Source organism: Triticum dicoccoides, chromosome 7B, assembly GCF_002162155.2.
Source record: "Triticum dicoccoides isolate Atlit2015 ecotype Zavitan chromosome 7B, WEW_v2.0, whole genome shotgun sequence".
Taxonomy (NCBI): domain Eukaryota; kingdom Viridiplantae; phylum Streptophyta; class Magnoliopsida; order Poales; family Poaceae; genus Triticum; species Triticum dicoccoides.
In genome coordinates, this window is record NC_041393.1 from 735903464 (window position 1) to 735975303 (window position 71840).

General features: G+C 45.2%; 3 protein-coding genes and 1 pseudogene across 8 annotated transcripts in view; 3 read left to right on the forward strand and 1 right to left on the reverse strand.

Moving 5' to 3' along the window:
- Positions 1-2266, forward strand: part of LOC119338365 (mediator of RNA polymerase II transcription subunit 15a-like) — an 11400-nt gene extending 9134 nt beyond the window's left edge. Inside the window, exons 6-10 of the mRNA XM_037610677.1 lie at positions 1-338; positions 904-1245; positions 1432-1617; positions 1697-1785; positions 1863-2266. The exon at positions 1-338 is cut by the window's left edge and continues 1105 nt beyond it. Coding sequence (XP_037466574.1) covers positions 1-338; positions 904-1245; positions 1432-1617; positions 1697-1785; positions 1863-2061 — 1154 coding nt within the window. The 3' untranslated portion in view covers positions 2062-2266. The remainder of the gene's footprint in view (positions 339-903; positions 1246-1431; positions 1618-1696; positions 1786-1862) is intronic.
- Positions 2267-29506: 27240 nt separating this feature from the next.
- Positions 29507-57128, forward strand: LOC119336611. 6 transcript variants are annotated; one of them, XM_037608663.1, is made up of 18 exons: positions 29507-29588; positions 30533-30653; positions 30765-30914; positions 31319-31580; positions 31714-31933; positions 32024-32150; positions 34385-34597; positions 34695-35120; positions 38119-38142; positions 38237-38295; positions 38398-38455; positions 38857-38893; positions 38984-39315; positions 39434-39565; positions 39668-39810; positions 56398-56457; positions 56602-56712; positions 56805-57128. In XM_037608663.1, exons 3-17 carry the CDS (start codon positions 30774-30776, stop codon positions 56699-56701), a joined length of 2334 nt encoding a protein of 777 aa, XP_037464560.1. In that variant the 5' UTR covers positions 29507-29588; positions 30533-30653; positions 30765-30773; the 3' UTR covers positions 56702-56712; positions 56805-57128. The 6 variants fall into 6 exon arrangements, with proteins under 6 accessions (XP_037464560.1, XP_037464561.1, XP_037464557.1 ...); XM_037608664.1 differs by having other exon boundaries at positions 38122-38142; XM_037608660.1 differs by having other exon boundaries at positions 34695-35103; positions 38122-38142; positions 38211-38295.
- On the reverse strand, positions 43507-44330 carry LOC119336614. The gene is made up of 2 exons (XM_037608666.1): positions 44016-44330; positions 43507-43935 (listed from the first exon to the last, which is right to left on the reverse strand). Exons 1-2 carry the CDS (start codon positions 44241-44243, stop codon positions 43720-43722), a joined length of 444 nt encoding a protein of 147 aa, XP_037464563.1. The 5' UTR covers positions 44244-44330; the 3' UTR covers positions 43507-43719.
- A 10065-nt stretch (positions 57129-67193) lies between the features above and the next one.
- Positions 67194-71840, forward strand: part of LOC119336613 — a 14914-nt pseudogene continuing 10267 nt past the window's right edge.

Sequence of the window (71840 nt, forward strand, 5' to 3'; positions counted from 1 at the left end):
TGTTGCCATCTCAAGTCAAGACTGGGACACCATTGAATTCAGCTAACTCACCATATGTTCCATCGCCATCCCCATCTGTCGCCCCCTCTCCTATACCAGTGGATTCAGACAAACAACACTCCAATATATCATCACTTACTAATACTGGGCAGACTGGACATCAGCAAACCTCCCTAGCGCCCCAGACACAATCGATTGCTGTGAATACACCAGGGATATCAGCATCACCCTTACTAGCAGAATTTACAAGTGGGGATGGAAGTCAGGCTAACATGCCAACTCAAGTTCCAACCAAATCAAATGCAGCAGAAAGGCCTATGGACCGCTTACTTAAAGCAGTAAGTGTCTTGCCATTTTATGTTTACTGTCTGTAATTTTTTGTTCTTAATCAGTGTTGTTCTGAATGTATTGTAGAACTTGACTATTTTCAAATTTAGCCAGACTGTTCTGAAGCATACTGGCATAAAAAAATGATGGCCAAGAATGGGAATTTGATTATAGTAGTTAGATATATCATGCTCTTTTCTGGTCCACTTCAATTAATTAGTTCACATGATAAGAATGGTGCATAATCATTTTCGTCCTTACCATCTGAAGATTCTAAAGCATGTGTAACACGAAAAATACACTTCACTTTGGTCAATTAGTATTTCAGATGATAGCAATGCTGCCTATGCATGTCCATTCTTGCTATCCTAATATTTGAAAGCACGTGTAACAAAGAATTCAACTTGTTTCATTACTAGAGAATCCAGATTTGTTGTCTGGCAGTCTGTCCTGCTGTTGTGGTAGTATATAAGAAGCCATTTACATGATTCAGTTTAATGCTGTAAATTAGTTCATACATGGTCTTCTAGTTATTATTTGTTGCCTATTTCATGTTCAATGTCATGTCACGTGCAGTTGCGAACAACACAGCGCGAGTCTCTTAATGCTGCAGTTAGCGACATTCGATCTGTTGTCAGCATGATGGACAGGATTGCTGGGTCAGCACCCGGTAATGGCTCGAGAACTGCTGTTGGTGAAGATTTAGTTGCTATGACAAAGTGCCGGCTACAAGCCAGGAATTTCATAACAAATGATGGAAGTGGTGCATCGAAGAAAATGAAGCGTGATATAAGTGCCATGCCTCTCAACGTGTCATCAGCTGGAAGTGTCGACGATAGCTTCAAGCAAACATTTGGTGTAGATACCCCTGATCTACAGTCAACCGCAACCTCACGTGCCAAGCGGCGAAAAACTGAGGTATGTCAAGATTATCTGTTGAGAAATGAAGAGAAGATTTTTCTAACCAGTAGTTATACTTAAAGTAATGGCTATTTATTTATTTACCCTTTCCATAGAAGGGAATGTAGTAGTTCCTTTGACTCAGCTGTTGTTAATTGTTGGCTACCTTGCATTTATCCTGGCATTTGATTCATCTTTGTGCAGGTAAATCATGCTCTCTTGGAGGAGATCGAAGAGATAAACCAAGGGCTCATAGACACGGAGCTCCGTGTATGCGAGGACGATGATGAGTCACTCGCTGCCACATCTGAAGGGACAGTCATCAAATGCACATATACTGCTGTGGCAGTTAGTCCGAGCTTGAAGTCCATGTTGGCGTCTGCACAGACGGTAAGTTTTCAGAAGAACGCGTGCACACTCGATGTTGTGGACATCTGCTCATTTCTTCTTGTTGGAATAAATATTGCAGAGTCCGATTATGCCGTTGAGGTTGCTTGTTCCTGCTGGCTACCCTAAATGCTCCCCGGTGCTCCTCGACAAGTTTCTGGACGAACAAAGGTCCGTAGCCACTCTGCTCATTCATTAGTTACCAAAGTTTGTTTAGGTGAAATTGAACTAACTATGTTGTGCATCAGAAACTCGGACGACCTGTCTAGCAAGGCGAAGTCAAAGTTTGGCGTATTGCTGCGGGGCCTAGACGAGCCCATGTCGCTGCGAGAAATCGCAAGGACGTGGGACGCTTGCGCGCGCGGAGCCATTGCGGAGTATGCTCAGAAGAGTGGTGGAGGAAGCTTCAGTTCGAGTTATGGTCGCTGGGAGACCTGTGTAGTGTAGGTGATTGGTCCGTCTCTTATGGTTTGTCCTTGAGTTATGTAAATTATATATGTCCCGGCTGGAGACATGAACATGCGCAGGCGGCAACTTTCACCAAAATAAATAAATGATGACCTGATCAAAATAAATAAACGTTGTATGAACGAAACTTTGGTTAGATGTTCTTATAGACTGATGCTTATGGAAGATTCACATTGTTGGAATTCAAAGAATGTTACAAATGTAGTGACAAACAAAACTATATTTATCAAGTGGACATGCACAACCCAATTTTTTTAAAAAATTATCCTTGTTAACTGAAGTATATTTAAGGTAGAAATGTCTTTTTTCCTCTAAGAAAGAATAAAATGGCTCAGCTCTTTTTTTTAGAAGACACTGCCTTTTGCTACGTATGTGACGTAGTGGCAGCTCAGGTTGCAACTGCTCTCTCTGTCTCATAGTGTCTCATAGTGTAAGATGTTTGTTGACACTACTGTTTTACTTTACATTATGGGACGGAGAGAGTAGCTATAGCACACCAATGTGTGATACAGTGACCCACAAATGTTGGAGTTCCGAGTGTCTAGCTCTTTGCCGAGTTTTTCTTTTGGTTGGGCACTCGTCAAAAGGACCTCCTAAATTGAGCGCGGAAAAAACACTCAGCAAACTAGGATACCCAGCAGAGTACAGGCCAAAAAAACATCCACTGTACTGATGTCTATGCTTTTGCCGGTATACAACACTACACAAACTGTATTTCATTTTTATTTTTTTATTCCCCTTGCTTTCTTTCCTTCTCTTTTGTTGTCTTTCCTTTCCTTTTTTTTTTAATTTCCACTCTGCCGCCCTTTTTTTCCATCCCTCTCTCCTGACATGTCTGTTGATCTTTATGTTCATGGTTTTACTCCTTAATGTCTCATAAGATTTTGGTAAGTGCTGCCAAGATGAAGATGTGTGATAGCATTAGGGGGGTTTCAACAGTTCCTTTCAACAAATTAATCAAGAGAGCCACTAAATCGAGCTGGGTAAGATTTTTACCTACATTTTGGTACCCTGAAAGGAACCCGGGGTAAGTACGAGTAGAACTTCTGATGTTGTGTGACAGGTAAAAGTTGGTGTTTGAACTCAAAAAAAGGAGGCGCGCCTTAATACGTTACTCCCTCCGTCCGGAATTACTTGTCAAAGAAATCGGTAAAAATGAATGTACCTAAAACTAACATATGTCTAGATACATCCATTTCTCCGACAAGTATTTCCGGACGGAGGGAGTATATATGTACGCTTCTTAATACCAGTTGACCTCAAACCTCAACAGCGTGTTTGGCTACAATAGGAAAAAGGAATTGGGAGTTTCGTACTCCTCAAATTTTCACTCCCTACCACTAATTTCCACCAATCAAACATGCCGAGGAGAAACACAAATAAAGGAGGACCACACCCCAGAGTGATTATGCCTTGTACAACGCAAGGTGCTTAGCAAAATAAACTATTTTTTCTTAAACAATGATGATTATTTTTATGGAATGAATACTTAGTTAAACGCCTGCCCTCTATAAATAAACATTGATGCTTAAAAAAACCCAGCTCATTTTTCTAAGCACATCGCTAAGCTCCTTGCATTGTAAGGCCCAGGGTGCTAAACGAAGCCACTAGCGCGAAGCGGCAACGGCACAGGATGCATGTGCTAAGCAACCTAAAAAAAAACACACACACACACAGCAAAAACCTAGCTAGAGTTAAGATTGGCATGGGATTTCCCCTAAAAAAAGATTGGCATGGGATTTTTCCCACCAAAAAATAAAATAAAATGGAATGAGATTAGGGCTTACATCAGTAGAAAGCTAGAAACCTACTCCCTCCATTCCACAATACATACCTTCCGTTTGTCAAAATATAAATGTATCTAGACATGTTTTACACTAGTGCAGAACCGGGCTATAGCCCCGTTTCGTAAGGGCCTTTAGGGCATCTCCAGCCGTTGGCCCCCCCAGGACGCATACAAATCGCCCCCTGGGGGCGAGCCGGCGATACACTCGGCGCTGGGGGCGGTTTTGCGCCCAGTCGTCGCCCCCAGCTCGCCCCCAGGCGCCGAAATTGGCCCACTTTGCAGCCCAATTTCGGCGAATAAACGACCCATATGGGCGAGAATAGGCCCATATTCGGCGTGGTTTCGCCGTGTCTCGGCGTTCAATTATCAACACAATTATTCCTTATCACATATTTCATCACAGAAAAATTAAATACTTCAACAAAATACTACAACAACAAATAGTTCAATACAAATTATATAGTTCAACAAATAAAAACTCGTATTTCATCACGCGGCGTCCCCCTTGAGCCTCCATAGGTGCTCAATCAGATCTTTCTGCAGTTGATGATGCACCTGTGGGTCTCGGATCTCCTGACGCATACTGAGATAGGCAGTCCAAGTTGCCGGTAGCTGGTGATCAACTTCGGCTAGAGGACCCTGCCTGTAGTATGGTTCAGTGTCAAACACTGGGTCTTCTTGCTCGCTCTCGATGATCATGTTGTGCAAGATGACACAACAAGTCATGATCTCCCACATTTGATCTTTTGACCAGGTCTGAGCGGGGTACCGAACAACAGCGAATCGAGATTGGAGCACACCAAATGCCCGCTCGACATCCTTCCTGCAAGCCTCCTGAACCTTCGCAAACCAGGCGTTCTTGCCTCCTGCCACAGGGTTTGAGATCGTCTTCACAAATGTCGACCATCTCGGATAGATGCCGTCAACTAGATAGTACCCCTTGTTGTATTGGTGCCCATTGATCTCGAAGTTCACCGGAGGAGAATGGCCCTCAACGAGCTTGGCAAAAACAGGAGAGCACTGCAGCACGTTGATGTCATTATGAGTTCCTGACATACCAAAGAAGGAGTGCCAAATCCAGAGGTCATGTGTGGCTACCGCCTCAAGCACCACACTGCAACCGCTTTTGGCGCCTTTGTACATCCCCTGCCAACCAAATGGGCAGTTCTTCCATTTCCAATGCATGCAGTCGATGCTTCCAAGCATCCCAGGAAATCCTCTTGCTGCATTATGGGCTAGGATCTGAGCAGTGTCTTCCGCATTGGGTGTTCTCAAGTATTGTGGCCCAAACACTGCCACCACTGCCCGACAGAACTTGTAGAAACACTCTATGCTGGTGGACTCGGCCATGCGCCCATAGTCGTCGAGTGAATCACTGGGAGCTCCATATGCAAGCATCCTCATCGCTGTCGTGCACTTCTGCATGGAGGTGAATCCAAGAGCGCCAGTGCAATCCATCTTGCACTTAAAGTAGTTGTCGAACTCCCGGATGGAATTCACAATCCTGAGGAAGAGCTTTCGGCTCATCCGATAACGGCGCCGAAATGTTCTCTCGCCATGAAGTGGAGCATCGTCGAAGTAGTCGGAGTAGAGCATGTAGTAGCCTTGCAGACGATGCCGGTTCTTTGCTTTCACCCGCCACGGCGCCGAGCCACCTCGACGCGGCTTTTCATTGCTCGCCAGCAGCTGGGCGAGGGCGGCGAGCACCATCAGATGCTCTTCTTCCTGGACGTTGGCCGCGGCTTCCTCCTCCAGCAGCGCGGCGAGCTCTTCCTCCTCATCCGAGTCCATCGCCGAGACAGTCAAAACGCTGAACACCTTGCGCTCGGTGGGCGTGTACCCGCCGTTAAACCGCGCCTCCGCGGCCGAAAACGGCGGCCGGAAACGCCCAGCTGCTGCGGGAGGGGCTGCCGCGGCGAAGCGCTGCTATTTTCCGGCGGGGAATGGCTATCTAGCGGAGTAGGCCGGCGGCCGTCGCTGGGATATAGCTAGTGGTGGCCGAGGGCGCGGGGGGTGCAAGGCGAGTCGGGGGAAGAAAACCTTGACTTTTCCCCTGTCGGTGTGGGCCAGGCGTGCTTTTTCCTAGCGCCGGAGCCCCCAACGGCTCCCCAGCGCGCCGGGTTCGGCCTGTGACCGCCGGGCGGAAAAAAGGTCCGAACCGGCGATTTTCGGCGTCCTAGGGGCGCGACTGGGCCGTTTTTTCGGCGCCGGCGCCGAAAAAGTGGCCTGAGGGGGCCTGTTGGGGGCGCGGCTGGAGATGCCCTTAGTGCCGGTTCTATAACCGGCACTAAAGGGTGGGGACTAAAGGTGTCCCCCCCCTTTAGTACCGGTTTGGCTCGAATCACAGCTAAAGGGCTACCACGTGGCACGAGCCAGGGCCGGGTGTGGGGAGAGCTTTAGTATCGGTTGTTGTTACCAACCGGTACTAAAAAGTTTGGGGGGTTTTGGTTTTATTATTTATTTTTCTTTTAATTTTGTGTTTTCCATTTAATTATTTTTCGTTTGCTGGTATTTTACGATACTACATATTGTGGACAGTATGCATATATATAACTAGAATTTCTCGTAGAACCATATAAATTGTGAATAGTGTTCTGTCAAACGCGCGTACCCATAGCTATCTATCAGTTTTGGTCCTTTCGGACATCATCACGCGAATGTTCTCGAAAACGCAATATGCACACTGATCTCTCCCCTGCGCCTGCTTCAGGGCCTTTACGAGAATAGAATTTAATCAGATAATAATTAATCAAGCATGAAAATTAATAGTATTGAAACTAGAATTAAAGAGATGCACTATTGTAGAACCGGGCTATAGCCCCGGTTCGTAAGGGGCTTTAGTGCCGGTTCTATAGCCCGGAATTAAAGAGATGCATGGTAGCTAGCTAGTACTACTTAATTAATTATACCTTGGGTCAAAACCAATACATCTTTTCTTTCCATTCGCCTGGAACCTCTTTCGAATTCCTGAACTTTGCCCAAGCCCTGCCCGCCGGCAAAGAAAATGAATAAACGAGTTATTAAATAGTTGATATCAGGAAATGACGAACTAAAGAGGCCGACATATAGTTAATAATGATTGAAATTACCTGTCGACTATCCCCTTCATGGTTGAGTAGGTGTGTTTTTCTTTAAGTAGTGAGTCCAGTACTTCAACTGTTCCTTCGTCAACTTTAATGATTAACAAGTTCCAATGGTAACTGCATGCACACAACTTTGCATGTATTAATTAAGCGGACATGTGCATAACACTCATCAACTACCCTAAACCCCTATACACTTAATTATTAACATCTAGGTAGCTAGTAAGTAAAAAAAGAATTTGTAGTACAAGACAGTGTGACTCACGTGTAGTTGTAAGGAAGTAATATATGTTCATTGGTATTGATGCGCTTCAAGAACTCTAGCATGTTTTTCTCTACTTCTTTTTGATACCATTCATATGTCCATGTTTCTTCATTAATAGCTTTTTTCATTTCATACATCTTCATCCTACATAATACCACAGAAAAGAATATAGTGAGGATAATTATAGGTAATGATCGATCAATGAGCACTACAGCTAGCTTGAGACTTGAATTACAGAAAGAAATCACTTACAGACAATACAAACTGACGATGGATTTGTCGAGTGCGTCTTGATGGAATAACTGAAATAGTTCAGAATACTCAATGGACATAGCTAGCTTATGGAAGTAATACTCTTCCTTGACTTTCACCATGAGGCCCTCTCGATTGTTAATCTTGGTAATTTTCATGTACCAATCATGCAATTGATACATTCTCGTTGGGAGGTTCTTGACCTCCTTAGGCCTTACCAAAGGTTGGTTGCGGGCATATTTCCATTTTATCTCCTCCTCTTCAAGCTTAGGCATGGGCTCAATCTCGAGGAGTTGTCCAATAGTGATACCGAGCATTTCAGTGTTCCGTCTATGCTCGTCGGTTATTACCAGCTGACGGACGCCGGTACTCTCATGTGTTGGTACAACAAGCGGGGGGATCGATTGCGCCGCCTGTTCTCCTAGTTGGGGAACGGTTTTCCCGCATTTTTGGCCAGCTGCTTGGCTCGAGCTCGAGCTTGACCCCTTTTGTCATGCTCGATGTGCCTTCCTGATTTGGCGCTCATAGTCTGAGTCAACATGCTTGGGAGCTGGTGGTCGCGCCATACGAATAAAGTGGTCAATCTTCTCCTCGGGCACTTTCTCCCTTGGCGGCGGTGCCGGTTTTGGTGCGAAATGGGCCTCCACTTGGGCCTGCACTTTGGCTTCGTTTTGCTCCTTGGTCATGTCGTAAGGCCTCTGCGGAAGAGGCGCGAGGCTTTTTGGACCATATTGAAATCGCTTGCCTCCGCATGTACCTCCTGTACTACCTCGACTTGTAGCACTACGCACCATAGCTGCGGCGGCTCTCTTCCGCGATTGCTGAGGCAGCGGAGATGGCTGACGCGGTGTCGAACTTGGAGGAGTGGCACGCGTTGGTGGACTTGGAGGAGGAGGAGTGACCTCACACGTTGGCTGAGTTGAAGCGGGAGGAGTGGCCTCAAGCGTTGGCTAAGTTGAAGTAGGAGGAGTAGCCTCACGCGTTGGCTGAGTTGAAGCAGGAGGAGTGGCCTCATGCGTTGGCTGAGTTTAAGCAGGAGGAGTGGCCTCACGCGTTGGCGGAGCGTGAGTCATCTGCTCCTCGTCACCTCCTGGAATTTCAAGCTCTAGCTGACGCGGTGTCGGTGGCCTTTGAAAGATGATGCAATCCTTTCTCCATAGGATGATACGATGTATGGCCTCTCTCGGTGTGTAATCCTCGTCACCTCCAGGAATGTCAAGCTGTAGCCCCGAATAATGGTCCACCACCTCATCAACCACGACACGAGCATAGCCGGTTGGAATCGTTCTGCAATGGTAGGTTGCTCCGGGGGGATTTGTATAAGCAACGGCGTCCACCGCCTTCATGGATATGTTCTTTATTTTGAAGTGTAGCTCACAGCTAGTGTTCTCCATGATGTCATCCACAAGGTATCTATCCAGTAGTGCGTCGCCCGGGGCGGAACCCATGCTACTTCTCGGCATGGATGGTACGGTTCTATCTAATGCTAGATCATTCGCTAGCTGCGGCCACTGCTGAGACCCCCTTTCCTGGCTAAGCAAGTCGATCTGCTCCTGCTGCCTCTGCAATTTGAGTGCCAAGTCCGCGTGCGCTGATTCTAGGCCTTGAAGCCGTTCTGCTTCCTACTTCCTCTGCTCGTCCTCCAGCTTCTTCTTCTCCTCCTCCATCTTCCTTCTCGCACGGCTTCTGTAGTCGGCGTTCCACTCACAAAAGCCCTCATACCACGGAACAACGCCCTTGCCTCGTGTTCTTCCCGGGTGTTCAGGACTTCCCAGGGCGCGCGTAAGCTCGTCGTTCTCTCTGTTGGGCATGAACGCCCCCTTTCAAGCTTCTTCTATTGCTTCAACTAACTTTTCATCGGCTCCTTTAAGACATGCCTTCTTCGAAACCAAGCCTGTCTTCGGGTCCAACGCCCCCCATGCGCATAGAACCAACTTCTGCACCTGGGGGGCCAGCTCAATGTAACTGGAGTGACCTGTGCAGCCAGCATCTCTTGTTTAGACTTATCCCACTTAGGCCTTGCCACCGCGTAGCCACCTGGCCCCAGCCTATGGAATTGCTCCTTTTTTGCGGCATTAGCCTTGTTTTTTCTGGACCGTTCCTTATATAATTCCGATTCCTTGAATTTCACGAAATCGTCCCAGTGTTCTCTTTGGTTCTCTAGTGTTCCCTTGAATTCTGGAGTCTTCTTTCCTGCTTTAACGTAGTCCTTCCATACAGTTTTCTTGTGGTTGTTGAATGCAATTGCCATCTTCCTAAGAGCAGCGTCCTTGACTTTCTCCACATCTGCAGGTGTGAAATGATCTGGTAGGGTGAAATGTTCCATGAGATCTTCCCAAAACACTTTTTTTGCTCTGTCACCGACAAAAGTAAGATCTGGACGGGGCTTTGATGGCTTTTTCCATTCTTGAAGGGAGATCGGGAGTTTGTCCTTCACAAGAACTCTGCACTGATGAACGAACTTGTTCGCAATGTTCTTAGGCGCTATTGGTTCGCCATTAGTTTTGATGGCATCGATGTTGTACTTTACACCCTGCTTCAACTTTTTTCCCCTTGCCTCGCACTCTGCCTGTAGAAGATTTGCTCGATCCAGAGGGCTGAAAAGAAGAAAGATCGATTTGTTAATATATCTTCAAATCATTTAAAACATGTGATGATCACCAGATGCCTGCTTATATAAATATACCTCGCCGGTCTCTGTTTTATCAAGATCAACATTTTCGTCGCCATCATAATCATTAATTTCTTCGCCAACATAATCCATGACTTCATCAATTCGGTTGTCGCAATCGAATATCATATCATCACCCTCCCCGGTATTGTTCAGATATTGGGAGCCGTCATCTTCTTCATTTCGATTATCTGGCGCGCGAGGGGAGCGTATGATCTCGAACAAGGCCTCTTCTCCCTCTCTGCCGGTATTGTCCGCCATAGCTTTTATTTAACAAATCCAGAAGAAATATAAAACAATTTAGTATTCAAATTACAATATGCATGCATGCAATCAATAAGAGGAAATCCTGAATCAAAGTACATAATATGCATCGTCTCGAATAATATATAATCTCGAATACATCATCTCGAATATTATATATCGAATACATCACTAGCTAGCTAGCTAATAAAGATCGAATACCACAGAATAATCTAGGCCACTCGCGATTCCTGAGGCGTGGGCGGTGGACACCCAAAGAGAAGGAACCATCACATGATCATAGCTCCGGTCATCTCCCCAAAGACCCTGCCAGGTATTGGAGAACCTGACGTCCATAGCAGCCATGTAGCGACAGACGTGCTTGTCCTCCTCCCTGACACAACAACGCACCACCTCCGGCGGGGCCGGCTCCTTCCTCACCGAAAGTGGCCCACGGGAACGCCACCAAAAGAGCTCAGGGTCGACGACGGGACCCGGGTTCCTCACCAAGCGGCGAGCCCCTGAAGGTAGCACCTCCCAGTGCCAGCCCGGCGGAGCCCAGTCCCGGACATGGGTCCTCTGAAGCAGGACGTCGTCGCGAACGGTTCAATGACGAGGATGTGGGCCGGGCATCATCGAGAACAAATACTATACGATGCAAAAGTAACATTTTTTAAATGATTGGATTGTGATTTCTTATATGCAAATTCTAAATTTGTATACCTAAAATTATAAGAAACTAAAAACTAACATTTCTATAACAATCTGAAATTAATCTAATTCATCTAGCTAAAACTAACATTTCTAAAATTTCTGACATTTCTATAACATTTCTATAACATTTCTAACATTTCTATATACTATTTTACATTAATCAAATCTAATTAATTAATTCATCTAAAACTTTGTATGAAAAACAGAAAAACAGGAAAACAGAAAAAACTAAAAACAGAAAAAATGTGTGAGTGTGTGTGTGTGCGCGCGCGGCCGGCGGAGGCGCTGGCGCGGTGGATTGGAGGGAGGAGAGGCCGGGGGAGGGGCTCACAGCGCGCGTGGGCGAGGTCGAGGCGACGACGACGGCGAGGTCCAGGCGACGGCAACGGCGAGGCGATGTCGATCCAAGGCGACGGCGACGGCGAGGCGAGGGGCCGGACGGCCATGGCGCGGGACGGGGCGACGGAGACGGCGACGGCGCGGGACGAGGGCGGCGGTGACGGGGCAGAGGAGAAGAAGCAGAGGGAGAACTGACAAATTTTTTTGAAGTGTTTTCTTATATAGAACCTACCTTTAGTACCGGTTGGAGCCACTAACCGGTACTAAAGGTCTGTTTTGGCCAGACGAAGAGGTGGGAAGCGCACCCCCTTTAGTAACAGGTGGTGGCTACAACCGGTACTAAAGGTACCCCCTGTAGTACCGGTTGTAGCCACCACCCGGTACTAAAGGGGGTGCGCTGGCTCCAGGTGGTGCGCAAGTTTAGTCCCACCTCGCTACTCGAGGAGCACCGAGGCCAGTTTATAAGCGTCGAGACAAGTTTTGGAAAATATAAAAAATACTGGCGAAAGAATCAAGACCAGGGGGCCCACACCCTGTCCACGAGGGTGGGGGCGCGCCCACCCCTCCTGGGCGTGACCCCTGTCTCGTGGGTCCCTTGACGCTCCACCGACCTCAACTCCAACTCCATATATTCCATTTCACGGAGAAAAAAATCAGAGAGAAAGTTTCATCGCGTTTTACGATACGGAGCCGCCGCCAATCCCTAATCTCTCTCGGGAGGGTTGATCTGGAGTCCGTTCGGGGCTCCGGAGAGGGGGATTCGTCGCTGTCGTCATCATCAACCATCCTCCATCACCAATTTCATGATGCTCACCGCCATGCGTGAGTAATTCCATCGTAGGCTTGCTGGACGGTGATGGGTTGGATGAGATTTACCATGTAATCAAGTTAGGGTTTGATCCCTAGTATCCACTATGTTCTAAGATTGATGTTGCTATGACTTTGCTATGCTTAATGCTTGTCACTAGGGCCCGAGTGCCATGATTTCAGATCTGAACCCATTATGTTTTCATGAATATATGTGTGTTCTTGATCCTATCTTGCAAGTCTATAGTCACCTATTATGTGTTATGATCCGACAACCCCGAAGTGACAATAATCGGGATACTACTCGGTGATGACCGTAGTTTGAGGAGTTCATGTATTCACTATTTGCTAATGCTTTGTTCCGGTTCTCTATTAAAAGGAGGCCTTAATATCCCTTAGTTTCCGCTAGGACCCCGCTGCCACGGGAGGGTAGGACAAAAGATGTCATGCAAGTTGTTTGCCATAAGCACGTATGACTATATACGGAATACATGCCTACATTACATTGATGAATTGGAGCTAGTTCTATGTCACCCTATGTTATAGCTATTACATGAGGAATCGCATCCGACAAAATTATCCATCACTGATCCAATGCCTACGAGCTTTTCACATATTGTGTTTCGCTTATTTATCATTACCGTTGCTACTGTTACCATTTCTATCACACTACTTTGCTACTAAATACTTTGCTGCAGATACTAAGTTATCCAGGTGTGGTTGAATTGACAACTCAACTGCTAATACTTAAGAATATTCTTTGGCTCCCCTTGTGTCGAATCAATAAATTTGGGTTGAATATTTTACCCTCGAAAGCTGTTGCGATCCCCTACACTTGTGGGTTATCAAGACTAATTTCTGGCGCCGTTGCCGAGGAGCATAGCTCTATTCTTTGAGTCACTTGGGATTTATATCTGTTAATCACTATGAGGAACTTGAAAGACGAAAGAACCAAGATTTTGCCCTCAACTACGAGGGGAGGTAAGGAACTGCCATCTAGCTCTGCACTAGATTCTCCTTCTGTTATTAGTAAGCTTGCGACACCTAAACCTGCTACTGTTATGAATTGTGATATGTTGCATGTTATTGATGATACCACTTGTGCTATGCATGATACTTATGATGAAACTACTTCTGTGCGTGATACTACTTTGCCATTAGGTGAATTTCTTGATGAACAACTTGCTAGGGCTAGAGAGAATGAAATTATTGAAGATGCTATTATTGATGATAGTGATGATGAAAGTTCTCCCCCTGATTATGAATTACCTGTTGTTCCTGAGGGTTATGTTATGGAAGAGGAAGCTGCTAGAGCTATCTTTGCTTGCAAAGGTAGATGCGATCTTAAGAAGTTATTAGCTAAATGGAACCAGCAATCTCTTAATGCTAGAATGAAACCTGACCCTGCTTTTGCTACTTCAACTATCTTTGTTACTGATAAGGATTATGAATTCTCTGTTGATCCTGAAATTATTACTTTGGTTGAATCTGATCCTTTTTATGGCCTTGAATCTGAAACTGTTGTGGCACATCTTACCAAGTTGAATGATATAGCCACCCTGTTTACTAATGATGAGAAGTCTCGCTATTATTATATCCTTAAGATATTTCCGTTATCACTAAAGGGTGATGCTAAAACTTGGTTTAATTCTCTTGATCCTGGTTGTGTGCGTAGTCCCCAGGATATGATTTATTACTTCTCTGCTAAATATTTCCCTGCTCATAAGAAACAAGCTGCCTTGCGGGAAATATATAATTTTGTGCAAATCAAAGAAGAGAGTCTCCCACAAGCTTGGGGGAGGCTTCTCCGATTACTTAATGCTTTGCCTGATCATCCGCTTAAGAAAAATGAAATACTTGATATCTTTTATAATGGACTAACCGATGCTTCCAAGGACTACTTGGATAGTTGTGCTGGTTGTGTTTTTAGGGAAAGAACAGTCGACGAAGCTGAAATACTATTGAATAATATGTTGACTAATGAAAATAATTGGACTCTCACCGAGCCCATTCTTGAAGTAATTCCTGAACCAATTGAGCCAACTCTTGAGCCTATTCCTAAACCCACTCCGAAGAAGAGAGGTGTTTTATTTCTCAGTCCTGAAGATATGCAAGAGGCAAAGAAATCAATGAAAGAAAAAGGTATTAAAGCTGAAGATGTTAAGAATTTACCACCTATTGAAGAAATACATGGTCTTAATATACCGCCTGTTGAAGAACCACATTGTCTTGATAACCCGACACAGGTAGTAAAGGTAAATTCTCTCTATAGATATGATAAAGTTGAAATCCCCTCTACTAAATTTCGTAGCCCATGCTTAGATGAATTTCATGACTTTATGGCTAGACAAGAAAGTTTTAATGCTTATGTTGGTAGAGAATTAAAGAATAATGCTTTCGAGATAGGACGCTTGGGTGATTATATGGCTAGAGTTAAAGGTGAACTTAAACTCATTAGCAAATATGCTTTTATGGTTGCTACTCAAGCTGGGCAAGTACTTAAGGCTCAAAATGATTTGCTTGATGAATTAAATAATAAAAATGACTTTGATGTTAGAGTGACAACTAGAACTGGTAGAATGACTCAGGAACCTTTGTATCCTGAAGGCCACCCTAAGAGAATCGAGCAAGATTCTCACACAAATAACTTAGAGGCACCGAGTTCTTCTAAGAAGAAGAAAAAAAATGATAGGACTTTGCATGCTTCTAGTGAACCTGTTGTAGACACACCTGAGAATCCCAATGATATTTCTATTTCTGATGCTGAAACACAATCAGGTGATGAACATGAACCTAGTGATAATGTTAAAGATAATGTTCATGTTGATGCTCAACCTAGCAATAACAATGATGTAGAGATTGAACCTGCTGTTGATCTTGATAACCCACAATCAAAGAATCAACGTTATGATAAGAGAGATTTTGTTGCTAGGAAGCACGGTAGAGAAAGAGAACCATGGGTTCAGAAACCCATGCCCTTTCCTCCTAAACCATCCAAGACAAAGGATGATGAGGATTTTGAGTGCTTTGCTAAAATGATTAGACATATCTTCTTACATATGCGCTTAACTGATATGCTTAAAGTAAATCCTTATCCTAAGAATATGAAGGATATCATTACAAATAAAAGAAAGATACCGGAAGCTGAAATTTCCACCATGCTTGCTAATTATACTTCTAAGGGAGGAATACCAAAGAAACTTGGAGATCCAGGGGTACCAACTATACCATGCTCCATTAAAAGAAATTATGTTAAAACTGCTTTATGTGATCTTGGAGCCGGTGTTAGTGTTATGCCTCTCTCTTTATATCATAGACTTGAATTGAATAAGTTGACACCTACTGAAATATCTTTGCAAATGGCTGATAAATCAACTGCTATACCTGTCGGCATTTGTGAGGATGTGCCTGTTGTGGTTGCAAATGTCACTATCTTAACGAACTTTGTTATTCTTGATATTCCCGAGGACGATAGTATGTCGATTATCCTTGGTAGACCCTTTTTGAATACTGCAGGGGCTGTTATTGATTGCAACAAAGGCAATGTCACTTTTTATGTTAATGGTAATGAGCATACGGTACACTTTCCGAGGAAACAACCTCAAGTACATAGCATCAATTCTATTGGAAAAATTCCAACTACCATTATTGGATGTTTTGAATTTCCTCTTCCTACTGTCAAGAAAAAGTATGATATTCTTATTGTTGGGGACGTTCATATCCTCGTTGAGGTAACCTAGTGTTATTCAAAAAAATTCCGGTTCCGTGTTATTTGAAATGAGTTTGTTAACAAGACTTGATCAACCTTGTTAGTGGATTCATTTTGATGATCATGAGATGGATGAAACTAGAAGGTACAACCTTCTGTACCCTCTTTTTACTTTCTGTTATTTAGATTAAATAAAACAAAAATAGTATTATCCGTCTGTTTTCTGATTTATCCATGCAATAAAAAATATCCAGAAAATAAAAGTGCTCCAAATGCCCTGCAAATTTAGTATGATTTTTATGGAATATTTGAGGATTTTAGGCACTAAAAACACTGCAGGAGGGGCAAGCACCTGGCCACGAGGGTGGAGGGCGCGCCCACACCCCCTGGGCGCGCCCCCCTATCTCGTGGGCCCATGGTGGCCCCCTCCACTTATGCCAGCACCCCCACACTCCATATTCTTCCCAGAAAAATCCCCATCGAGCTCAAGCATGAGTTCTAGCTCATTTTGCTGCGATTTTCGATCTCTTTGCTCAAAGCTCCATTCACAAAACTGCTTTGGGAGATTGTTGCTTGGTATGTGACTCCTTCATTGGTCCAATTAGTTTTTGTTCTAGTGCTTTATTCGTTGCAAATTTTTGCTGCATAGGTGACCATGTTCTTGAGCTTGCATGTTAAATTTATAAGGTCCCAAGTAATTCTAATGCATGATATAGGCTCTAGGCACTTGTAGGAGTAGTTGCTACCAATCTTGTTTGGTTTTATTCCCTTTTATTTTGAAGTTATTAAAATTTTAGAAAAAAATTTAGAAAAAGAATTATGTCTAGGAGAATGTACCAAGGTGGTTCCTCAGTAAAGAAAGGGCCCAGGATTGCTATGCATGAGAAAGACGATGAACTACCGAGGGACGCAGAAGTACGAGCTTGTGAGTGGCCATCCGACGATTTTATGGTCGAAGCAGGCTTTAAGGAGGAATTTGACGTGTATGTGCGTAATGCCGATCTGGAGGACTTCTTACAAGATAAGTGTCCTCAGTACTATCAATTGACTGATTCATTTGTGCGAAGGTTTATATATAAATGTACACGTAATTCTCCGAGTGTCCTATTTGATATCTATGATACATCTTATACCATGGACTTAGAGGATTTTACAACTGCTTGCAAACTTCCACAGTGGGGTAATATTAATGATCCCCACAAATCTGAATTTAGAGATTTTCTTGCTAGTATTACTGTGGAAGAATCTAGGGACATAGCACAAACTACCATAGGGAGCATTCATTTTCCTGCTATACATTATTTTGCTCTCTTCATTGGTAGATGCATTAATGGTAAAGATGAAGCATGTCATATGTGTGTCCATGATCTCCGTGTCCTCAAGAGTGCCGTGTTAAGTTATAAAGATTATAACTTGCGGGCAATAGTTGCACGTAGGTTGCATAATAATGGTAGGGCTAGAGATTTATTTGGAGGAATTTATGCGACCGGTGTGGCTAATTATCTTGGTATAGCCCCACGAGAGGGTGATATGATGTTGCCTCCTGCTTATTTAGATTATGACGCTATGGTCAAACATCATTTTCTTAGGAGGAATGAAAAAAATCCTTCAGTATCGACTAATCTTTGACAGACATTGCTCTGTCCATGTTACTCTTCCTGCTCCTCTCCTTTTTTATTACCAAGCAAAAGGAAGATATGTTGTTACCAGGGAGGAAGCAGCTAAACACGAGGGGAGAGCGGAGGCGTCTCGCCAACATGCCGCAGCTCAGGAGGCATTTGCTGCTGCATCTCTGTACGACCCCAGTTACAACTACGGATATCAGCCAGGCTACCCTTGGCATTAGACCAACTTAGGCCAAAAGCCTAAGCTTGGGGGGCACGTATTTCTCACCGACTTTACATTCATGTTCACACACTATTCTAGTCGTCGGAGCTCATACTCATTCATTGTATTATCCATGTTAGTTTAATTTCTTTTTCTCACTTTCTTCTTGTGTGTTTGATAAACCTCAAGAAAAACCAAAAAATTAGTTTGTTTAATTTCCATGCTTGTAGTAGAAATTAAAATGAAAACCCAAAAAGATTTATCGTTCTTCTTCTTACTTGTTGGGAGCTTTCTCATGTAAATAGTTCTATTTTCTTTTCTTTCCTTTGGGGGTCAAGAATAGAAGACCATATTGAAAATGTTTAGTGGCTCTCATATGCATGATTGATTATTTAACTTAGAGCCCATATTACTTTGTCTTCTCTCTTGAGTTGAATGCTTGCAGATTCCAACTTAGTCCAATGCACGTGCACTATTATTATTATACACATCGTTCGGTCGTGCAAGTGAAAGGCAATAATGACGATATATGATGGACTGATTGAGATGAGAAAAGCTGGTATGAACTCGACCTCTCTTGTTTTTTTAAATATGATGAGTTCATCGTTCCTGATTTAGCTTATTATGAAGTAAACATATTTGCAATGACATTTAAAGATTATAGTATGATGAGATGGTATGATGAGATGGTATCCTCCTTTGAATTAATTGAGTGAATCGACTTGGCACATGTCCACGCTTGTAGTTGAAACAAATCAACATAGCCTTCATGATATCTATGTTCATGGTAGATTATATCCTACTCATGCTTGTACTCAGTGTGAATTAATTCTAATGCATGTTTATGACTGTTGTCGCTCTCTCAGTTGGTCGCCTCCCAGTCTTCTGCTAGCCTTCACCTGTACTAAGCGGGAATACTGCTTGTGCATCCGAACTCCTTAAACCCCAAAATTATTCCATATGAGTCCACCATACCTACCTATATGCGGTATTTACCTGCCGTTCCAAGTAAATTTATATGTGCCAAACTCCAAACCTTCAAATGATATTCTGTTTTTTTTGCTCGAGCAGCTCATGTTTCAACTAGGGCTGCCTATATCTTTCATGCTAGGTGGGTTATTCTCAAGAGGAGTGGACTCCACTCCTCATTCACAAGAAAGGGCCGGTAACCGGGATGCCCAGTCCTATGATCCAAAAGATTCAAAGCAAATCAATATAATTAAACAAAACTCCCCTAGGGCTGTTGTTAGTTGGAGGCACTCGTCGTTTCGAGCAAGCCATGGATTGATGCTTGTTGGTGGTGGGGGAGTATAAACTTTTACCATTCTGTTTGGGAACTGCCTATAATGCATGTAGTATGGAAGATACAACCATCTCATAGTTGTTGCGTTGACAGTGAAAGTATGCCGCTCAAAATATTATTCAATCTCTATTTTAAAATCGAGCTCTGGCACCTCTACAAATCCCTGCTTCCCTCTGCGAAGGGCCTATCTATATACTTTTATGTTGAGTCATCACCTTCTTATTAAAAAGCACCCGCTGGAGAGCACACTGTCATTTGCATTCATTACTATTGGTTTATATTGGGTATGACTTGACTGGATCTCTTTTACCATGAATTACAATGTCTAGTCAGTCCTTGATCTTTAAAGGTGCTCTGCATTTATGTTTTGCGGTCTAAGAAAAGGCTAGCGAGATACCATTTTGCTATATCATGTTATGATTGTTTTGAAAAAGTGTTGTCATCCGAGTTTTATTATTATGGCTCGCTAGGTGATTATGCCATTGATATGAGTAATTGTGAGACCTAGGTGTTATTATGAGTATGGTTAGTTCATAATGTTTGCTGAAACCTGAATGCTGGCTTTGCATGTTTACAACAAGAAGAGGAAACAGAGTTTGTAAAAGTTTTTCTTTATCACTTTCAGTTTATCAACTGAATTGCCTGAGGACAAGAAAAGGTTTAAGCTTGGGGGAGTTGATACGTCTCCAACGTATCTACTTTTCCAAACACTTTTGTCCTTGTTTTGGACTCTAACTTGCATGATTTGAATGAAACTAACCCGGACTGACGTTGTTTTCAGCAGAACTGCCATGATGTTGTTTTATGTGTAGAAAACAAAAGCTCTCGGAATGACCTAAAAATCCACGGAGACAAGTTTTGGAAAATATAAAAAATACTGGCGAAAGAATCAAGACCAGGGGACCCACACCCTTTAGTACCGGGTGGTGGCTACAACCGGTACAAAAGGCCACCCCTATAGTACCGGTTGTAGCCACCACCCGGTACTAAAGGGGGTGCGCTGGCTCCAGGCGGTGCGCAAGTTTAGTCCCACCTCGCTAGTCGAGGAGCGCCGAGGCCAGTTTATAAGCGCCGAGACAAGTTTTGGAAAATATAAAAAATACTGGTGAAAGAATCAAGACTAGGGGGGCCACACCCTGTCCACGAGGGTGGGGGCGCGCCCACCCCTCCTGGGCGCGACCCCTATCTCGTGGGCCCCCTGACGCTCCACCGACCTCAACTCCAACTCCATATATTCCGTTTCACGGAGAAAAAAATCAGAGAGAAAGTTTCATCGCGTTTTACGATACGGAGCCGCCGCCAATCCCTAATCTCTCTCGGGAGGGCTGATCTGGAGTCCGTTCGGGGCTCCGAAGAGGGGGATTCGTCGCCGTCGTCATCATCAACCATCCTCCATCACCAATTTCATGATGCTCACCGCCGTGCGTGAGTAATTCCATCGTAGGCTTGCTGGACGGTGATGGGTTGGATGAGATTTACCATGTAATCAAGTTAGGGTTTGATCCCTAGTATCCACTATGTTCTGAGATTGATGTTGCTATGACTTTTCTATGCTTAATGCTTGTCACTAGGGCCCGAGTGACATGATTTCAGATCTGAACCCATTATGTTTTCATGAATATATGTGTGTTCTTGATCCTATCTTGCAAGTCTATAGTCACCTATTATGTGTTATGATCCGACAACCCCGAAGTGACAATAATCGGGATACTTCTCGGTGATGACCGTAGTTTGAGGAGTTCATGTATTCACTATTTGCTAATGCTTTGTTCCGGTTCTCTATTAAAAGGAGGCCTTAATATCCCTTAGTTTCCGCTAGGACCCCGCTGCCACGGGAGGGTAGGACAAAAGATGTCATGCAAGTTGTTTGACATAAGCACGTATGACTATATACGGAATACATGCCTACATTACATTGATGAATTGGAGCTAGTTCTGTGTCACCCTATGTTATAGCTATTACATGAGGAATCGCATCCGATATAATTATCCATCACTGATCCAATGCCTACGAGCTTTTCACATATTGTGTTTCGCTTATTTATCATTACCGTTGCTACTGTTACCATTTCTATCACACTACGTTGCTACTAAATACTTTGCTGCAGATACTAAGTTATCCAGGTGTGGTTGAATTGACAACTCAACTGCTAATACTTAAGAATATTCTTTGGCTCCCCTTATGTTGAATCAATAAATTTGGGTTGAATATTTTATCCTCGAAATCTGTTGCGATCCCCTACACTTGTGGGTTATCAGGCCGCTTTGGCCCAGTAGGTGGGCTTTTTTTATTTAGATTTTGTCTCAACAAAAAATTAGTTTTTTTCTTTTCTACTTTATTTATTTTCGTTTATTTATTTCTGAATATTTTTTCTTTAGGTACAAAAAATTACAAACTTTCGGTTAGTGCGAGTAGTTTTCAAATTTGAATAGTTTAATTTTTCTAAAAAAAAATTGTCTCACAAAAATTTAGTATTTTTTTTCTACTTTATTTATTTTCATTTATTTATTTCTGAATATTTTTTCTATAGTTACAAAAAATTACAAACTTTCTGTTAGTGCCAGTAGTTTTAAAATTTGAATAGTTTAAATTTGAATTATTTGACGAACTAATTTGTAGACGAAGTGCATCCAGTTTTTGCACATAAAATTTATTCGCGTTTCAAATGCCAAAACACATAAGTACCCTAACTATTATAAAGATTCCCTCCGGTTTGTTCGAAGCGGCACTTTCCAGATATATAAGTCTGAAAAGTCACTACAGAAGAAAGTGATGACGGTGAAGCCTATCACATGCCAGTGTGGGATTTTTGTGTGTGAAACTTTTTCTTCGCGTGTGTCCCCTTGCGCCGTAACCATGGACAATCTTCATCATTTAACTGGATGCTCAGATCAATATTCTCTTTGAATGGAGCAGTTTCATCAAACTTTTCATAATCTTCTGACATGTCTGTCTTGTCATCCACTCCCATGATGTTTCTTTTCCCTGAAAGAACTATGTGGCGCTTTGGCTCATCGTATGATCCATTCACTTCCTTATCTTTTCTTTTTCTCGGCCTAGTAGACATGTCTTTGACATAGAAAACCTGCGCCACATCATTGGCTAGAACGAATGGTTCGTCTGCGTACGCAAGATTGTTGAGATCCACTGTTGTCATTCCATACTGCGGGTCTTCTGTTACCCCGCCTCATGTCATATTGACCCATTTGCACCGAAACAAAGGGACCTTCAAACCACCTCCATAGTTAAGTTTCCATATGTCCTCTATGTAACCATAATACATTTCCTTTCTTGTGTTGGTTGTTGCATCAAAGCGGACACCACTGTTTTGGTTGGTGCTCTTCTTATCTTGGGCGATCATGTAAAATGTATTCCCATTTATCTCATACCCTTTGAAAGTCATTATATTCGAAGATGGTAACCGGGACAACAAGTACAGGTCATCTTCAATATCGCCATCATGCATGGCACATGTCTGCAACCAATCGGCGAAAGTCCTCGTTTGTTCACGTGTAATCCAGTCGTCAGACTACTCCGGGTGTTTGGAGTGTAGAAAATTCTTGTGTTCCTCCATATACGGAGCCACCAAGGTGGAATTCTGTAGAACTCTGTAGTGTGCTTCAGTGAGAGAATTCCCGTCCATACATATTATTTGATCCCCTCCTAGCGTGCCTTTTTCAACCAGTCTGCCCTTATGCCGCGATTCAGGAACACCAATCGGCTTAAGGTCAGGAATAGAGTCAATACAAAACTCAATGACCTCCTCATTTTCATGGCCCTTCGAGATGCTTCCTTCTGGCCTAGCACGGATATGAACATATTTCTTCAAGACTGCCATGAACCTCTCAAAGGGGAACATATTGTGTAAAAATACATGACCCAAAATGTTAATCTCTTCGCAAAGGTGAACTAGGACGTGCGTCATGATGTTGAAGAAGGATGGTGGGAACACCAACTCGAAACTGACAAGACATTGAACGAAATCATTCTGTAACCTTGTTATGATTTCTGGATCGATTACCTTCTGAGAGATTGCATTGAGGAATGCACATAGCTTCACAATGACTAATCGAACGTTTTCCGGTAGAAGCCCCCCCAATGCAACAGGAAGCAGTTGCGTCATAATCACGTGGCAGTCATGAGACATTAGGTTCTGGAACTTTTTCTCTGCCATATTTAGTATTCCCTTTATATTTGACGAGAAGCCAGACAGTACCTTCATACTGAGCAGGCATTTAAAGAAGATTTTCTTCTCTTCTTTGGTAAGAGCGTAGCTGGCCTGACCCTGATGTATACCGTCTTTTCCGTGCATACATTGCTGGTCCTCCCGTGCCTCCGGTGTATCTTTTGTCTTCCCATACACGCCCAAGAAGCCAAGAAGGGTCACGCAAATATTCTTTGTCACGTGCATCATGTCGATTGCGGAGCGGACCTCTAGGTCTTTCCAATAGGGCAGGTCCCAAAATATAGATTTCTTCTTCCACATGGGTGCGCGTCCGTAAGCGTCCTTCGGAACAGGTTGTCCGCCAGGACCCTTTCCAAAGATTACCTTCAAATCCTTGACCATATCATGTACATCAACACCAGTACGGTGGCGAGGCTTCGTCCGGTGATCCGCCTCACCTTTGAAATGCTTGCCTTTCTTTCTTACGGGATGCCTGCTCGGAAGAAATCGACGATGTCCTAGGTATACATTCTTCCTACAACTATCCAAATATATACTGTCGGTATCATCCAAACAGTGCGTGCATCCGCGGTATCCCTTGTTTGTATGTCCTGAAAGGTTACTGAGAGCAGGCCAATCATTGATGGTCACGAACAGGAATGCCTTTAGGTCAAATTCTTCTTGTTTGTGCTTATCCCACGCACGTACACCTTTTCCATTCCACAACTGTAATAGTTCTTCAACTAATGGCCTTAGGTACACATCAATGTCGTTGCCGGGTTGCTTAGGGCCTTGGATGAGCACTGTCATCATAATGAACTTTCGCTTCATGCACAACCAAGGAGGAAGGTTATACAAACATAGATTCACAGGTCACGTGCTATGGTTGCTGCTCTGCTCCCCAAAAGGATTAATGCCATCTGCGCTTAGATCAAACCATACGTTCCTTGGGTCACCTGCAAACTCCTCCCTATACTTTCTCTCAATTTTTCTCCACTGCGACCCATCAGCGGGTACTCTCAACTTTCCGTCTTTCTTACGGTTTCTCCGTGCCATCGCATCGCCTTGGCATGCTCTTTGTTTTGAAACAAACATTTCAACCGTGGTATTATAGGAGCACACCACATCACCTTCGCAGGAATCTTCTTCCTGGGGCGCTCGCCCTCGACATCACCAGGGTCATCGCGGCTGATCTTATAGCGCAATGCACCGTATACCGGGCACGCGTTCAAATCCTCGTACTCACCACAGTAGAGGATGCAGTCATTAGGGCATGCATGTATCTTCTGCACCTCTAAACCTAGAGGGCAGACAGCCTTCTTCGCTTCGTACGTACTCTCGGGGAATTCGTTGTCCTTTGGAAGCATATTCTTTATCATTACCAGCAACTTTCCAAATCCCTTGTCAGATAGACCATTCTCTGCCTTCCATTGCAGCAATTCCAGTGTGGTGCCCAGCTTTTTCTTGTCTCCTTCGCAATTCGGGTACAACAATTTCTTGTGATCCTCTAACATGCGCTGCAACTTCTTCTTCTCCTTTTCACTTGCGCAGTTTCTCTTTGCATCGGCAATGGCCCGACCTAGATCATCAACGGGCTCATCTGATGTCTCTTCTTCAGCTTCTTCCCGCATGGCCGGCTCAGCTTCTTCCCCCATTGTTGTATCATCGTATTCAGGGAACCCATGGCCAGGATAGCTATCGTCGTCCTCTTCTTCTTTATTGTCTTCCACGATAACCCCTCTTTCTCCGTGCTTGGTCCAAACATTATAGTGGGGCATGAAACCGGACTCAAATAGGTGGACGTGAATGGTTCTTGAGTTAGAGTAATTGTGACCATTCTTACAGCCAGCACATGGACAAGGCATAAAACCATCCGCCCGCTTGTTTGCCTGAGCCGCAATCAGAAAAGTACGCACACCATCAATGAATTGGGGAGAGCATCGGTCATCGTACATCCATTGCTGGCGCATCTTCATTACACACCACCGAATAGACCAAATTAATACAAGTTCATACATAAAGTTCATATACAACATTTAAATGCAACATACAAATAACTCTCTAGCTAAAGAATTTAAATGCAACAACAAATGCGATCAAGATCGCAACTAAGGTAACAATTGATCCAACAGCATAATGATACCAAGCCACACTACATTTTCTAATCTTTCTAATCTTCAACCGCATTTTCTCCATCTTGATCTTGTGATCATCGACGACATCGGCAACATGCAACTCCAATTCCATCTTCTCCCCCTCAATTCTTTTCAATTTTTCTTTCAAATACTCATTTTCTCTTTCAACTAAATTTAACCTCTCTACAATAGGGTCGGTTGGAATTTCTGGTTCACATACCTCCTAGATAAAAATATCTATGTCAACTTGATGGCCACAATTTGTCATAAACATGAAATACAACAAATAGTTTTAAAAGAGAATATACCACATCTGAATCGTAACACGGACGAGGGCCGACAGGGACGGATATCAAAACCATGTCACTATGTATAACAAACAATGTACGGTAAGATAATTATACAAGTAACTATATATCTAAATCACACAAACATGATTTCTTTTATATAAAAAAGATAAGAACAAGAGGCTCACCACAAGGTGGTGCCGGCGACGGGTCGGTGCGGACGATCGACGGTGGTTACGACGGAGACGGGAAGACACTAAGTAAACCACTCCTACATATGCAAACTAAGAGTTATTTTAAGCTCAAATTGCATATAAATCAAATATACTACCACATATAATTCCTCCCAAATTACTAAAACCCACAAATTAATCATTATATAAAGCATTGCAAGAGCTAATCTAGCAATGAGAGATGAAAAGACAAAGTTGCTAACCTTTGTGATCACTTGAGTGGATGGGGGCCTTCAAATCTTGACAAAATTTGGGCAAAATGTGTGATGAGCTCGAGGGGAGAAGAGGAAGAACAAAGAGGAGGAGAGGGGAAAGGGGGAAAAACAGAGCGAGCTGGACGAAGGGTTTATATGCAGGATGACCTATAGTACCGGATCGTGGCAAGAACCGGTACTAAAGGTGCTGGACGGGCCCCAGTCTAACAACATTCTGCCACCACACCTTTTAGTACCGGTTCGTGGCACGAACCGGTGCTAAAGGTTCCGCACGAACCGGTACTAAAGAGAGCGGCCCGCCTAGCCGTTGGAACCGGCACTAATGGTCACATTAGTGCCAATTTAATTTTAAGTCGAGACTAATGAGCTGCACATTAGACCCTTCTTTTACTAGTGTTAGTATATAGGTACATCTATTTTTAAATAAATGGAAGTCAAGTACGTATTTTGGAACGGAGGGAGTACCTAGAAAGGCCGGATTGGGCGGGTAAGTGTTGCCATCTCGTTATCCGTTTTAGCTGGGTTGATTTCGCCCATCAAGCCCATGTCGTTATCTCAGCCAGCCCATTCTCACTGCTAGTGTATTCCTCGCCCCTGCACTCTCGCCTGTTCGTTTCACTTCCACCCGAGGCGACGACGTAGAAGACGCCGGCGACGACGTAGCTGGCCACCGGCGGGAGCAATGCGTCGGGCGCCCAGTGCGCCGGGGCTGGGCTCAGGGGCCCCACCGCACTGCCTGGCGGGCGCGTGGTCGCGGCCGCGGCGGCCCCGCGGCACCGAGTTCTGGTAGCGCTCCTGCTCATCGCCTTGCCCCGGTCGCCTCTACGTTTTCTATGCTTTATTGCTCTGCTGTGGACTAGATCAACGTCTCTGTTGCGCCCATTACACGGTTTTACACCGATCGATTAGCAGGGAATATCGAGGGGTATGTTAATGATGATATAATCGGATTCAACCCAGACTGATTTTACTGCTCACGTACATAGCCTAGCTAGCTGACCCTGTCATGCAAGCCATCAGACGCATGCAACACGAACTATAGTACTCCCTCGGTAAACTGATATAAAATCTTTTAGATTGCTACTTTAATGATCTAAAAGATGTTATATTAGTTTACAAAGGATTTTTTATTGTGGGTAGTTTACAAAGGAATTAATTAACAGGGGTACTAAGTCCAGTACTAGTCTTCCAAACAGCCCCTGAAACGCCTTCATACATCCGCATTTCATCTCCCTATAGTAAACTGGCATTAGCGGTGCCACTTTACCAAATGCTCTGTTAACGGCCAAATGGAACCGTGAATTTCTTGTAATCTTGTTCATCCATCACGGGTGGTTGATGGAGCATGTGTGGCTGCCTCAGCAGATCCATCAACTGCCAATATAAAAAACAGGAGGATGAAAGTTGTGTTAGGCTTCATAGATTCACATATATTTGACCTCAAAGAACAGAGGAAGGATGTTTCAGGAGTAACTTATTTGGTGTGCATGAATGCACCAACAAATGATCGTTCAGACATACTGCTTTCCAAGGATGAATAGGTGCTGTAGGAATCCAAGTAAGCAGAAGTTTTACTAGGAGGGTACCTGCATCGTTGGGTTGCCATCCCCACCCAGTCCTCCTTCCCTGCCTCCTCCGCCGCCCTCGAGGCCCGTGGGATCAAAACATGGAAGCTCGCGGGAATGGGAGTGTAGGATTGAGTAATTGAGTAGATTTGTGAGAGAGTAGCTGTATTGTGTAGTAGGAGTTCGAGTCGGTGTAACCTCGTCGATGCTCGTATCGTCGTACCGATCTTGTATACTTTCTACTTCCTTCTATAAAAATATGGTACGTTTTTGACGTACTCTCAAAAAAAAAACAGATGGAGAACAAAATATGTTACTACCGGACCAAAATCGTCTCACATTGCGCCTCATAAGTTTAGCCACGGAACATGTCCAGTGTTACTAGAGAGGGATCGAGGATAAGAAGACCACCGTCGAAAAAGATAGAGTGGTGGTGGTGGACCAGCAAAGGACGATTGTCGCACGTGACGGGTCAAAAGCGTGTCGCGCATGCTGAGCAGGTGTGACCGGCCCATAAGTTCAGCCGGCCAGATGATTGTAAATTGTTGTTTATCTTAGAGTAACTTCAACCCAACGATCCATTTTGTTAGTTTGAGTCATCCGGACACAAAATTTAATTCAATGGGGCAACCCAAAAAGATGCATGTGTCCGCTTGATGTTCATTTACTGTCCTTCTCAACCCAAACTTGGCCCAAATACAGGCATAAATGGGTACGAAGCGGACATAGGCCGACGCTCTCGTCGCCCGTTGTCGTCCGCTCGTGTCCACCCCTAGTCCCACCTATCAGTCATTGCGCACGAGCTGGCGTCTACCTCCACAACCGTCGCGAGGAGGAGCGAGGCCACTACCGCGCTCACCGGCGTAGCCCGTTGCCGTCCCCACCCAGTCCTCCTTCCCTGCCTCCTTCGCCGCCCTCGAGGCCCGTGCTCGCCGGCGCAGGCTGCCGCCGCGCTCACTGGCACAGGCCATTGCCATCCCCACCTAGTCCTCCTTCCCCACCTCCCCCGTCGTTCTCGGGGCCCTGCACGCGCTCCGCATTGTGCACACCGACCTCAAGCTGGCTAGGCAAGCCGGCGGCGCTGGCGCTGGGGCTCGCATCCGGGCGCTCCCTCGCGGGGCTCCTCCTGGGGCTCGAGGCCCGTGCTCACCGGTGCAGGCCATTGCCATCCCCACCCAGTCCTCCTTCCCCCACCTCATCCGCCATTCTCGGGGCCCTGCACGCGCTACGCATCGTGCACACCGACCTCAAGCCGGCGAGGCAAGCCGGCGGCGCTGGCGCTGGGGCTCGCATCCGGGCGCTCCCTCGCGGGGCTCCTCCTGGGGCTCGCGCTGGCGCTGGAGCTCGCGTTCGGGCACTCCCTTGCGGGGCTCGTCCTGTGGCTAGAGGCTTGGCCGGCGACGCTGGTGCTGGAGCTCACGTCCGGGCACTCCCTCCGGATCTAATGCAGGAATGGCGGCGCGAGGGGGAGAGGAAGGGTGGCGCGATGGGGGAGAGGAGGGGCGGCGCGATGGGGAAGAGGAGGGGCGGCGCGAGGAGGCAGGAAGGTGTGGCGCGAGGAGGCGCCGACAGAGAAGAAGGGGGGAGGGGGGAGGGTCCGCCGCATGTCCACTGCAACTGTTCGTGCGTCGGGTGCATCCACTATCTGTGCGTGTCCGCCGCATGTCCGCTAGATGGACAAATGACCCAAACGGATAAAATGGGTCACTGCGTTGGAGTTGCTCATATACTAATCCATGCTGAGCTCAATTAACCAGTAATGTGCTTGCATTACTCTAACAGCCTCGAGTCAAGTCAAGTCAACTTTGTATATTACCCACCCACCTCACCCTCACCTACCAGACCAGAGACTGAGAGCACCATTCACTCAGCTCGTTTCTCTCTTATCAACGTCTGCTCTCTCAAGGTCAGTGCTATCGCTTTATGCAGCCGATTGATTGTTATTTTCAAGCTGTCGATCGATGCTTTGATAAACTGAGAGGTTGTATTGTTAATTCATGGCCTCTGGCTGCTCTTGTCGCCTCCGCTGGCCGGAGAGGAAGGTCCGGTGGCCTCCCTCTTCCTCGGCATATCCAGATCCAGAGTAGATACTACCCGTCGGCACGAACGTTGTCTTCTCGATCGATGCAGCCTCAGGCGGCCGGACAGCAGTAAAGCGTCTCGCCCAGATCTAAGACTTACGGAAGCCAAACCTCAAGCTGCTGCCGGACCTGGTGCCGCCCGTCTGAGCTCTGAGGTTTCCCCCTTCCAGTTCCAGCCAGCGTTTCCATTAATCTCCCCTGCTTTGCGTTTCCCCCCACCGCTTGGCCAGATCTGACCACCCAAGTGTACTCTGCTTCCTCTGATGCTCTTCACGGCCTGCTCTGCTTCTTTCTTCGTCAGCAACCTATGCCCCGGCCCTGCGGCAAAACCGGTTTCTTCCTTCTGCCTGTGTGTGCGTGCGCGTTTCAGGAGGCGACGGTGCGTCCAGATCGCCGGCGCCGAAGCTCGTCGGTGCTGCTGCTGCACCATGATGTCCCTGCTTCCGGACGTGCCGACCCCTTGTCTGCCATTTTGGACAGGCAGCGAGCTAGCTAGTGTGGGGCAGGGCAGGCTCTGCAAAATATATGCAAGCATGATTAATTAATCCCCAGGAGCTTCCACATGCTGCAAAATATGTATTTTCTTCGGGGTCTTCTTGAGCTGTGCATTCTTTTTTAATTTGGCGGAAAAAGGGTAGAAGGTACATCAAATTAGGTTTTTAAACTCTGTAGCCATATTGTTATCTCAACTTTACAAGGATTATGTCATGTGTGTATCGAATTTGGTACAAATCTTACAATAATTTTCTTTTATTTTCATTTAATGCAGGGTTTTATTACACCAGTGGGCAATGTGTTTCAGTTCCGGTTTGTGCTAAATATTTGTTGGCGCTTCAGTGATTTACTGCAGACAACTTTCTTGCACAACTACCATATGCTGCTATAGAAAGGTACGAGCGATCTAGTCAAACGTCAATTCTCCATGGAATGGTGCTCTCTAGTAGAAACAAACTTTTGTTTCTTGTTAGTGTTGAAAGTGCATATTCTGAAATGGATTGCAGAGCAGATACATGGATCTTGAGGCCCTTGAGCGTATACTTGATGGAAGAGAGAAGCCGACAAATCTATCATTCGAGCTTTTGAAGAGTATCACAGAAAATTTCTCAGATGATCGAGAAATTGGCCATGGTGGATTCGCAACGGTTTATAAAGTAAATTATCTTAACAGAAATTATCATCATCTAAGATCATGCTTGAAATTCTTATATCGACTTGAGCCTCAGTAGTTAAAATCACAGTATATATAGCTGTTAGTGTTACATATATTTCCAAGATACTCCTTAGTTTTTGGGATACTCTGCGTATACATTGAAGTCAGTCAATCAGGCAGATTCTTGTACCATAAAAAAAAGACAATTCTGTGTGTGGTACTCCTAGGATAGAGACACGGTGTCTCGCGTTATATGGCACAAGCCTGCTCGCATGCATTAGTTGGTCAGGGAGTCCCAAATATGTGGTGGCGTGAGTATTGTGTTACTCACTTCATCTCTTTATTGCATAGCACCTTCAAATTCAGCTAGACATTCTTTAACTGCTCACAAGAGAAATTAAACAGGGATTGCTCCCAAATGGGGCTGTTGCTGTAAAGAGGATAAGGAACGGCTATACCATCAATGAGACCTTTTTTTATCGAGAAGTTGACAGCCTGTTGAACATTGAACATAAAAATGTCGTACGGTTTCTTGGCTTTTGCGCTAGCACAGACAAGATAGCCATACCAACCGGAGGATCGAAAGAACATATTTACGCTGAGGTACGAGAAAGATTACTCTGTTTTGAGTATATCAACAACGGAAGCCTGAAAAAATATATTACTGGTACGTTGTTGCATCCGATAGTTGTTATCTTTGTTTATTTATCTTTTCCCGTTTATTTCATGTTCAGTATATAGCTTGCATAAATCCATTGTTGGAAACTTTCATTCTTGCTGCTACTCTTTCTATTATTCAGATGAATTAAGGGGACTTGAATGGAATACACGTTATAAAATAATTAAAGGCATCTGCGAAGGTTTGCATCATCTGCACAAGGAAAAGCAGATATTTCATATGGATCTGAAACCCGACAATATACTACTAGACAACGATATGGCGCCGAAAATCACAGATTTTGGTTTATCGAGACTTGATGAGAAGTCAAAAACTATGAGTGAAGAACGTCATGGATCACTGTAAGCTATGCATCAAAAGAACATGTGTCTTTGCATTTACTCTCACATTGTTTGATGTTATAATGCATTGAAATACGACCTTTTATGCAGAGGATATTGTGCTCCAGAATACCTACATCAGGGAAAGATGTCATTCAAATCAGACATGTACAGTTTGGGTGTCATAATTATTGAACTAGTGACAGGACAAAAGGCGGTGCCCAATAATAATAACAATGTATGAAGGTTTTATCTCGCCATGGAGCCAATCTCTTTTTCAAAATATCTTAACTTTCTGCCTTGCATATTTTTTACAATATTTTTGACTAATCATACTTAATTTGCATATTATGGTGTTGGATGGTATGCATATCTGGTAAAATAATACATATTGGATGAGAAAAACAGGCCATGCAATGTTCTTTCTCAAAAGCCTATCTGCTCACCACCGAAAAGTAAACTCTTTGGCTGATAGTGATACTGAGTTACACATTACTCGTGCCACAATTTAGGAAATTGTTCTGATGGATGGTAGCTTCATGCATAACATTTTCAGCCATGTGGTCCCGGGTCACCGGCCTTGTCTCTTCATAGCTTCCCAGAGTCCATGGACCACTCTCGCTTCCTGCTAAAATTGTAAATTATACCTTGCTAGGTTGCTTATATGTGACCTTCGTGGATTTAGGAAATACCCACACACTTGATTTATCCACAACAAAAACTAATTTGTTTTGCTAAATTTTAGTTGACCGAGACATAGTTATGTCTTAATTGATGCTATATTCATGAGATCTTACGTGGAGGTCCATGCAATTTTCTTTTCTTTTTTATATGTTATGTCACTCGACTGAGACTTGGTTAAGTATCAGTCGAGTAAGATCTATCCACACCCAAAATTAATAGGAAGTTTTTTTCCTCATAGGAAACACAAGTTGTGAGCGTTACTTATTCAATTTTTTATGAGACCGTGTCAAGAGGACAGGGAGCTCCTGAGCATGTAAGAAAGGTTGTTGTCGATTAAAGGGCGACCATGCAAAACCGTGGCAAATGAGACAAATTCCCTAGCTAAACTAGACCAGGAGTGTTATCCTGGAGAATAGCAACACCGGCAACCTGTGCGCCCCCCCTTGAAGTTGACAACACCGATGCCAGCCCGAGCCAACCTCCACTGTGGAATTTGTTCGCTATCCTTAGTGAATTGTGACTTGTGAGCGAGTTCTTTGGCAACACATCAAGGCGGAAAACAACGCACTTGGGCACCATCTTTGCGAGCATTGACTCCATCTAAAACTTCAATTTAGAAGGGTGACGCCAAGGGGTGGGTGCCGGGGTTCCTTTGCCATCTCTTGCCCTAGATCCGAAGTTCCGACATGACATGTGTGACCATGATGGCTATGACGATGTCGAGGATGACGGTGACGCCAGTGGCATCCTTGCACGACAACTTCTGCTCGTCCCAATGATGTCTCTATTCCGGTTTGCAGATAGCGACGATGGGGCGGGCACGGGCTGGATGGCTTGTGGTTTTTTGTTTTTGTAACTAATATAATCCCCATTAATCGGTGCTTGCTTTGTCGACGGTGAAAGTAGTCACCAGTGGTGTTTAATCCTTGACCGGCCCAAAAGCCGTCAGTTATGGGGTTTAGGAACGCATCAATGACGTTTGAATCTATAGTAGTGGGTGTTGGCACTGTTCTCTCTAATGCGGTCTGGTGGTGTTCTTCTTTATATAAATCAACAATATTCTTTTTTTGGACACAGTACAAATGCAGGCGCTCATATATACGCGCATACACTCATCCCGATGAACACACACACGCACACCCTACCCACTGAATTGGCATATCATCTTGAGATTTATGAAGTCACCAAAGGTGCCTCGTAGTCGATGAGAAAGCATCTCCTCCCACTGAATTCACATCACCGGAAATTCAAAAATATAAATCCAGGAATAAGTGCGAGCACCAGGACTTAAACCCTGGTGGGCTGGGGATACCACTGTCCACCTAACCATCCAACCAAAATTTGGTTTGCATAAATCAACAATATTCAGACCATCGGATTAGTAGCCACACCTTCACTACGTGCAGGCCGGGAGAAAATCCATCTGTACTATCTCTAGCGCCTCCTTGTATGTATGAACCCTTCTCATCTCTCTCTCTCTCTCTCTCTCACACACACACACACACACACACACACACACACACACAGCAAAAACAAACGACATGGGATGCTCGGTTTGGCAAAAGATCTTTGGAGTGAGTGAGAAAGATATTGGGGTCTTACGTGATTATTGGGAATTAAAACCTTATCTCTCTCATTTTACATCGATCCTAAGCATCCATCGCCTCGTCTAATTTTGTGCAGATGAGAGAGGCGTGTCTAAGCTGGTTTACGTGTCATCATCCTGACGCTTGAGTTTTTTTGTTGAAGATTTCAACTTATTCTATGACACATATTGTGGAATGACAGGTACTTAGGAAATGGAGGCACAGATGGAAGAAAACTGGGAATGAAACACCATTGGTTTACCAGCAAGTAGCAAAATGCCTCGAAATTGGGTTACTCTGCCAGGAAATTGACCCATCCAAACGGCCTTATATATGGCATCTGATACATGTTATAAGAGAAATTGAAGGTGTTAATGAAAAGATGAGCAATGCCTATGAACATACATTTGGACAGGTAAGCTCATATGCTTCATGGGCATTATTGCTTTGAACTACTTACCCTGAGTATCGTGTGTAACACATATATATGTACTCGTGCTCTTTTCATGAAGATAAGCTCTTACTCAGAAGATGATATGCTTGGAATTGAGCCACTACAACTACATTTTCCTTTTGAGCTTACCAAACAGATGTCATGCGCACTTCAGCTAACCAATGAGACAGGTTCTTGCATTGCCTTCAACATCGAAAATACGAGCCCCCTGGCATACTGCATACAGCCGCAGAAAGGCATTATACCGCCACGATCCATGTGTAGTGTTGAGATAACAATGCAGCTACAAGGCAATAGACCGGGATATATGCATCGTGCCAGTGAACTTATTGTATCGAGCACCAAAGTGAATGATTGCCTTGCGGTTGAGGATATAACTACAAACATGTTCATTAATGAGGCGGTCAACGTGGTTGATGACGTGAATTTGGATGTGGTTTTTTATGTCAGTGAGCCACAAGAAGCAAGTAAGGAAACCAGTGTGGTGAGTTGTCTAAGAATACTAACTTGCAAAGCTTTGTCTATTCAGTTAGTGCCCAGTGCAAATTATCTTCGATTATAGTTAGCGTGCCGAATGGATAGGCGTTCAAATCAAAATATATTTACTTATGCTTTGTAGTTGAACTGAACTTTGTGGTTTTGTGAATGAAATTGCAGAGAGATCGCTTTCTTCAACAAATAAAAGACGTCCAGATCAAACATTTTTTAAAATTATTTTAAACGGAGTACCACAGTATAATGAGTAGATTAGGTTGGGTTGCACATCTTTTCCTTTTTATTTTAATGTAGTATAAAATCAACCAGAAAAAATATGTGTTGTGGAGAAGTCAGAATTTTGTTTGTTGACAAGTCTCACCAGTTGTGTGCGTGCGTGTGTGCACATCAGCACGTGACACAGCCACCGAGACACAGGTGAGATCGCTAAACTAAGAAAGAAAACTTATTTACAAAAGCTATGTATATTTAATTATTGTCTAGTACAAATGAAACTTGTGCGTAATGAATAATGGTGCAAGTAAGAGTAACAGCATGGCAGAAATTTAATTAATACAAATGTCAGATCAAATGGCAGAAATTTAATTAATACAGCATGGCAACAACGGGATAATAGGTATAATATTTCGAGTAAGCAATGTTTCACTCAGCCAGGATAAGTGAGCTATTGGTTACCAGGGGTGTTTCATCCTTGTTTGATCAAAACTGTACATACCATATAATGCACTAGAAAGAAAGCGTTCAATTGTCTGTCTGTCCATGTATATGACTTACAAAGCTATGTCTCTTTGATTTGTGTTCAGCATAAATAATTGTTTATTGCATAGTTGATTCCTGGATAATTAAAATAAGCATCGCGCATCAAATCTTTTTTTTCCAACTGATTTTAATACACCAATATAATCAATAGTCATGTTATGTTTATATTACAGAAAAATAAATGACATAGCTGTAGCTTGTTGTACCAATCATTCCAAAAATTACTAGGTACTATTTGAAATTTTACCATATAAAATGAGGAAAGTCAATATTCTTTTTTTCTTTGAATCAAGGAAAGTCGATAGTCATTAACCACTCCTGCCACGGTAGTGTCGTGGCACCTACTACCTCCGTCCGGGTTTATTGGTCCCCATTGTATTTCGTGCCAAATTTTGACCATAGATTAAACTAACAAAATGTTCACGCATGTCATCAAACATTATATTTTTGAAAACTATGTTCAAATACGAATCCAATGAGATAATATTTCTTGACATGCATTAACATTTTGTTAGTTAAATATTTAGTCAAAATGTGGCACAAACTACAAAGGGGACCTATAAACCAGGACGGAGGTAGTACCACTTATTCATCGATTAACTTTATTTTAACTGCGAAACTAAACGACGGGCATAGATTGTCAAGCTGAGTTGGCAATACACATGGATTTTAAGCTGACGTGGACATAGGCCTACATGTCATCTTCATCCCTCCTCTCTACCCATCCTCCATCGTCTCCTTCCTAGAATTGGTTGGGGTTGAGACCGGAGATTTGGAGCACGTCCAGCGATGAGAGGGTGCGGTCGGGATGAAGCTCTGCAGAGTGGGAGCCCTCGGCGCAGTTGATCTTGGCATGCCTGGAGAAGTCAGTGTTGCCAACCACCGCTGTGTCCATGGCCACGCCGATCGATCGAGTCCTTGAGAAACCTTGCTTGGTGTCTGACAACCTAGTTTTCTTTTCCTTTGCTCTTTTCCCCTATACGACCATTAGTCTGACAACCTAATTATCTCCGTGACCGCGAGCATGATGTGTCGGGGTACTCCCACGCGGCCCGGGCATGATGCGCGAGCATGATAATCTTGGAGTTGGCGCCGAGCTGGGCGGGCGGCATGACCATGGGTGTCGGGGTACTCCCACGCGGCCCGGGCAAGCATGGGGATGTTGGCCGTGACGAGCGTCGGGTTGGCCATAGAGCATCTTGGTCTCCCAGGGCCACACTACGGCGGCCTCGTTGTCAGCATCTACGAACTTGGTCGACATGCCGCACAAGCATGGGAGGAAGCCGGACAGCACAGCGATGCAACCACGTGGCCGCCCATGCCGACGTGCTGCAGGCGCTGCAATAGGCGTCCTCGCCTCCTTGGTGCCCTCGGCGCCGTCATCTGGCCATTGTGGGGTTTGAAGTGGCGGTTGTAGAAGTACATGTCGCCGCGCCGCGAAGACCGAAGAGCGGCAGCATCGTGTCATGCTCCATCACAGCAAAGGTCACGGACGGCTCGAGAGACATGTTTACGCCGTCGTGCTCGCCGAACTCATGCCAACTCTCACCGTCGATGATGTGCCTCTCACCTTGCGGTCCACCGCCGGCGGGTCGTACATTGATGCCCTGGTCTGCTGTAGCTACGCGCTGCTAGTAAAGGTCTCATTGGCAGCGGCGTGTGTCACCATCGAGGCGTTGTTTGCTGCCGGGCGTGCAGGCACTTGCATGGGCGGCCCTACTGGTGTTAGCGCTGCTAGTCGCTCGTGCTGCTCAGGTGGCTTGTGGGCATAGTTTTGAATAGCGCGCTAAGCATCTTAGCGACGGACCTCTTCCAAATGCTATAGCGGAGCTATAGCGCGCTATTTAAAATGTTTGTTCATTTGTTTGGACCAAAGTCTCGTAGCGCAAGTTCTTTTGTAAATGCTATAGCGTGCTATAGCGGGCTATTTAAAACAGTGCTTGTGGGTGGTTGCCTTCGCGCGATGTTCACGGCAAATCAGTGTTATGTGTCATGACGTTGTTCCGATAGTGCTTGTTATGTGTCAGAAAGAACAAAAGAGGGTTCCTTCTAATTTACTCTATTGTGTAAGATAGATGATTCGAGATGATCAAGGTAGAAAAGAGATCCCAACTAAATTCATTAATGAGGCTAATTACGTTGTGGCATTGGAATGATGCTGCTTCAGTGACTGAGTTGAATTGTACTGATGCTTCCTTTTGTCTGTCTTTCATGCATTGGCGACGTAGCAGACAATCCAACCTTTACTACAGGTATTAGTTTTCGGGTTTTCATTTTCTTCTCTTCCCAAGACCTTCCATCTCAGTGGTGGTTTCTCTAGTGTTGACAGGAATGTTCTTTGGTCAGATTACATATGGTGCAGTCGGTTGGTTATTTTGTATGGATGCACATCAGACAGAGCCATTGTAAGTCTGTAGGATAATATGGGAATTTTAATCTTTAATCTTCCTTTTCAAGTCACTGCATTGGAGGTGATTATCCTGCTTTACTACCTCATTATCATACAGGATTGTAACCGGTCACTCACTTGGTGATGTTCAGATTTGGAACTATGAAACACAGCAGGCAAGTTACCTCTATTGCTTCTTCTGCTAGTATTTTGGACAAAGAAAGAAAATTATGGCCACTTGCCCTTTGCATCAGAAAGATGCTCGTGGCCCAAGCATTTACAGTTCGTAAGTACATATACAGATTTTGTTGATTTCCAAATATAGGAGGAAAAGTCTATTCTTGGGATGCTCGATGGGAGCTGTATAATAATGTTGAAGTTTTTGCCCACAGTCAATAAAACACCACACTGTATTGACAAAAAAAAAATTGCCTGCTTTTTTCCCGCCATAGTATTTCAATTAAATTATCATGATTAAATGTAAAGGGTCATCACCAAAAGTTCAATTTTGTTGGCAAATATACCAAGTTTTTGTTTAGGTTGGACCAACAAATGACTCATTCTTGTTTACTAGCAGAAAGTGGTTGCTTCTATTAAGGTCTCAAAGAGAGGAGGTAAGCTTTCTGACTTCTTAACATGATTTTCTTCCACCATATGTACAGTTGTACAATGATATGCTAATCAGACGACTGCCCTCACTGCAGTATCCATTGTTAAATTTATTGCACGAAAGCGGTGGATTGTGGCTGTGTCAGATGATCGTGTCCTCCATGTGTACAAGTATGAAACGGAACTCGAAAAGGTCACGAGTTTGAAACCTCACGATTATGACAGTTTCGTGTCTTCATTAGACGTTCATCCAACCCAGCCGTATGTGCTGTCAGGATGTGGTAGGCAAATAAAGCTTTGGGACTGGGACCAGGACTGGAATTGCATTCAGACATTTGAAGAACACTCAGATAATATTAATGAACTAAAATTTAACCCAGAGGACACCAACAGTTTTGCAAGTGCTTCAGATGATTATACAATAAAGGTTTTGCTTTCTCTCTCTTATTTGTTTGCTAAGTAACCTTTTTGACGCGGCGTTGATGATGGAGTACGTTTCATTTTCTGCTGTATCATGACCGGAGGCTCTTATGGTTTGTGTTCAGGTTTGGAGTCTTGATTCTCCCAAATCCAAGTATACTCTGTTTGGGCATTCAGATAAGGTGTATTGCCTGGATTTCTTCAAGCGTGATTGTCAGCAGTATTTGATTAGCGGCTCTCTTGACAAGACTGCCAAGGTCGGCTATTATGCTGACTGCAAAGTACTCCTACATTAATACAACATGTATCTAGCATTTCTAATATATGCGTGCCTTGTTTTTTTTTTCTTTTCAAAACAGATATGGGACTTGCAGAAGAAGAAGTGTGTTCATACACTGGAACATGAGTGTCACGTCTATTCCGTCTTTGCCCATCCCAGTTTTCCAGTTCTAATTACACGTGCTTATGATGCTCTTCGTGTGTGGAGCTCCACTGATTTCAGGTAAGCACGATACAACCACGGCCTGATCTCCCTCCTCCGGCCACCCCTGCAGCCGCCGCGTCCGGATCCGGCCTCGGCGCCATCCGCTCTCTCCATCCCTCTCGGAAGAATAGGCAGGAGTGGAGCATGAGCCTTCGCAACCTTGCGCCGTCCGTCCCGTCCTCACCGCCAGCAGCCCTATCGGCCACCTGGCCGCCGCCTCCCGCCGAGCTGCCTGCTGGCTGCAGGGTGTGCGTCGTCCTGCCGGTCCCCCTGTCCGCTGCTTGGTACGATCCGGATTGGGAGCACCTGGCAGCGCCGCTGCAACCGGTGCTGGGCCGCCCTGTCCAGGTGGGGTAGAGTGTCCGTGCAGGTGGTGGAGGAGCCCCTGGCCAAGCCTGTGCCCGCGTCCGCGAGGCTCCCTGTGTCGGCTGCTCCGACTTCGCCCGTCCTTTGTCCGCGCCCCCGGCTTGCCTCTGCGTTGGCAGTGGCTGCATCTGCCACTCCGGCCGTGCTGCGCATTGGTCCATCGTTCGCGTCGGCTCCTGCTGTTCCGGCCATGCTGAGAGCCGGCTCTGCGCCCTAGTCGGTGGTGGCGGTCGCTCCCACCATATCTACGATGCGTCTGACCCACCACTGTTCATCGACCCTGCGTCCCAAACGACCTCCATGCTGCTGCTGGCTGCCTTGCTCGGTGAACCCTTTGGTTCGGGCAATGCGGTAGTGTCCGTGGCTGTGTAGGATGGGGCTCCCAATGCTCTGGCAACTGCCTCCCGATGCGGTCTGCAGCTTGTCCCGACCGCTCCACTCGCGCCGCTCCAGTTGCGGCAAAATTTCGTGTTTTGACCCTTTTGTCAAACAAAATCGAGATCTGACCCAGTTTGAAAACATTTCGGGATTTGACCCTTTTGCTACCGCCAGACCGTCAGGCGGTAGGGTTGCACAGTCTACCGCCGCAGGTTCCGGCGGTAGGTGTGCCTGACGGTCGTCAAGCCATTAACGGCTGCTTACGGACCTACCGCCATAGTCCACGGCAGTAGCCCACAGAAACCTATTGTCGAGTGCCCTGGCGGTAGGTTTTCATAAAGTTAACTACTTTGATTTTGTCTTTAATTTTTTTGCCATAGACATAAGAAACAATAAGCACAATTTCATAGACATAACATAGTTTGATCACATCTAAAAAGTTTTGCCATTACGGACTAAGAAACAAGTACCAAATAACATAGTTTGATCACATAACATAGTTTGATCACATCCAAGTAGTTTCACGAAGCCAACATAAGAAGTTTAACAAGTTCAACGGGCATCGACCACATAAAAGGTTTCGTCCATAGGTAGCAATCAAACATGACGATCATTAGCAGCCACACACATATATAGTTTAGATGATATCGATGACGATCATCATCTTCAAGCCTTGACGGTTGGTGTTCCTGATAGTAATAAGGATGGCTTGTCCAACATGAAGATTCTTCCACCCAACCGAGCTTAAATGTGTGCGATCGTCCGTGTCCACGCCGTACGCACAAGTAGTGACGGGGCACCTTGCGGTAAGGCGTATTCCAGCATAGCCTTCTTCATCAGCCTCGATGCCACAACTCTTAGATAGGCTCTTTGGAAATTTCTGAATAAGAAAAACATATCAATTAATAAGTATGGATTCTCTGAACTATTAACAATTCTCTGGATTCTACACTAATAACATACCATGACATGTCGATCGATCATGGTACTTGTCAGACGGGTCACGAATGGCGCCGCGATCAAGTCAACACGTGGCAGAAAGTTGTCCCATAGGTTGCACACCTCCTGATCGCTCAGCCTCACTCTTTGAGCATAGATGGCTTCCTCAAGTGGGTTTTCATAGTCATCATCCTCATCAAGTGGTGGTGGCGGCGCCATGTTCCTTATATAAGCATTGATTGGATAAAGTTAATTAAACATCAATATTTGTTCTAATGCAAGCAAAACAAATATCTACAATATTCATACAATAAATCATCACATATGGCTATAAGAAAGACTAAACCTAGAGAGGGTTCATCTAGGTTCGAGGGTTCATCATATAACCTAGAGAGTGTTCCTCATATGGCTATAAGAAAGACTAAACCTAGGGTTCATCAACTAGGTTCATCACATTGCAATCATCTAGGTTTAGGGTTCATCATATCAACTAGAGAGGGTTCCTCATATGATTGACTCAAACTAATTGGGGGATTGGAGGATCTTACCTTCCTCTTTCCGTAGCCATTTCAATGCGCAAAATCCGTGAATCAACGAAGAAGATCGCAGTGGGGAAGTGGAGGAGATGAGAAAATGGGCGAGAGGAAGAAGAAGGCGGCTGGGTGGGTGGGGATTAGGGGTTGAGGTGGAGTGGGCGAGCGAATGGGTTTATAAATGCCCAAACACTACCGCCATGGGGTGCGGCGCGCAACCCTACCGCTGCGCTGCTCGATTTTTTGGTCACAGAAGTGGGGCGTGGGGGGAGGCATCCTACCGCCGGGCCTGACGGCGGTAGGTTGTGGTAGGCTACCGCCGCGCCCTATGGCGGTAGGGTGCCTTTGTGTGGATTTTTTGCACCTTCTAACTTCTTTTGTCTTCAATTTCTGGCATACAACATTTAAACAACATATGTATGACATATAAAGCACACAATGTATGATATATGATGCACACACCACAAATCTATAAATAAGGTAGGTTCGATACACCACAAATCTATAAATAAGGTAGGTTCGGTACATAGCAATTTAACGAAACAGTTTCACGAGCAAATTCATATGGTTCACGAAGCAAATATGCAAGACACGGCAGCAACTTCAGTCCTTCCTTTCCCTCTTCGACTTTCGGTCCTCGTTATCCTTGGATTGCTTCTCGGCCGCCGTATTCTTGCGGGCCGCAGGACGTGCTTTCTGAAACGGGGATGGACTCTTCCAGTCCTTCTTCGGCACATTCCTCTTCTCACGCTAGGTTGGCTGAGTTGGTGGAGGTCCATCGTCATCATCGTACTCCTCCTCCTCATCCTCATCGTGCTCTTCCTCTTCCTCACCATGTTCTTCTTCTGCGCCCTCTTCTTCTGCGCCCTCTTCTTCCTCTTCCTCTGAATCATCATCATCGTCGTCGTTCTCCTCCTCGTCATCTTGACCCGTTCTAGACGACGAGGCTGCATGGCTCGATGAAGCGAGGCTACGCATCGGTGCAGGAGGAAAAACATCCTCGGTGTTTGTACCGCACCCAAGCAGGCCCACAAGCCGGCGTGCTTTGTTGACGTATTTCTGCAATGATAACGGAAGAATATGTTAACTTCTCGAATGTCCAATGATAACGAAAATGAACTCCGTATTACCTTCACCGTTTCCCTCAACTTGTTCTCACTAGCTCAAGTCCCAGGGACATCACTAAGCGCATCAGAGGCATGAAAAATGCTTTTGTTCAGCTCCGAAGACTACAAAGTAATAAAATGAGTCAATAGCACGAAAAGCTGATTTCATCCAACCGTCGGTTCGAAAGAGGTAAAAACAACATACCACTCTATTCATGAGGGGTCCGTACTCCCTAAACCCGCCTTGAAGCTGTCTGATGCTCTCGTTGCAGGTTTCATTCTCCGAGGCGTCATCGAACAGGTCTTTGGCATCTGCTGTCGTCCACTGGGGCCTCAGACGCAGACGATGCTTGATGCCATCATCGTACCACAACATGTGATCCTCGTACGCGTCCCAGTCAATCACTCTCCTCTCCGTGTCTTTGCGTCCTTTCCACTTGTTCCATTCATTCACGTATCTCGCATGTTCGGCTTCCCAATCCGTGATTGATTGATTGTTCTTCCTACTCATCCTGCAATGCGTAAGAAAGAATGTAAAACACCCTTCTTTTATGAATGTAAAGCATGAAAACAATTACTTAGAATCGATGCCCGTTTTGTGGTACTCACTGGTGTAGGTCGTAGCCACCGGTATCGTGGCCGGCTGGTGGTGTGTGTTGTGCCTTACCAAATTGTGTGGCAACGCGCTGTGCCAAGTGGTACTCCACGGCATAGACACAAACCATGGGCATGATGCACCGGAAGAGCAGCCGGTCCTGCTTGCACATTCTGTTCAGCTCGAACCCCCACTCTCGATCATCACTATACGACCGCCAAGTAACCTATAACCAAACAATGGTAAGCTCAAGTGAAAGTGTTATCGAAACAATGGTAAGCTCAAGTGAAAGTGTAGTTCTTATACCTGGAAAGGCGTGAGAGCATCAAGCTCGTTGCTGAAGACCTTGTACAAGGCCTTCGATTCGCCCGTGTAGACACGCACCACGTCCCAAGCGTATGCGACGGTCGGGTACCGATCATCTTCGTCATCTCCACCATAGTCCGTCCATGCACGCGAGTGCATCTTCTCCAGACGGCCCATCGGGATTCGCTCCCACATCCAAATGGAGAGGCCCCATACACATCCACACATACCGGACGAGACTTCCGCTCTCTGGGTCGCGTCGTCAAGCTACCAACCAAGTATAGATGATAAGATGTCAAAATATAAAGCAACACATGTCTGATATTTGAAAGAAAGTGATATTCACTTACCGAATGGTATAGGTAGGCAAGTCCGGCGGCCCCCCAGCTGTACCCCGCATCCCAGTCCTTCAGGAAGTCGAGATACATCCATAGGGAAGAGTTCCTGGAGCAGTCCGGAAACACTACCTCCGTGAGAATGTACCACAGGTAGGCCCTGGCGTACTGCTCCACCACCCGAGGCTCGACATCTTCCGGGCACTTGCTCCAGTGCTCGAGGAACCATGACAGCGGTATGCCGGAAGTCCGGTTGCTCTTAGCCGGGGGGGGGGGGGCAGTCGCCGATGAGGCTGACAACCCTCTCGGGCCAGCTCGCCCTCTCCACTCTTCTTGTGAGAGGACGACCCTCCAGCGGTAGTGCCGTAATCATCGCCCAATCCTCGAGGGTCACAGTCATCTCCCCGCATGGAAGATGAAAGCTGTGCGTCTCTGGCCATCACCGGTCGATCAAAGTCGTGAGAGCTGAGTGAACGAGCGTCGGCGGCTTACGCTTGAACTGCAGGACGAAACCCAATAGTCGGGCTCTCCTAAAGAACGATGCGCATCGATCGTCGTACTCCATCTTAACCGTCGTCGTGTGAGCCCTCATCCGCAGTGGCGGCAGCATCTGTGAAAATCAATAACCAAAGCATAATTAGCATGGACATAATAGTTAGCAACTTGTTTTCATCAATTCAAAAGATTTGGTTTAAAATGCTAATTATCACTCCATTCTCAATGAAACGGGCACGGTGACGCTTGTCGAACCTAGGGTCAAGCATTGTGTACTTTGTGCCGATGTCGTCCGCAAGAGGTAGCCTCCTAAAAGAATTGCATAAGCACATCAAAAGATTTTTCAACATGAACTAGAGTTCAACATTAACTATGAAACACATCGATGCATAACAAAAATTAATCACATCCAACAGAACCTATGAGTTCAATCTTTGAATAATCATATATCAAGATTATTATGAACATGAACTAAATACAATACATATATCAAAGAACTAAATAAAATACGGTTATGAACATGCAATCACCATGGTTTCAATGCATCATAACACATATTTCTCCAACAACATCCAACATGCATAATCTCATTTTTTGTTAAAAAAATTGAACTAGGGTTCATCTTGAGGATTCATACACTACATATAACAAATATATCAAATATTCATCTCCAATATCCATCATACACTACATCCAATACTTGAATCATAGCATAGGAACATGCATCATCCATCATATAAAAAAACCATTCAAATCAATTGTGAACTATGGTTCATCTTAACACAACCATACCAACTCTTCAATATAGTTCAAATCTAACACAATATAACATCTAGAATCAACCTAAATCAATCCTAGGGTTAATTTTTTTTTCAAATAGGAGTGATTTCAATCGAATAATGCGACAAATCGAAAGGTGTTTGATTAAAACTTATTGGAGGGATTGAAAGAGCTTACTTTTCTTTCTTCGGGGCCATCTCGATCCGCAAAATCCGTCAAGAAACGAAGAAGATCGGAGGGGGGAGTGGAGGGGATGAAAGAGGGCGACTTTGAGCAAACTGCTTTGTTCTTCGTGGTGGGGGCGGCTGGGTGGGGGGAGAAGGGGGTGGGGGCGGCTGGACCGCGGTTTTTTATGCCCACACCCTACCGCCAGCATCTCCGGCGGTAGATTCAGACAACCTACCGCCGGGTGGAGTGGCGGTAGGGTGTGACAGAGGGGGCACGACGGTCGTTATCGTTGTTGACGTGGACAAGTTTGCTACCGCCGCTTCTCCCGGCGGTATGCTATATGATCCTACCGCCGGGCCCCCTGGCGGTAGGCAAAAGGGTCAAATCCCGAGATATTTTCAAACTGGGGTCAGATCTCGGTTTTGTTTGACAAAAGAGTCAAAACACGAAATTTTGCCTCCAGTTGCCCCCTGTACCGACCGCGAAGCCACCCACTGCCGCTTGTCTATCATGCACCGTCACGGTGGCCTCTCATGTGCATCATGGTTGGGGGACTGGCTTGGATGCCTCAGCAGGAAGATGACGCCCTCTGATCCCATGTGTTGCACGCCAACAGCACGTGGGGAAACATTGGAGATTGGCACCTCGTCACCGGGCGCCTCCATTCGGCATCTACAAAGGCGTTTCGTCGGCCCACTTCCATTGTCCGCCCTGCTCCTCCGGCATGGCTCAAGGATGTGTCTCTCCAAAGGTCATCATGCCCATTCTTGTAGGAACCCAATCCGGTGCATGAGATGCCTTCCTTTCGGCCACAAAGTGTGTTTCTCTTGTGCTCAGCACCGCTCTGATCTGTCTTCGAAGCCGTGTCACGATGCCTCTGAAGGAAATATGCCCTAGAGGCAATAATAAAGTTATTATTTATTTTCTTATTTCATGATAAATGTTTATTATTCATGCTAGAATTGTATTAACCGGAAACATAATACATGTGTGAATATATAGACAAACAGAGTGTCACTAGTATGCCTCTACTTGACTATCTTGTTAATCAAAGATGGTTATGTTTCCTAACCATGGACAAAGAGTTGTTATTTGATTAACGGGATCACATCATTAGTTGAATGATCTGATTGACATGACCCATTCCGTTAGCTTAGCACCGGATCGTTTAGTATGTTGCTATTGCTTTCTTCATGACTTATACATGTTCCTATGACTATGAGATTATGCAACTCCCGTTTACCGGAGGAACACTTTGTGTGCTACCAAACGTCACAACGTAACTGGGTGATTATAAAGGTGCTCTACAGGTGTCTCCAAAGGTACTTATTGGGTTGGCGTATTTCGAGATTAGGATTTGTCACTCCGAATATCGGAGAGGTATCTCTGGGTCCTCTCGGTAATGCACATCACTTAAGCCTTGCAAGCATTGAAACTAATGATTTAGTTGCGAGATGATGTATTACGGAACGAGTAAAGAGACTTGCCGGTAACGAGATTGAACTAGGTATTGGATACCGACGATCGAATCTCGGGCAAGTAACATACCGATGACAAAGGGAACAACATATGTTGTTATGCGGTCTGACCGATAAAGATCTTCGTAGAATATGTAGGAACCAATATGGGCGTCCAGGTCCCGCTATTGGTTATTGACCGGAGACATGTCTCGGTCATGTCTACATTGTTCTCGAACCGTAGGGTCCGCATGCTTAAGGTTTCGATGACAGTTATATTATGAGTTTATGAGTTTTGATGTACCGAAGGAGTTCAGAGTCCCGGATGAGATCGGGGACATGACGAGGAGTCTCGAAATGGTCGAGACGTAAAGATCGATATATTGGATGACTATATTCGGAGTTCAGAAAGGTTCCGAGTGATTCGGGTATTTTTCGGAGTACCGGAGAGTTACGGGAATTCGCCGGGGAGAAGTATTGGGCCTTATTGGGCCATACGGGAAAGAGAGAGGGGCTGCCTAGGGCAGGCCGCACGCCCTCCCCCATGGCCTAGTCCGAATTGGACTAGGGGGAGGGGCCGCACCCCCTCCTTCCTTCCCTTCTCTCTTCCCCTTCCTTGTCTCCTACTCCTACTACTTAGAAGGTCTCCTAGTTGGACTAGGAAAAGGGGAATCCTACTCCCGGTGGGAGTAGGACTCCCCTAGGGCGCGCCATAGAGAGGGCCGGCCCTCCCCTCCTCCACTCCTTTATATACGGGGGCAGGGGGCACCCCATGGACACACAAGTTGATCATCGTGATCGTTCCTTAGCCGTGTGCGGTGCCCCCCTCCACGATATTACACCTCGGTTATATTGTAGCGGTGCTTAGGCGAAGCCCTGCGACAGTTGAACATCAAGATCGTCACCACGCCGTCGTGCTGACGGAACTCCACCCCGTATCTCTGCTGGATCGGAGTTCGGGGTGCGTCATCGAGCTGTACGTGTGTCAAGAACTCGGAGGTGCCGGAGTAACGGTGCTTGGATCGGTTGGACCGGGAAGACGTACGACTACTCCCTCTACGTTGCGTCAACGCTTCCGCTTCGGTCTACGAGGGTACGTAGACAACACTCTCCCCTCTCGTTGCTATGCATCACCATGATCTTGCATGTGCGTAGGAATTTTTTTGAAATTACTACGTTCCCCAACAGTGGCATCCGAGCCTAGGTTTTATGGCTTGATGTTATTTGCACGAGTAGAACACAAGTGAGTTGTGGGCGATATAAGTTATACTGCTTACCAGCATGTCATACTTTGGTTCGGCGGTATTGTTGGATGAAGCGGCCTGGACCGACATTACGCGTACGCCTACGCGAGACTGGTTTTACCGCCGTGCTTTGCACACAGGTGACTAGCGGGTGTCAGTTTCTCCAACTTTAGTTGAACCGAGTGTGGCTACGCCCGGTCCTTGCGAAGGTTAAAACAGCACTAACTTGACGAACTATCGTTGTGGTTTTGATGCGTAGGTAAGAACGGTTCTTGCTCAGCCCGTAGCAGCCACGTAAAACTTGCAACAACAAAGTAGAGGACGTCTAACTTGTTTTTGCAGGGCATGTTGTGATGTGATATGGTCAAGACGTGATGAGATATAAGGTGTTGCATGAGATGATCATGTTTTGTTGAAGTTATCGGCCACTGGCAAAAGCCCTATGGATGTCTCTTTGTTGCATAAGATGCAAGTGCCAAATAATTGCTTTACTTTATCGCTATACGATAGCAATAGTTGCAAGAGCAATAGTTGGTGAGACAACCATGTGATGACACATTGATATAGATCAAGATGATGAAGATCATGGTGTCATGCCGGTGACGATAGAGATCATGACAGTACTTTGGAGATGGAGATCAAAGGCGCAAGATGATCATGGCCATATCATGTCATATATTTTGATTGCATATGATGTTTATCTATTATACATCTTATTCTTGCTTTGATTGACGGTAGCATTTTAAGATGATCTCTCACTAATTATCAAGAAGTGTTCTCCCTGAGTATGCACCGTTGCCAAAGTTCGTCGTGCCCAGACACCACGTGATGATCGGGTGTGATAAGCTCTACGTCCATCTACAACGGGTGCAAGCCAGTTTTGCACACGCGGAATACTCAGGTTAAACTTGACGAGCCTAGCATATGCAGATATGGCCTCGGAGCACGGAGACCGAAAGGTCGAGCGTGAATCATATAGTAGATATGATCAACATAGTGATGTTCACCATTGAAAACTACTCCATCTCACGTGATGATCGGTTATGGTTTAGTTGATTTGGAACACGTGATCACTTAGATGACTAGAGAGATGTCTGTCTAAGTGGGAGTTCTTAAGTAATATGATTAATTGAACTTAAGTTTATCATGAACTTAGTCCTGGTAGTATTTTGCAAATTATGTTGTAAGATCAATAGCTTGCGTTGTTGCTTTCATATGTTTTTTTTTATATGTTCCTAGAGAAAATTATGTTGAAAAATGTTAGTAGCAATGATGCGGATTGGATCCGTGGTCTGAGGTTTATCCTCATTGCTGCACAGAAGAATTATGTCCTTAATGCACCGCTAGGTGACAGCCCTATTGCAGGAGCAGATGCAGACATTATGAACGTTTGGCTAGCTCAATATGATGACTACTTGATAGTTTAGTGCATCATGCTTAACAGCTTAGAATCGGGACTTCAAAGACGTTTTGAACGTCATGGACCATATGAGATGTTCCAGGAGTTGAAGTTAATATTTTAAGAAAATACCCGAGTTGAGAGACATGAAGTCTCGAACAAGTTCTATGGCTAAAAGATGGAGGAGAATCGCTCAACTAGTGAGCATGTGCTCAGATTGTCTGGGTACTACAATCGCTTGAATCAAGTGGGAGTTAATCTTCCAGATAAGATAGTGATTGACAGAGTTCTCTAGTCACCATCACCAAGTTAGTAGAACTTTGTGATGAACTATAGTATGCAAGGGATGATGAAAACGATTCCCGAGCTCTTCGTGATGTTGAAATCGACGAAGGTAGAAATCAAGAAAGAACATCAAGTGTTGATGGTTAACAAGATCACTAGTTTCAAGAAAAGGGCAAAGGGATAGAAGGGAACTTCAAGAAGAACGGCAAGCAAGTTGCTGCTCAAGTGAAGAACCCAAGTCTGGACCTAAGCCTGAGACTAAGTGCTTCTACTGCAAAGGGATTGGTCACTGAAAGCAGAACTACCCCAAGTATTTGGCGGATAAGAAAGATGGCAAAGTGAACAAAGGTATATTTGATATACATGTTATTGATGTGTACTTTACTAGTGTTTATAGCAACCCCTCGGTATTTGGTACTGGTTCAGTTGCTAAGGGTAGTAACTCGAAACAGGAGTTGCAGAATAAACAGAAACTAGTTAAGGGTGAAGTGACGATGTGTGTTGAAAGTAGTTTCAAGATTGATATGATCATCATCGCACACTCCCTATACTTTCGGGATTAGTGTTGAACCTAAATAAATGTTATTTGGTGTTTGCGTTGAGCATGAGTATGATTTGATCGTGTTTATTGCAATACGGTTATTCATTTAAGTAAGAGAATAAACTGTTGTTCTGTTTACATGAATAAAACCTTATATGGTTACACATCCAATGAAAATGGTTCATTGGATCTCGATCGTAGTGATACACATATTCATAATATTGAAACCAAAAAATGCAAAGTTAATAATGATAGTGCAACTTATTTGTGGCACTGCCGTTTAGGTCATATTGGTGTAAAGCGCATGAAGAAACTCCATGCTGATGGGATTTTGGAATCACTTGATTATGGATCACTTGATTATGGATCACTTGATGCTTGAGAACCATGCCTCATGGGCAAGATGACTAAGACTCCGTTCTCCGGAATAATGGAACGAGCTACTGACTTATTGGAAATAATACATACCGATGTATGCGATACAATGAGTGTTGATGCTCGTGGCAATATCGTTATTTTCTGACCTTCACAAGATATTGAGTAGATATGGGTATATCTACTTGATGAAACATAAGTCTGAAATAGTTGAAAGGTTCAAAGAATTTCAGAGTGAAGTGGAAAAATCATCGTAACAAGAAAATAAAGTTTCTGCGATCTGATCGCGGAGACGAATATTTGAGTTACGAGTTTGGTCTTCAATTAAAACAATATGGAATAGTTTCACAGCTCACGCCACCTGGAACACCACAATGTTATGGTGTGTCCAAACATCGTAACCACACTTTATTAGATATAGTGCGATCTATGATGTTTCTTACCGATTTACCAATATCATTTTGGGAACATGCATTAGAGACAACTGCATTCACGTTAAATAGGGCACCATCTAAATCTGTTGAGACGACACTATATGAACTGTGGTTTAGCAAGAAACCAAAGTTGTCGTTTCTTAAAGTTTGGGGCTGCGATGCTTATGTGAAAAAGTTTCATCCTGATAAGCTCAAACCCAAATCGGAGAAGTGCGTATTCATAGAATACCCAAAGGAAATTGTTGGGTACACCTTCTATCACAGATCCGAAGGCAAAACATTCGTTGCTAATAATGGATCCTTTCTAGAGAAGGAGTTTCTCTCGAAAGAAGTGAGTGGGAGGAAAGTAGAACTTGATGAGGTAACTGTACCTGTTCCCTTATTGGAAAGTAGTTCATCACAGAAATCTGTTCTTGTGACTACTATACCAATTAGTGAGGAAGCTAATGATGATGATCATGTAACTTAAGATCAAGTTACTACCGAACCTCGTAGGTAAAACAGAGTGAGATCCGCACCAGAGTGGTACGGTAATCCTATTCTGGAAGTCATGCTACTAGATCATGATGAACCTACGAACTATGAAGAAGCGATGGTGAGCCCAGATTCCGCAAAATGGCTTGAAGCCATGAAATCTGAGATGGGATCCATGTATGAGAACAAAGTGTGGACTTCGATGGAGTTGCCCGATGATCGGCAAGCCATATTGTATAAATGGATCTTCAAGAGGAAGACGGACGTTGATAGTAGTGTTACTATCTACAAAGCTCGACTTGTCGCAAAAAGGTTTTTGACAAGTTCAAGGTGTTGACTACAATGAGATTTTCTCAACTGTAGCGATGCTTAAGTCTGTCCAAATCATGTTAGCAATTGCCGCATTTTTATGAAATCTGGCAAATGGATAAACAAAACTACATTCCTTAATGGATTTAAAGAAGAGTTGTATATGATGCAACCAGAAGGTTTTGTCAATCCTAAAGGTGCTGACAAAATACGCAAGCTCCAGCGCTCCATCTATGGACTGGTGCAAGCATCTCGGAGTTGGAATATACGCTTTGATAAGTTGATCAAAGCATATAGTTTTATACAGACTTGCGGTGAAGCCTGTATTTACTAGAAAGTGAGTGGGAGCACTACAACATTTCTGATAAGTATATGTGAATGACATATTGTAGATCGGAAATAATGTAGAATTATTCTGCAAAGCATAAAGGAGTGTTTGAAAGGAGTTTTTCGAAGAAAGACCTCGGTGAAGCTGCTTACATATTGAGCATCAAGATCTATAGAGATAGATCAAGACGCTTGATAAGTTTTTTCAATGAGTACATACCTTGACAAGATTTTGAAGTAGTTCAAAATGGAACAGTCAAAGAAAGAGTTCTTGCCTGTGTTACAAGGTGTGAAATTGAGTAAGACTCAAAACCCGACCACGGCAGAAGATAGAAAGAGAATGAAAGTCATTCCCTATGCCTTGGCCATAGGTTCTATAAAGTATGCCATGCTGTGTACCAGATCTATTGTATACCCTACACTGAGTTTGGCAAGGGAGTACAATAGTGATCTAGGAGTAGATCACTGGACAGCGATCAAAATTATCCTTAGTGGAATAAGGATATGTTTCTCGATTATGGAAGTGACAAAAGGTTCGTCGTAAAGGGTTACGTCGATGCAAGTTTTGACACCGATCTGGATGAATCTAAGTCTCGATCTAGATACATATTGAAAGTGGGAGCAATTAGCTAGAGTAGCTCCGTGCAGAGCATTGTAGAATAGAAAATTGCAAAATACATAACGGATCTGAATGTGAAAGACCCGTTGACTAAGATTCTCTCACAAGCAAAACATGATCACACGTTAGTACTCTTTGGGTGTTAATCACATAGCGATGTGAACTAGATTACTGAATCTAGTAAACCCTTTGGGTGTTGGTCACATGGCGATGTGAACTATGGGTGTTAATCACATGATGATGTGAACTATTGATGTTAATCACATTATGATGTGATCTAGATTATTGACTCTAGTGCAAGTGGGAGACTGAAGGAAATATGCCCTAGAGGCAATAATAAAGTTATCATTTATTTCCTTATTTCATGATAAATGTTTATTATTCATGCTAGAATTGTATTAACTGGAAACATAATACATGTGTGAATATATAGACAAACAGAGTGTCACTAGTATGCCTCTACTTGACTAGCTTGTTAATCAAAGATGGTTATGTTTCCTAACCATGGACAAAGAGTTGTTATTTGATTAACGGGATCACATCATTAGTTGAATGATCTGATTGACATGACCCATTCCGTTAGCTTAGCACCCGATCGTTTAGTATGTTGCTATTGCTTTCTTCATGACTTATACATGTTCCTATGACTATGAGATTATGCAACTCCCGTTTACTGGAGGAACACTTTGTGTGCTACCAAACATCACAACGTAACTGGGTGATTATAAAGGTGCTCTACAGGTGTCTCCAAAGGTACTTGTTGGATTTGTCACTCCGAATGTCGGAGAGGTATCTCTGGGCCCTCTCGGTAATGCACATCACTTAAGCCTTGCAAGCATTGCAACTAATGAGTTAGTTGCGAGATGATGTATTACGGAACGAGTAAAGAGACTTGCCGGTAACGAGATTGAACTAGGTATTGGATACCGACGATCGAATCTCGGGCAAGTAACATACCGATGACAAAGGGAACAACGTATGTTGTTATGCGGTCTGACCGATAAAGATCTTCGTAGAATATGTAGGAACCAATATGGGCGTCCAGGTCCCGCTATTGGTTATTGACCGGAGACATGTCTCGGTCATGTCTACATTGTTCTCGAACCGTAGGGTCTGCACGCTTAAGGTTTCGATGACAGCTATATTATGAGTTTATGAGTTTTGATGTACCGAAGGAGTTCGGAGTCCCGGATGAGATCGGGGACATGACGAGGAGTCTCGAAATGGTCGAGACGTAAAGATCGATATATTGGACGACTATATTCGGAGTTCGGAAAGGTTCCGAGTGATTCGGGTATTTTTCGGAGTACCGGAGAGTTACGGGAATTCGCCGGGGAGAAGTATTGGGCCTTATTGGGCCATACGGGAAAGAGAGAGGGGCTGCCTAGGGCAGGCCACGCGCCCCCCCATGGCCTAGTCCGAATTGGACTAGGGGGAGGGGCCGCACCCCCTCCTTCCTTCCCTTCTCTCTTCCCCTTTCTTGTCTCCTACTCCTACTACTTGGAAGGTCTCCTAGTTGGACTAGGAAAAGGGGAATCCTACTCCCGGTGGGAGTAGGACTCCCCTAGGGCGCGCCATAGAGAGGGCCGGCCCTCCCCTCCTCCACTCCTTTATATACGGGGGCAGGGGGCACCCCATGGACACACAAGTTGATCATCGTGATCGTTCCTTAGCCGTGTGCGGTGCCCCCCTCCACGATATTACACCTCGGTTATATTGTAGCGGTGCTTAGGCGAAGCCCTGCGACAGTTGAACATCAAGATCGTCACCACGCCGTCGTGCTGACGGAACTCCACCCCGTACCTCTGCTGGATCGGAGTTCGGGGTGCGTCATCGAGCTGTACGTGTGTCAAGAACTCGGAGGTGCCGGAGTAACGGTGCTTGGATCGGTTGGACCGGGAAGACGTACGACTACTTCCTCTATGTTGCGACAACGCTTCCGCTTCGGTTTACGAGGGTACGTAGACAACACTCTCCCCTCTCGTTGCTATGCATCACCATGATCTTGCGTGTGCGTAGGAATTTTTTTGAAATTACTACGTTCCCCAACAGCCTCATCGCCTTCCCTACTGCCCGCACTGGATGTCGTCGCAACACCGGTGGATGTGCAATTGCAGCCCCTCCTTGCGGAGGAGACCGAGCTGCTTTGCACTGAGCTTTGCAACTGCCTTGCGTGAGTTGGGAGTGTTTGTGTAGAGCGGACACCGCTCCCCCCAAACTAAAGGTTGTGCCGGTTGTGCCTTCTATGCTTGAGCTTCCGATTGGGTCTTCATTTTGGGAGGAAGCAAGCCTTTATGGACATTTCTCCCTCGTGCTACATCATGTCCATCATCGATGCATGTGCTGTTGACTGCCTCTAGGTGTGTAGTCATCGATGAGGTCGTGGCACTAGTGCTGCAGATTATGCCTGAGCTGCAGGTGCGTTGTGGGGAGCTCACTTCACCTCTTTCATTGGTGCTTCCGAAGGAGATGGAGGGTGGTGTCGGTGAGTGACGACGTTGATGAGGTAGGTGTGTTGGCACCTAATTCTGAGGCGCATCTGCCGGGTTCGCCTCTGCCATGTGAGCAACTGGAGGCACCTAAGTCCGTCATGTCGGTGGTAACCGTGGCTGAGGATGTTGTTGCAGTGGTGTCTGTGAGGGACAAGGTTGATGACATTCTCTTTGAGATACAGCTTGGCAGCTTGCTCACACGTTTGGAGGCGGCCAATCATGGATCTGGCAAGACGATTGTGGAGAAAGCACTCAGAAAGAAAAGCAAGAAAGGTGGCGCCACAGGACGTCCGTAGCTGCTTGATGGATATCCATCCTGGGCGGTCCTTATGGCCGTGTTTGTGGTCTTCAGCCCAGGACGCTTTCGTTAGGGGTTTCCTTGCGGTGTAGTAGTGTGGGGATTGGTGGTCGTTGCGTGTTGGGTATGGTTGTAGGGCTGATCGTGCCCTTCTGGGGTTACATGCTCTATAAGTAGTCCGCATGTGGTTGGTTTGTGTTGGGTTTTGCCTGGTTTTCCGTTAATTAACTGGGCAATTGTCTTCTGCTTAATTAATCGACGAGGCAAATCTTTTAACTCGGTTTAAAAAAAATGTTGGTTAGCCCCTCTCTCTATATTTGCTAAAATAGCGAGTGCTCCATATTTCCCAGGCTGAAGACAACGCTTGGGTTCAGTATTCGTGGTTTCGCATGTTTGACAGGGTCAGAAAGGTAATCATCGGTGTTTCCAGTTCTTTTTTATTTCTTCATTACCCTGTGGTTGTCTGCTTAGTTATAGTGATGCTGTAGTCCATTACACTGATTTCGTTTGCTAAGATTCCAGACTAGTAAAGCGTGTGCTCTTTCATCTATCAGGGTTGCACTTTCACACTATGGTGGAGTGTTGGTGATGGAATTGGTGAAGAAGGACAAGGTGGTAGTGAAGGCAGCAACAAGAATTCCATATCAGCTATAGAACGTGCTTCGGTATAGTGCATTTTTTTAATTAAAATGGTACATATACAATATCTATGCAGTGGACCATCGTGTGTGCTAACTCGGGCATAATGAATTTCCAGATCCGAAAATTTGAACCCGGTTGCAGATGAACAGCACCTCTCGAAGCAGAAGCAGAACTAGTCTACTCTCTTGCCATGGGGAAGCAGGTGGTAACAGCTTGTGTGCTGAAGATGATGATTTCATGAGGATTACTTTTTGTTGTCTGCGAGGAAATTGTACTTCCGTCTGTGCGTGCGTGATGAGTGATGACTGATGACTGAAGCGCATATAAATGTGTAAATTAACAATCTAATTGCCGGAGATCCATTCGTAAAATAATAATTGACTGATAGATGCCACGTGAACTAATTTCCTTGCCATTAATTAGAGCACAGTTAGGTAAAGGTAGGCAGCATCCATGCACATGTCATGTGCTCGTTAATCTTATTGGCACAAGTCTAGCGGGCAAACCTGAGCAGCTGTCTTTTTGGAAAGTTTTTGTCCTCCATCCTGATTAGAAAACCCTCTACGTCATGTTTTTCACCTGGTCCCTGTTCATGTGCTAATTAACACGCAACTAAAAAGAATACTAGCAAAATGATATTTCCAGATTTTCCCATGTGTTAGTGCTCACCTGGCCTATAGCTGGGGCATAACATGCATTTCACCCTAATGTCAAGTTGTTAAATCTCAAGTAGTATGGTCTGCCTAATTACAACAAGTAAATTTGGAACTCAGCCGATCTCGCCCAAACTTCAGCTATCAATCTGCAGTGAAATTATTGACCTGTAAACCCATCATGTCCATCACGCCCATACTTAGCGTCTCTACCGTGTGTCAGCCTAATCTTCTGTAAAGTTCTATACCTGTAAATAATTTACCCTGTATCATGATGTACACCAATAAGGCCTGCTTGGGAGTTCAGTAATATTACACTCTTGTAAAAAAAATTAGAACAATTCTTCACACTAGGCCTGTACTAATATATGGGGGTATTGACCCCAGAACTAGTCGTTCAAACTACCCCAAAAACGTCTCCATACATCGGTATTTCATCTCCCTTGTGAACTGGCGTTACCAGTGCCATTTACCCAGTACTCTGTTAATGACCAGACTAGGTCGACGCGGTGCTATTACCCCATGCTCTGTTTTCCTCTTCAGTTTCTGCCACCGCTGGTCATAACAGAAGCGTAGCATCAGGTAAACGCCACAGCATCAGTCTCTATCCTACCATCGAAATGGTCGACACTTGAAATGAATCCTTGGATGTGTAGACTCCAAAACTCAAGTTTAGAGCCCAGGAAGTCTTGGGCAGTTCAGTTGGCATCGCGCCGGGAGATCTCTCGCCGGCGATGGCAGCTTCTAGTTCTGGATCACGTTTCAATGTCCTTGCTGAGCCGCAGGTCGGGGAGGATGGCGATGAGGCCTCGGCCGTAGATGCTTCGTCTGGAAAGGAGCATGTGGCGATGAAGGCTGCTTCCATGATCCTGTCCGATGAGGGTCTAGCGGACGGAGGTGCTGCCTGGTCCACTGTATCGCGCCGTAGGAAGACAAAGGAAGAGCTGGTGCAAGAGTTTTGGGAAGACGTCGGTTTTCCGACGCCGGCGTCGCGCGTTTGGGAACGACCTGGATCTTCATCTCCGACGCCCATCTCCGGCCAGGTACGGGATAGTTCAATTTCGACTAATGGGTTGCCTTCTCAGTGCAGGACCCCGCCGGTGGGAGTAGACGTCTACAAGCCGCCGGCTGCCGCGCGCCACATCCGCCGGGGTGTGCTAATTCGGCCGTGGAAAGGGCCTCTTCCGCGCCCGCGGCCGATGCAGCCCGTCGCCCTGGCGGCATTCATGCCGCCGCCGTCGTCCGACGGGCCCGCGGCAGACAACGCTCAACGGTCGTTGCATGATCCACGTTCTGCGGCAACATGCAGTGCGTCAGTTACGCCTAACTCCACGCTGCCAATCGAGACCGGGAGGATGGGTTCGAGCGATGGTGGGTCCTCTGCCAGCGCGTCGCAGATGTCAGGGTGGCCCCGCCGCGTTGACTTTTCTCTTAGGGGAGGAGTCGTACGTGCCTGGGCCCTAATCCCTACGTGCGATACGCTTCCATCACCATCTCGTTTGCCGCCGCCGCCGCCGCCGCCGCTGAGGGTCTCCTACGCCGCCGCCGTTCGTGTAGGCGCCTCCGCTGGCATGTCAGGGCGCCTACCTTCCTCGTCCAAAGGCGGTCCGCCGGCAATGAAGGGAACCGCGCCATCTTCAGCTGTTGTGTCACAGGACGGCCCTGTCGTACCATCCCAGTCCCGCTTCACCGGGTTTGGCCCCACGGCTGGGCCGCCAAGGACCGGCGCCTCCGGACAGGCACCGCCGGCTGCCGCTCCTCTCCAACAACCGATGCTTTTCGGCGTTCCAACAACAGCGGCTGCTCCTCCCACTTCTAGCCGTCCGAGCAACAACAACAAGAAAAAGAAGCGTCAGGGTACCGGCCGGGTTCCTGCATCGACTGCCTCGGGACCGCCGCTCTTTGTTCCGGTTCCTCAGGCCACGCCTGCTGCTCCTGTGTTGCCTGGCCCTGTGTCGGCTGGGACTTCAACTGTTTTGCCTGCAGCACAGATTGGAGGGAAGAAGATTAGTCTTTGGTGCTACAAGTGCAGGACGGACGATCATCTTTCTAAGGATTGTAATGTGACTCACTTCTGCTACATTTGCAATAATTATAAGCATCCTCTTCATCGCTGCTCTGTGCTGAAGCAGTCGAGACCTATGGCAGCCTTCGGTGGTGTGGGTCTAAACGAGGCCATGTTCGTGCATCTGCCGGACTCAGTTTTTAAGGAGCACCTCGCACCATCGTCCTCACCAATCGGTCTGGTTATGATATCGGGAGGCTCGGTGACGGGAGCTGTTGTGGAGGCTGAGATTGCTAAAATTGCCTCGGTACAAACTTCATGGAAGTGGGAGGCCGTTCCTCATGGTGATGATGCCTTCTTGGTTGCCTTTCCGTCTATGGAGGTTTTGCGTCGAGTGTCTGCTTTCGAGTTCAAAGTCAAGTCTCACAATGTACTGATTGCTATCAGTGAATGGAAATCAGAAAATGATGTCAAGCCTACGTATAATCCGCTGAAGCCAGTTTGGGTACATGTCACCGGAGTTCCACCGCCACTTCGCCACTTTCTTGGTTTGTGGGCAGTGGGTTCCGTCATCGGCGCAACACAGGATGTTGACTTGATTTGCTTGCGACGCCGTGGCATCGTGCGTATTCAAGTGGCTGTCCTAAATTTAAATATATTTAAGAAAGAGGATAATACAGGGAGTGCGTCAGTGTCTGCTGGGGTGTATGTCAAATTAAATGGTTATGACTTCCGATTTGTTCTCGAGGAGGATGATTTTAAACCCGATGATGATTTTATCCCTCGAATTTGGGAACACCAAGATGATGGCCCCGACCATGGGGCAAACCGGGATGATGATTTGCCTGATCAGGATGCGAATAAAAAGGCCAAAAATTCTGGAGTCTCCGGTGCAGCTTCGTCTGAATCTCAGTCTGATGGGACCGTTCCAATGAACACGGATGTTGGTTTTGCGGGTGCACAGAGAGTATGCTCGGACTCACCCATGAGCACCATTGAAGAGTCACGCACAACTAGCACCCCATCTATTGATGTGATACATGCAGATAATTTGGAGGCAAGCGTTGGTGGCCATGACAGCGCACACGCAGGTCTGGGGCACCCCAAGCGAGTTGCTGCCTTGCAGCCGGTTGAGGGGGAGTTTGGCCCACCAGCTCAGGGCCTGGCGGAAGCCATCGGCTCAGGTGCATGCCCAGCTACTGTGCATGGAGCAGCTGATGTGTACGGAGCTGCAGATCTTCGCCAGCGTTTGGACGTGTCGGTTCAGCAGCCGGCTGTTGCTGCAGTCAGCCCACCCACGCAGGCTCGGCAGCAGTCTCCGATGCTGTCTCACGGGGCTATTCCGATGGCGCCAAGTGTTGATCTTGCTGCACCGACTTCGTCTTCAACACCTACCATGTTGGCTGCTGCTTCATCATTGTCGACGGATCGTTCGATGACGCCGATGGCTCTTATGTCTGAGGGAAGCTCTCCCCTTCGACGTACTAACCGTCACCCCGTCTCAGTTGACGGTTCTTCTCCGACCGACGAACATGCTATGGACAAGGCAATGCGACGTCAGGCTGCACGTAATTTGGACACCGCTCCAGGTAATCTCTCCACGAAATCTTTTCTTTCCTTTTCAGATTCACGTATTTCTTCTAGTTTAAAGAATGTTGGATGCTCTATGGGAAAGAATGATAATGAAATTAATCTATCGGTTGGGGTGCTTAAACATATGGAGATTGACCGTTTAAAGGTTTCTCCGAAGTGTAATGCATCCATACCTAACCCTGAAACCGAGGAGGATGATGAAGCGGATGCCAAATATGATGGTCCGCTTATATCCCACTTGGTTGGTGAGGTTACCGAGGTTGGATTGGATGACGCGAGACCTGGGTCCATGTTTTGTGACTTCACAGCATCCTCGCAGAAATCTAAATCAAACTCATCTAAAAAGAAACAAAAACCGCCCAAGAAGGCCACACCGATTCGAGTTTCCACATGAAAGGCATGTTTTGGAATAGCAGAGGTCTCTCAGACTTGGCTAAACATAAACACGTCGGTGATTGTGTACGGGAACATGGATTGGATTTTGTGGCAATTTCTGAGGCTGGTAAGTGTGACTTTCGCCCGTATGTTCTCGATCACCTATCAGGTGGTTTTGACTACGCATGGCATAGTCTACCAGCTCGTGGAAGGTCCGGAGGAATACTTCTTGGGATTCTGACCACAGTCATGGACTTGTTGGCCTTTTCAATCGGTGAATTTCATATAAAATGTCACCTGAGAAATAGGACGGACAATTTTACATGGACTCTCGTCGCTGTCTATGGGGCGGCCCAAGATGAGCAAAAACCGGCTTTCCTTCGGGAGTTGGTAAACCTGGCTAAGGATAACCCGTACCCAATGCTTATTGGAGGGGACTTCAATATCCTTAGGTACCAGGAAGAGAAAAATAATGACCGCTTTGACACTCACTGGCCTTTCCTATTCAATGCTGTGATAGACAGTTTGGATCTTCGGGAGGCCAGTATGTCGGGGCGGCAGTTCACCTGGGCTAATAACCGAGCTATGCCAACATACGAGAAGCTTGACAGGGTACTCATGGATACCGAATGGGAACTAAAATTTCCTCTGGTAACTGTGCGATCCCTAGAGCGTATAGAGGCATTATCGGATCATGCACCCATCATTCTGGATTCTAACTCTACAAACCCGGCTGCCAGACGTCGTTTCAAATTTGAATTGGGTTGGCTGCTCCGAGAAGGATTTGTAGACATAATCAAGAATGTTTGGGAGAGGCCCGCTGTTGGTCGTACACCTATTCAGAGATGGAACTTTAAAATAAGGGCCATGAGGCAACACCTCACTGGATGGGCGAAACATACCAACGGGATATACAAAAAGGAAAAACAACGGCTCTGTACCATCATTGACGACCTCGACAAAATTGCTGAGACGCGCACCTTATCTCAACAAGAGATTGAATTGAAAAATCAATCTAATGAGAAGGTTGCACGTCTTTTGCGAGAAGAGGAGATCAAATACTACCAAAGATCCAAAGCCGATTTCATTTTGATGGGTGATAGTAATACAAGATACTTCCAATTGGTCGCTAATGGGCGGCATCGGAAGAAATGTATTTACAGTCTCCAACAAGAGGAGGGGCGGATCGAAGGTCAGGAGGAGCTCAAAAAGTATATCACCAACTACTACAAATCTCTATTCGGGGCGACGGTTGATGGGAACTTCACTCTTGACGAGTCCCGAACAGACGATATTCCACAAGTCACGGCAGAAGAAAATGATATCCTTACAGCACCGTTCTCCGAAGAGGAGGTGAGAGCTGCGGTGTTCCAAATGGAACATAACAAAGCTCCAGGCCCAGATGGTTTCCCGGCAGAATTCTACCAGAATTTCTGGGATATCATCAAGTCTGACCTTTTGGAGTTGTTTAATTGTCTTCATGCCGACAGACTTGACCTATTCAGACTTAATTTTGGGGAGATTGTCTTGTTGCCAAAGATTAAGGAGGCCGAACGGATCCAACAGTTCAGACCCATATGCCTCCTTAATGTAAGCTTCAAAATTTTCACCAAAGTGGCTACGAATAGGTTAAACTCAGTAGCTGACCATATTGTCCGGCCATCTCAAACGGCTTTCATGCAAGGAAGAAATATACTCGATGGTGTAGTAATCCTGCATGAGACCGTCCATGAGATGCACCGAAAAAACATGAGTGGAGTCGTATTCAAAATCGACTTTGAAAAAGCCTATGACAAGGTCAAATGGCCTTTCCTCCAACAGGCCCTAAGGATGAAAGGTTTCTCTAATAAATGGCGTCAGTGGATCCGTAATTTTGTAACTGGAGGTAGTGTGGCCATCAAAGTCAATGATGACGTAGGCCATTACTTTCAAACAAAAAAAGGACTACGACAGGGTGACTCCATGTCCCCAGTGTTATTTAACATTGTCGCTGACATGTTGGCTATTCTGATTGAGCGCGCCAAGCAGGACGGCCAGATTGCAGGAGTAGTGCCACACCTTGTGGATGGTGGCCTCTCTATTCTGCAATACGCCGATGACACAATTCTCTTTATGGAACATGACCTAGATAAGGCTCGAAACCTGAAACTCTTGTTGTCAGCATTTGAGCAAATGTCGGGTCTCAAAATTAATTTCCATAAAAGTGAACTTTTCTGCTTTGGAGAAGCTGTTGAGGCGGCGGCCGATTACGCTGACCTGTTCGGTTGCACACATGGCCAATTCCCGATTAAATATCTGGGAATACCGATTCATTATCGGCGTCTCACCATTGCGGAGTGGAAGCATGTAGAGGAGCGGCTAGAGAAACGTTTGAGCAGTTGGAAAGGCAAATTGCTCTCAGTTGGAGGACGGCTGGTTTTGATTAACTCTGTCCTCACAAATATGGTTCTTTATATGCTCTCTTTCTTCCAACTCCCAAAAGGGGTCCTGCAAAGACTGGACTATTTTAGATCCAGATTCTTTTGGCAAGGAGATGGTGAAAAGAAAAAATACAGGTTGGCCAAATGGAGTGTGGTTTGTAGGCCAAAAGACCAAGGTGGCCTTGGAATTCATGACCTGGAAGTCAAGAATGAGGCCCTACTTAGTAAGTGGTTGTTTAAACTTCTTACCGAGGATGGTGTTTGGCAAACCATGCTGCGCAACAAGTATCTAGGTCAAAAGGCGGTGTCTCAGGCATATTGGAAACCTGGTGACTCGCACTTTTGGGCTGGCCTAATGGCAGCAAAGAAACATCTCTTTCGCTTTGGGTCTTTCGCGATAAAGGACAGGTCGGAGATTCGTTTTTGGGAAGACATCTGGCTAGGCAATGCCAGTCTCCGAGAACAATATCCAGCCTTGTACAACATCGCTCGCGATAAGAATAAAACTATTGCGCAGGTGCTCAGTTCATTCCCGCCCAATATTTCTTTTAGGCGGGATTTGATTGGCCCCCGTCTTACGTCATGGCATAATCTTTTATCCCGTCTGGATTTGATCAATTTGACACAAGGTCGGGATGTGTTTCGCTGGAACCTTACTGCATCGGGGTCTTTCACAGTAGACTCTATGTATCATGCGCTCACGCATTCTGAGGTACCAGTGAGTAATAACAAGAAAATCTGGAAGTCAAAGATTCCACTAAAAGTTAAAATCTTCATGTGGTATCTTCGTAGGGGAGTTGTTCTAACCAAAGACAACCTCGCACGGCGCAACTGGCCAGGGAGTAAGATGTGTTGTTTTTGTACTCATGAAGAGACAATCAAACACCTCTTTTTCCAATGCAAGTTTGCACGTTCTACGTGGTCAGTCATCCAAATAGCGTCAAATTTGTATCCGCCCACAAGTGTCGCCAATATTTTTGGTCATTGGTTGGATGGTATTCCAAATAGGTTGAAAACGCTAATAAGGGTGGGAGCGTATGCCTTACTATGGTCGCTTTGGCTATGTAGAAATGATTTGGTTTTCAATAACAAAAATGCTTCTCCTTTGCAGGTTATTTTCCGTTGTACGCACTCGCTTCGTACGTGGTATACGCTACAACGAGTGGAGTACCAACCGCTGTTCAAGGCGGTGTGTATGCGGTTGGAGCAGGTGGCTACGGAGGTTTTTACCCAACATGGGTGGCAGCATAATCTCCGGATCGGTCCACCACCCCTTTCGACATAGGCATAGTGTCGGTCTATATGACTCTACTGTCGCCCATTTGTCGTTTTTTCTTCCTTTTTTTTACAGACTTTAGGTGATTGGCTGTGTGCATCTTAGTTATGCAGAGGCCGGGTGTTACTCATAATGCTTTGTATCTTCTTGATGCTACTTTTTGAGATAATAAAAGCGCCCTTTATCGAAAAAAAAATCTGTGCAGAGGTTGACCACTGTTCCATGCATGTTGGTTTGGCTGTGTACGACTCCAGTCCCTACTGTGAATTCCTTGTTCATCCATCAACAACGGTGGATGGAGCATGCGTGGCTGCCTCGGCAGATTGATCTAGGCTTGTGTTAGGCTTTACAGGTTCACATAGAATTGACCTTAAGAAAAGAGGAAGGAAGTTTCAGGTGTAACCAATTTTGGTGTGCATGCATGCACCAACAAAGGAATGTTCAGACATACTGGTCTCCAAGGATGAATCGAACTCAGGTGTTGTAGCCTTGTAGGAACGAAAGTAAGCAGAAGTTTGGCTAGGAGGATACCTGCATCGTTCGGTTGCCTCTCGACCTTTTCGTCCCCCGTAGAACTGCCACTGAAAAGTTCACGAATAAAAGAGCTTCTGTTACCTTCAAGGCTGGTCTTGATGCTTGGGTGTCCTGGATGGACGCGGATGAGATCCGTCAAGATAGCCTCTGCGTCAGCAGCCCTTCTTTGTGACTCTGTATCAGCTCCCTCAAAGTAAATACCAACGTCAACTTCCCTTAGCCTCGGCAGGTGCTCACACCCTAAATTGTCTAGGGGCCGTGGCGCTACACCCCATGCTCATGGATTTGTAGAACGAACGTTTCGAGTTTGGGCATAATCGCTCCTTCCATGAAGGTTATGCACGGGGCGAAGCACGTGATTCTCAAATATTTGAGAAGTTGGAATGCCAGCGCGCACCATCACGGACGATAATCCTCATTTCCGGGGATTTTTGTATCCGCAACCACATGTACAGTAGATTAGGTAACATTGCGTGCAAATCAATCTCCTCCTGCATCAGCTTCTCAACAGAAATTCCCAACTTCGAGAGGTTTCCGTGCTGACCAGTCCAAATCGGTACCCTCGAAAATGTCCAAGTTACCGCAACATGGAGTTCCTGAAGATTCCTCAGTATTGCTAGTGCTTTCTTGAAGCCGGCTCCTCTGACATGTACTCCCTTTGTAAACTAATATAAAAGCATTTAGATCACTACTAGTGACCTAAGTGCTCTTATATTGGTTTACGGAGGGAGTAGAAGGAAAGGCAGGGAAGCACAGTACTTTTATGTGTAGAAAAACGAAGGCAAGTCGGAGAGATTATGCAGGCATTGTAGATGATTATTGTTGGAGTACTAGCAGACCAAAGATATTTGAGATTGCAACTAACAAGTTTGGCCACGGAACAACAGAAGATGTCCAGTGATACGAGCGAGGGGTTGAGGATAAGAAGAAGTGGAGCGAAAAAGCAAAGGACGTGTGTCGCACGTGATGCTGGGCCAGTGTAAAAAAGCGTGTCGCGCGTGGAGAGCGGGGGTGACTGGCCGCCGATTGTAAATCATTTACCTTAAACTAATCCATACTGAACTCAATTAATCAGTACTCCTACTAGTGTGTTTGTATTACTCTAACAGCCTTGAGTCAACTTTGTATATTACCACCACCCAGTGGCGGAGCTTGACAAAAATCTATGGGGGGGCCAATGACAAAAAAAACTAACCAACGGCAACAAATCAGGACTTGTAGCCATGAGGCAAATTTGTAATTATCATTACTCATATTGGTCGCAAAAATACACGTATGATTAGCAGTATATATACTTCGTAAGAGAACTAACTAGACCAAAATATAGAACTTGTCTACTTATATAACTCAAATTCAAACGTCAATGACATTCTGTGAGCCAATTAACAACTATAAGAGGACAGATGAGCAGAACAAATTTCATCATACATGCACACTGCACACGGGGATCCAAATTCCAATATTCCAATATTTCAACACTGCACACAGGGATCCAAATTACAACAAATTTCAGCCTCCAAATTTTAGTGTTGCCATCAGTTTCCCTAATTTCGTCGTATATGCAACACTGCACACGGGGACCCAGTTTCCAATATTTCAACGTTGCAATTGAGCTGGGCACATGGCACCTACAAAATCCAGTAGCAAAATTCGTATGGGGCGGAGCGGCCGGTATCACACGGGGACCCAATTCACAAAGCTGCAGGGGCCATTACTACCTGGTAAAAATTAATCTCATCATCGAGACTAGACCACCATTCCCTCATCATCGATCTAGTATCAGCGTCTCCTCTCTCAAGGTCAGTGCTATCGCTTTATGCAGATGATTGATTGTTATCTTCAAGCTGTCGATCCGTGGTTTCGTAAACTGAGAGGTTGTACTGTTAATCCATGGCGTCTGGCTGCTCTTGTCGCCTCCCCTCGCCGGAGAGGAAGGTCAGGTGGCCTCCCTCTTCCTCTGCAAATCCAGATCCAGAGTAGATACTACGTTCTAGGGTCGCCGCCGTCGGCATGGCCGTTGTCTTCTCGATCGATGCAGCCTCAGGCGGTCGGACAGCAGTAAAGCGTCTCGCCCAGATCTTAAACTTACGGAAGCCAAACCTCAAGCTGCTGCAGGAGCAGGAGCTGGCGTTTCCATTAATCTCCCCTGCTTTGCGTTTCCCTCCACCACCTCACGCCATCCCTCCAGATCTGATCTCAAGTGTACTCTGACCACTCAAGTGTACTCTGCTTTTTTCTTCTGATGCTCTTCACGGCCTACTCTGCTTCTTTCTTCGTCAGCAACCTATGCCCCGGCCCTGCAGCAATACCGGTTTCTTCCTTCTGCCCGTGCGTGTGTGCGCGTTTCAGGAGGCGACGGTGTATCCAGATCGCCGCCGCCGAAGCTTGTCACTGCTGCTGCTGCTTGTCTGCCATTTTGCACAGGCAGGCAAAAAATATGCAAGATTAATTAATTAATCCCCGGGAGCTTCCACATGCTGCAAATTATGTAGACTAGTGTTTCCTTCGGGGTCTTCCTGAGGTGTGCATTCTTTTTTAATTCCGTGGAAAAAGGGCAGAAGGGCATTTTTAGCACTACATCAAATTAGGCTTTTAAACACTGTAGCCATATTTGTTATCTCAACTTTACAAGCATTATATCATGTGTGTATCGACTTTGGTACAAATCTTACAATAATTTCTTTTATTTTGCATTTAATGCAGGGTTTTATTACACCAGTGGGCAATGTGTTTCAGTTCTAGTTTGTGCTAAATATTTGTTGACGCTTCAGTGATTTACTGCAGACAACTTTCTTGCACAACTACCATATGCTGCTATAGAAAGGTACTAGCGATCTAGTCAAACGTGAGTTCTCCATGGAATGGTGCTCTAGTAGGAACAAACTTTCTTTTGTTAGTGTTGAAAGTGCATATTCTGGAATGGACTGCAGGCAGATACATGGATCTTGAGGTCCTGCAGCGTATACTTGATGGAAGAGAGAAGCCAACAAATCTATCATTCACACTTTTGAAGAGTATCACGGAAAATTTCTCAGATGATCGAGAAATTGGCCATGGTGGATTCGCAACGGTTTATAAAGTAAATTATCTTAACAGAAATTACGCATATATCATCATCTAAGATCATGCTTGAAATTCTTATATCGACTTGAGCCTCCGTAGTTAAAATCACAGTATATATAGCTGTTACATATATTTCCAAGATACTATGCGTATACATTGAAGTCAGTCAATCAGGCAGATTCTTGTACCATAAAAAAAAGACAATTATGTGTGTGGTACTCCTAGGATAGAGACACGGTGTCTCGCGTTATATGGCACAAGCCTGCTCGCATGCATTAGTTGGTCAGGGAGTCCCAAATATGTGGTGGCGTGAGTATTGTGTTACTCACTTCATCTCTTTATTGCATAGCACCTTCAAATTCAGCTAGACATTCTTTAATGCTCACAAGAGAAATTAAACAGGGAGTGCTCCCAAATGGGAATGTTGCTGTAAAGAGGATAAGGAACGGCTATACCATCAATGAGACCTTTTTTTATCGAGAAGTTGACAGCCTGTTGAACATTGAACATAAAAATGTCGTACGGTTTCTTGGCCTTTGCGCTAGCACAGACAAGATAGCCATACCAACTAGAGGATCGAAAGAACATATTTACGCTGAGGTACGAGAAAGATTACTCTGTTTTGAGTATATCAGCAACGGAAGCCTGCAAAAATATATTACTGGTACGTTGTTGCATCCGATAGCTGTTATCTTTGTTTATTTATCTTTTCCCGTTCATTTCATGTTCAGTATATAGCTTGCATAAATCCATTGTTGGAAACTTTCATTCTTGCTGTTACTCTTTCTATTATTCAGATGAATTAAGGGGACTTGAATGGAATACACGTTATAAAATAATTAAAGGCATCTGCGAAGGCTTGCATCATCTGCACAAGGAAAAGCAGATATTTCATATGGATCTGAAACCCGACAATATACTACTAGACAACGATATGGCGCCGAAAATCACAGATTTTGGTTTATCGAGACTTGATGAGAAGTCAAAACTATGAGTGAAGAACGTCATGGATCACTGTAAGCTATGCATCAAAAGAACATGTGTCTTTACATTTACTCTCACATTGTTTGATGTTATAATGCATTGAAATACGACCTTTTATGCAGAGGATATTGTGCTCCAGAATACCTACATCAGGGAAAGATGTCATTCAAATCAGACATGTACAGTTTGGGTGTCATAATTATTGAACTAGTGACAGGACAAAAGGCGGTCCCCAATAATAATAACAATGTATGAAGGTTTTATCTCGCCATGGAGCCAATCTCTTTTTCAAAATATCTTAACTTTCTGCCTTGCATATTTTTTACAATATTTTTGACTAATCATACTTAATTTGCATATTATGGTGTTGGATGGTATGCATATCTGGTAAAATAATACATATTGGATGAGAAAAACAGGCCATGCAATGTTCTTTCTCAAAAACCTATCTACGCACCACCGAAAAGTAAACTCTTTGGCTGATAGTGATACTGAGTTACACATTACTCGTGCCACAATTTAGGAAATTGATTCTGATGGATGGTAGCTTCATGCATAACATTTTCAGCCATGTGGTCCCGGGTCACCGGCCTTGTCTCTTCATAGCTTCCCAGAGTCCATGGACCACTCTCGCTTCCTGCTAAAATTGTAAATTATACCTTGCTAGGTTGCTTATATGTGACCTTCGTGGATTTAGGAAATACCCACACACTTGATTTATCCACAACAAAAACTAATTTGTTTTGCTAAATTTTAGTTGACCGAGACATAGTTATGTCTTAATTGATGCTATATTCATGAGATCTTACGTGGAGGTCCATGCAATTTTCTTTTCTTTTTTATATGTTATGTCACTCGACTGAGACTTGGTTAAGTATCAGTCGAGTAAGATCTATCCACACCCAAAATTAATAGGAAGTTTTTTTCCTCATAGGAAACACAAGTTGTGAGCGTTACTTATTCAATTTTTTATGAGACCGTGTCAAGAGGACAGGGAGCTCCTGAGCATGTAAGAAAGGTTGTTGTCGATTAAAGGGCGACCATGCAAAACCGTGGCAAATGAGACAAATTCCCTAGCTAAACTAGACCAGGAGTGTTATCCTGGAGAATAGCAACACCGGCAACCTGTGCGCCCCCCCTTGAAGTTGACAACACCGATGCCAGCCCGAGCCAACCTCCACTGTGGAATTTGTTCGCTATCCCTAGTGAATTGTGACTTGTGAGGGAGTTCTTTGGCAACACATCAAGGAGGAAAACAACGCACTTGGGCACCATCTTTGCGAGCATCGACTCCATCTAAAACTTATGATTTCGCCTCGACTGCACATAACCACCCTATCTAACCTTTCGGAGGGGCTCACTACACCACTAGCCATCTCTTGCTCCAGATCCGACATCTCCAACATGGGGGAAGACGCGGGAAGGGGAGAAGGACTCTGCTGTTGCCCAAGTTGCCGTCCACATCGTCTGTAGGTGAGCATGAATGTAGAAGGGCGGCGGTAGGTGAGCATCAATTTAGAAGGGTGACGCCAAGGGGTGGGTCCCGGGGTTCCTTTGCCATCTCTTGCCCTAGATCTGAAGTTCCGACATGACATGTGTGACCATGATGGCTATGACGATGTCGAGGATGACGGTGACGCCGGTGGCATCCTTGCACGACAACTTCTGCTCGTCCCAATGATGTCTCTATTCCGGTTTGCAAATAGCGACGATGGGGCGGGCACGGGCTGGATGGCTCGTGGTTTTTTGTTTTTGTAACTAATATAATCCCCATTAATCGGTGCTTGCTTTGTCAACGGTGAAAGTAGTCACCAGTGATGTTTAATCCTTGACCGGCCCAAAAGCCGTCAGTTATGGGGTTTAGGAACGCATCAATGATGTTTGAAACTATAGTAGTGGGTCTTGGTACTGTTCTCTCTAATGCAGTCTGGTGGTGTTCTTCTTTATATAAATCAACAGTATTCTTTTTTTGGACACAGTACAAATGCAGGCGCTCATATATACGCACATACACTCATCCCGATGAACACATACACGCACACCCTACCCACTGAATTGGCATATCATCTTAAGATTTATGAAGTCACCAAAGGTGCCTCGTAGTCGATGAGAAAGCATCTCCTCCCACTGAATGCACATCACCGGAAATTAAAAAATATAAATCCAGGAATAAGTGCGAGCACCAGGACTTAAACCCTGGTGGGCTGGGGATACCACTGTCCACCTAACCATCCAACCAAAATTTAGT

Coding starts and splice junctions, on each gene's coding strand:
- LOC119336614 (XM_037608666.1), bottom strand. CDS start 44,243: ATGTGTGGATGTGTATGGGGCCTCTCCATTTGGATGTGGGAGCGAATC. Junction 43,936..44,015: donor ATGCTCTCACGCCTTTCCAG/GTATAAGAACTA, acceptor GTTTGGTTATAG/GTTACTTGGCGGTCGTATAG.
- LOC119336611 (XM_037608660.1), top strand. CDS start 30,774: ATGGATCTTGAGGCCCTTGAGCGTATACTTGATGGAAGAGAGAAGCCG. Junction 35,104..38,121: donor CAGTGAGCCACAAGAAGCAA/GTAAGGAAACCA, acceptor GCGACGTAGCAG/ACAATCCAACCTTTACTACA. Junction 38,296..38,397: donor GCACATCAGACAGAGCCATT/GTAAGTCTGTAG, acceptor ATTATCATACAG/GATTGTAACCGGTCACTCAC.